This window comes from Typha angustifolia, chromosome 3, assembly GCF_048772165.1.
Source record: "Typha angustifolia cultivar Huaian chromosome 3, ASM4877216v1, whole genome shotgun sequence".
NCBI classification, from domain to species: domain Eukaryota; kingdom Viridiplantae; phylum Streptophyta; class Magnoliopsida; order Poales; family Typhaceae; genus Typha; species Typha angustifolia.
Window position 1 is genome coordinate 3,803,319 of NC_133241.1, and position 72,089 is coordinate 3,875,407.

General features: G+C 41.2%; 2 protein-coding genes across 2 annotated transcripts in view; one reads left to right on the top strand and one right to left on the bottom strand.

Annotated features, from left to right (window-relative positions):
• Positions 1-7,144: 7,144 nt before the first annotated feature.
• Positions 7,145-22,060, bottom strand: LOC140758470 (armadillo repeat-containing protein LFR). The gene is made up of 8 exons (XM_073094653.1): positions 21,821-22,060; positions 10,601-10,770; positions 9,995-10,134; positions 9,640-9,887; positions 8,454-8,559; positions 8,240-8,378; positions 7,654-7,781; positions 7,145-7,577 (listed from the first exon to the last, which is right to left on the bottom strand). Exons 1-8 carry the CDS (start codon positions 22,002-22,004, stop codon positions 7,322-7,324), a joined length of 1,371 nt encoding a protein of 456 aa, XP_072950754.1. The 5' UTR covers positions 22,005-22,060; the 3' UTR covers positions 7,145-7,321.
• Positions 22,061-69,885: 47,825 nt separating this feature from the next.
• LOC140758300 (phospholipase D alpha 4) overlaps positions 69,886-72,089 on the top strand; it is a 2,617-nt gene continuing 413 nt past the window's right edge. Inside the window, exons 1-4 of the mRNA XM_073094398.1 lie at positions 69,886-69,986; positions 70,087-70,650; positions 70,738-71,968; positions 72,045-72,089. The exon at positions 72,045-72,089 is cut by the window's right edge and continues 413 nt beyond it. Of these exons, the coding sequence (XP_072950499.1) occupies positions 69,900-69,986; positions 70,087-70,650; positions 70,738-71,968; positions 72,045-72,089 (1,927 nt within the window). The 5' untranslated portion in view covers positions 69,886-69,899. The remainder of the gene's footprint in view (positions 69,987-70,086; positions 70,651-70,737; positions 71,969-72,044) is intronic.

Consider the following 72,089-nt stretch of genomic DNA (forward strand, 5'->3'; position numbering starts at 1 on the left):
ACTTCTCACCTTGAGGACAAGGTGGTCGAAAGCGTGGTGGATGGGTCTGATTCGATCAATTCATAGGGACATTGGGCTCGATTGATCGAGTTTATTTATCTTTTAATTATTTCATGATGTAAGCCTTTTAGGTAAGTCTAGTTTAGTCATGTGAGCCATTAAGGCAAGTCCAAATAAGTCATGACAGCTCTTAAGGCAAGTCTGTTAAGTCAGGTAAGCCTTTAAGGCAAGTCCAATTAAGTCATGTAAGCCTTTAAGGCAAATCCTAATTCGAGTCGTGTTAGTCTTTAGGGCTAGTACTAGTGGGACTTGTTGTAACCGACCTCTATATATAGAGGGGTTGGACTTCTTTGTTAAGCATGCAAGCATTGAGAAAGTATTCTAGCCTTGAGTTTATCTTAGGAGTAAGAATAAGATAACCTAGGAGTAGAAGTAAATTAATCTACCTTCATCACCGCCATCGCTGCCCATCATCTTCCTCACCATCACCACCACCATCATCCCTCCTTCCACTCTCTCCATCTACCATCATTCATCCTAATCAAAGCCTACACTCCCTTGTTGCGGATCATCTCTAGTGGTTCATAACAATTCAATCGAACCTAATGTCCCCGTGAATTGATCCAATCAGACCCGGATCACATTATTTTTGGACAAATTTGAGCATGGAACTTGCATGGGTGATTTTAGATGATCTAACTTTTGGATCCTCCTAAAATTTGGATATGTTATCATTTTAGAAGAGAGCTTTCCAATGAGAGAGAATGAGAGAGAAGGAGAGTTAGCAAAAACTTGGGTTTGGCCCAAGCCATGCGTGTAGGTTGGCTTGTTGGGACTTTGGCAAGTAGGGGGTCAAAGGAGTCAATCGATTAGATCAAGGAGGACCCTAGTTTGCAACCATGACCAAAGGATCAAGCTATCGAGGCATCAGATCTCAAAATTGTCGTTGATTGGTGACTTAGGTGGCAGTTGATGATGATCGACGACCACTTCGAGATTCCTAGTTGTTGGTGTAGGTAGCAAGGACTCCCTTGACATTGATGTATGACTTAGTGGTCCTCCGTCATGTGGTGGAGTCATCCGTTTAGGTTGCATGCTTGTAGGTTTCGGGGGTTTCAGCCCTAGTCCACCACGGCACATCTTTGACCGGTGATTGTTGTCGCTCGTTGAGGAGGACCTGCATAAGCGCCTCAATATTTCGCTGGGATGCCTTTATGCTAAGCAACTGCTAGTGGTTCGCTTGCATCCACTCCAAAATTCATTCCATAGTTGCTATGTCTTGACGTTGATGTAGATGATCGCATGTTGGCCATTGATCACAACTAAGGACCAATCTACTCTGATACCAAATTGATACAAACTGGCTTAACCCAATTTGAATCAGTTTTTGGATAGATTTGAGCATAGAACTTGCAAGGGTGATTAAGTATAATCTAACCGTTGAATCCTCCTAAAATTTGGTTATGTTATCATTCTAAAAGAGAACTTTGTAATGGATTTAAGATATGTGGGCTTGTCTGGTTAGATATAGTTATCAACCAAAGAGTAGCCAAATGTCAGGATGTAAACTACTACCCAATATGAAGATAAGATGAGGTAGAGGAGGCCTACCCTTAGGGAAAAGGGTGGTACGACGAATGAGGGAAATTAGGAGCTGGATGAGGCCTTGTTAATGAAAGAGGTGCCACTGATTAATGAGGAAGGAGGTGGTAAAAGTTATACCTGTCGGCTAAGATAAAAGGGAGGAGATAGACGATAAGGGCTTAACCAATAATTCTTTCTTAATTCATTGATTAATTAAATTAGGGCTGCACTCCACAAATATATAAATGCTAGTCCTATATTGACTCAAACTAGGATTTGCCTTAAGGGCTTACGTTAAAGATAAACATGACTAGCTAATTAGTCTTCTTTATTCTTCTCATATTATTTCTTCATTCTGCCATAGATAGAATCCGAATCTAAAGAAACATTGAATATAAAAGTAGTAGACCATGATGTTACCGATCTTATTTATATGGTTTCACAATATTTTGACATTGGATGAATATCTTTTTAATATTCTTCCAAAACAGTGAAGATTTGGATTAGCATTCTAAATAAATTCTAACCTTCTAAGACTCTCAATAAATTATAAAAGCAGACAACATAAATGGACTCAACCTATTAATCCCAATATCCTCATAATGTGACCCGAGCTAACTCGGTTTGTATCAAAATGGGGCTATCACATAGAGATACACCTTTAGTTGTGAGAAATGAACTTTTTTCGAGGAAAATAAAACTAGCTCAAAATTTACCATGATGATCCCACACCTTTAACGATGAAGTTTGAATAAAAAATAATATAGTGGAATAGCGCATGAGCTCATAGCAGTTCATACTGAATGGCTTGACGAGGAATAAACAAACTTTTTCAAAGAAAATAAAACATGCTCAAAATTTACTAAGATAGTCTCATACCTCTACAAAAATTAATTGTGAAGTTTAGATAAAACGGATAGTGAAACAGTGCACAAACTCATAGCAGTTCACGCTGATTTAGTTTGGCGAGGAATGAACAAACTTTTTCGAGGAAAGTGAAACTGGCTCAAACTTCCTCTCAACTTATTGAGAGGTTTTCCACATTAAAATGTCATGTCATTTTGTTTGCGGTGTTTTTACTTTTCTACTCTTAGCTTTCATCTTCTACTCTTATGCGGATTTTCTCTCATGGACTTGAGTTTGGTTTTTATAGTTAGAGTAAATTAGGATTTCTAGCTATGTTGTTTTCATTTTTGAAAGTTCAATTCTTAATAAATTTCCTGAACTTAAGAAGATTCAATTTTTCTAAGCGGACTCATATTTGGATTTTGACTTTGATTTGGGCTTTGACTTTTCATATTTTTCAACCTAATTGATTTAGGATTTCTATCTCTCCCCAACAAATTTCTAATTTAAAAATCAAATAGGTAAATCAATATGACTCAAAAAGGTAAGTTTCCAAACAAAATCTTTTTGGTACTTTCAATTTTTTAGTTTTATATTCTAGAATAATATATAAATTACCCTAGAAATTTGAGCGGCAATTTGCACTATAAACCAAATATATTTAAAATTTTACCTCATTACCCAGTTAAAGTTTTTCTTTTGCAAGTTCACCCACACATTTTCAAAAGTACCAAAAATGCCCTTACACTGATTTTGAGGATTTCTTCAATTGTTAGTTATGGTAAGTTTTATTAAAATATAAATTGTTAGCACCGGCAACACATTAAATGTTGTTTTGTTTTTTTCTATTTTATATATATTAGTAATGACTAACGAGAGATAGAGGAGAGAGGAGATTTCTTTCTTCTCCTGACAGCAAAACAAACTCCCATAAATTTCATACTTACTTGATACTTACTTACTCCATACTTATTTCTTTCCTAAGAATGAAGAGTTTTGCAACAAACTTTCTTTTCATCTCTCTAATGGAAATTGCTTAAAAAACTCTGCCTCTATGCCGTTTTGCCAAAAGGGGTAGTTTTAGATATCAAATTGCTACCTCCATTGGTGACTAGTGAGAGTCTGACTAGGACAAAAACAAACAAAAAGAATACCATCATAAAGCGAGAATGCAGAGATTAAAAAATAAAGATGCTCAAAATATAAAAAAAAAATGGGGCATAATGTAAGATTTTGCCAAGACAATATTAGTGATGCATAACCAAGTGTCTGCATTAGCTCTAGTACTTGTGACAGCATTCCAATTTTCTTAGAATTTTATTTGTCTTGTACTTATGGATTCTCATTGTCTATCGATGGACTTCTATTTTGTATTTATGAGATCTATTACTAGTCATCATATATAGAATTGGGTTCAATGAAATTTCTCCGAAATATCTAATTAATCCTAAGCATTTATAGTTAGTAATTATGGAATCTATAGCTATTAATTATAAAATCGGTAGTTATTAAATATTTGTATACAACAGCAAATAATTTAGAAGTTTTAAAATATTTGTGTACAACGATATTATTTTGATACATAGTCAAATATAATTTTATAGTTACTATCTCGGGTTCCATAATTAATAACTATGGATTTCATAATTAATAATTATTCCATAGTTATTGACTATGAATTTTATTAATAATAATTATAGATTCTATGGTTATTAAGATGGATTCCATAGTTAATAATCATCGTATACAAACATTTTAGAAATTACTTATAGATTATTTGCCATTGTACACAAACATTCAAAAATTGACTAATTGATGTTGCACACAACCGTTTCAGATATATATATAGATTATAGATTAGTTGTTGTTGTAAACAAATTTTTAGAATACAACTTCATTTTTTAACATACACCTAGTTGTTCTAAATACAATTTCACTATATTATAAAATTAGATTTTATTAGAACAAATCAATATGTGGGCTTGATTCCTCTAGTTTTCTTCCTTCATGGAAGAGCTGTCAAGTGAGGCATTACTTATCTAGGCATGATAACTATTATTAAGGCAATTGTGGTTTCATTTGGACTCCCTCCCTTTTTTTACCTCTTACTTCTCTTTTCTTTTGATTCCATTAATAATATTTTTGTTGTAATTTTTGCAGGAAGCCTAGCCATATCATTTTACACAAATGTCATCGATGCAACATTTAGTAGACGATTCTCATACTCCATAAAGAAAATCCTACAATCAACTCTATAAACAGATATCAATAATAACGAATTATATTGATAAGCAAACTAATATTTCACTTGTTTATTCTTAGGAGTCATATTATTTTGAGAAAGAAGAAAGTAACGTGAAACTGTAGTTGGGAGTTTTTGATAAACCTTTTCCTGTTCTGATATTCATCTTCTATATCTAAATTCTTAGGTCAATTTCTCTTAGAGCATCTCCAATGCTTGAGGCTCCAAATATGGAGCCAAAAATGGAGCAAGAGCCCGGTGCACTCCAATGCACCGGGCTCCATATATATTATAATAATAATATAATATATATTATTATATTAGCTATTTTAAATTGCTTAATAGATCATCTTAGCGTTATTATTTTTTATTAAAAAATATATGGTTAGAAAACTCTCATCGAAATCTTTAAAATAAGATTAATATTCAATAGTTTTAGAAGTAATTTTAAATTACTAATTTTTTAATTAAACGCATCGAAATTATATTACACGAAATAAGCATTACATGTTATTAACTAAAAATATCAAAATTACATTACCTAAAATAAGCAGAAATTAACCAAACATAATAAAAGCAATAGATGTTTAATATTCTGATAAGTCATCTCCGTAGCCACCGGTTTCGGTTCCGTAGCCATCGGTTCCGGTTCCGTAGCCACTGGTTCCGGTTCCGTAGCCACCTTCTCTTTCTTGACTGTGTCCACCTTCTTGCGATAAACCTCCGACTTGAAAATGAATATTGCTTCTTCTACAAATTTCTTGTCTATAAATTTTAATGTAATTTTTATTTGATGTATTTCATTTTTAATGTATTTCATGTTTGATGTATTTCATATCTAATGTATTTTAATTTTTAATATTTACATTGGGGATAATTTTGAGTAATTATATTTTAGGATACATAATTTACTAGACTCATTTTTATAAATAATAAAAAAATTAAAATTAAAATTAATTCAAAAGTAATTTAATATTAGACTCATTTTAAATGTCTCAATGAGACCTTTCCAATGGTATTATTTTTGTTAAAAACCGATTAGTAAAACTAATTATATACTTAGCTTAACTAACTAAATTATTTAACAAAGGATACAAATGGAATTAAAATTATTGAATATAACACTTATTGGGCAATTTTGGTATTTTCAAAAAGTTGATCTGACAAATAGAGCCCGGCTCTATTTTCATGGTGGGTCACTATTCATGGCTACAAATTTGGAGCCCCGTATAGAGCCCGGTTGGAGATGCTCTTACGAATGAAACCTATAAAAAAATAGAATATCTACATAATAAACAACTAACCAAACAATTATCCACAAATTTAGAATAAAAAAACTAATTTAATGAATATCATACTAAAATTTATTAATAATAAATTCTATAGTTAGTGTCTTCAGATTCCAAAGATGCTAACTATGAATTTCGAAAATATTATTTATAGATTTCATAGTATTGAACTATGAAATAGCAAGTAAAAAATATAAACAATCACAAGCTCAAAAATTAAGTACAGAAAAGAATTGCTTTTTACATAAATTGTCAAATGTAATAGAGTAATACAGTACAATACAAGAAAACATGAATTATTACTCTAACCATTTATGTTTCCATGTAAAAGCACAATTAAGGGCTTTTGTATTTATGAAGAATCAAATTATGCGTATGCAAAATCTGACAAGTAAATGAACATATACCCAAAATCCTAAATAATCCTCAATCCCATCTAATGTGAATACCTTTTCTAACCAGCCAATTTTGTCTCTTCCTTCAATTCCAACATGAGTGAACCAATTCATCAACAAAAACCTTAATATTATAAAATGGGAAGCAAGAATTAGAAGACATGCTTAAGCTTCGCGCTCTCCAATTCCTCGAGAAAGGAAAGGGAAGCCCCAATTGCAGGCACTAATTCTATTAGCCGTAGAGAAAAGTGGATTCAAGAAAGGGAGAGCTCTCAATGACAAGGAAGAATAATGTTTTAGATGATTTCCTAATGTGGAGAAAAAGGGTTTCAAAAATAATATTCGCAAGATATTATAGGATTTCCTACCAAAGATGATATAATTAGACTTTTCATATTCTACAAATAATATCTCGATATCATCAAAGTTGGTGATGGAGCAATTTTAACATTATCAAAAAAAGGGGTAAAATTGTAAAAAAAAACCTTAAAATAATTTATCAAGCAAAAATATATTTTATTTATGGTGCAAATCGCCTAAATTTGAGATAGTAAAAGACCCATTGTGGCCTTCTACTAAAATCATGATATTGACTTTTGCTAAATTTTGTAACCATTGATCCCTTTCCTTTTATCACCATTTTTTCTTTTATATTTTCCTTTATCATTTTCTTCCAATTTCTCTCCTTAGGCTTGATTCCATGTATCATGACAATATAACTAGGGCTATTCCCTACTTTTTTTCAAAAGCATTAAAAAAAGAATTCCAACCAACGACTACTATAAAAAGAAAAATCACAAAGCACATTAACTTTCACTACATTAATAATATTGATGCTGTTGAACAACTTAATCAGCATATACTTAGAGAGACAATGTATTTTAAAGTAAACATTAATATCCCAATTTCTGCAAGGCAAGATTGGCTCATCATGCATAATGATTTAAGAGACAATTGCAATAAACTCACATGCCCCAAACACCTCTAGCAGTTGTCGCTTTATTATTTGACCTTGATGTTAGCTCATACAATATGCGAGCAAAGGTATCAGAGTGTCTTCCATCCATCATGAGTATCTCAGCAAAGGTACTCTCATGAGCAAGAAGCAGATGCCTGTTTTGCGGCTCAGAAACCAGGCTCTCCAGTATCATTGCGGCTTTTCTGCAAACCTCAGGTACAGGATGTGGAGCCCTTACAACCTTAAAGAGTCTATCAACAGCCCTGAATCAAATTAAATACAATTGTTATGATACTCTCATATCTAAGCTTCTATCTAATACAAATGGAGTGCCCTTACCATCGTTCACCAGCAAGCTTCAGCCTGCAATCCATATTCACTTCTGCAAGGTTATAGAGAGCTCCTACAGCGGCTGCCTGGGCATCAACTGCGGGAAAACTCAGAAGATCAACTAATCTCTTGTATACCTGCAGCAAAAAGCATAAAATTTGCTACAATCACTGAAATAACTTGGTCACCCAACTTGATATGTTAAATCATCCATGACCACCAACATTTTAGCATCATGATAACAATTAGCCAGAAATATTCATTTAGTCCTACTATCCACAACTCTAACCATAACTGGCATTCAAGATATTGTCCAACATATTGTTGTGAGAAAGCTTGGATGATGATGAAATCATGGAGAATTTGCAATAATTTTACTAAGACAGGTTCTCAAATGGGCTAAGATAGAGTAAGATTAGACAGTGCCAACTAAATCTATACTAAACTATCCCATGCCTAAAATGATCTTCCTTTGACTGGATCCATCGAATCTGCAACATCTAAATGTTCTTCGATAACATGATCTAATGTTTAAAGTAAGAAATAAACCACTATCTACTCACCAAGTTCCAAAGAGATCAAATTATTTACATACCTGAGGTACAGAAGGAAGGAGAAATGGTTCATTGTCTGGATTTATTATCAGGCGTCCAAGCAATTCGGCAGCTGCACAATGCCATGCCTTTATGGAACATCCGAGAATCCCCATGATGGACCGAACAGCACGCTTCTCACTAGATTCAAAAAGCTTGAATTATAGACTGCAACCATATAGAAAGGAAAAGATGACATTCAAAATAGCATCTCACGTCATTTGGATATACGATGGCTTTGATGAGCTGAATATTCGCAGATCCAGCACTGGTGCTAAATTGACAATTGTCTCAAGCATGTTGGTTATAAGCTCCTCATCTTCTGCTTAGGAAAATATGTACAATGTTAGCAGAAGAATATGATTGAGCATTGATGAAGCGAACTTCAGCTTAATCACATAATTCAGTAGTAAACAATACCGCCATAATGCAATCAAATCTTCGTAATAATAGGAAGGATAATCAGTGAACAAGGTTCGTAAAGAAAGATGATTCCACAATTTCTTCTGGCAATTCCTATATAAAATTTGTGTTCATTCATTTGCTTTATGTACCAATAAATGTCAGTAAAAAAATATTTGAATTTTTTCATAACTTCAGTATCTTACTACTCATAAAGAAAATAAGTACTACCAAACATAAAACTACCATTAAATAGACGTAATTTTACAAATAAGTAAATTGCAGTTACACAGCTGTTATTCAATGAATGCCCCTCTATGAAGTCATGAATATCTTGCGCAAAAGTTAATGAAATGACAATTCACTTGAGATTATATGTTGTAGCAGAGTCAAACTTAACCTGGTCTACAATTGAAAAGGAAGATGACTAGATTAAGAAGGTTACTACATGAAATCAAATCAAAGCAACAAAAAGAAGAAAGTAGAGAAAAAATTATAACAAGAATAAGGGATGAAACAAATGAAAGATACCTAAAGTTAGTTCAATAAATCTGTCAAAGAAAAAAAAAGTGCCTAAACAGACAAAAAGGTATTCTTTCCCTCCCCAGACCCATTTCTCTGGGAACCTAAAGATCTCTCATGTCCCTTTGTCATACAAAGGTGTTGAATCTAGGGTACAATCTCCAACAGACCCGAAGAATATATTATCACTTTAGAACTTATACACTTGGAACTTATGATGCCTGACAATATATACACTTTAATTTTGAATGCTTCACAAGGTCTAGGATATAAAATGCTTTTGGGATCATTACTTAGATAGTACTCAATCCTAATAATAATGGACAGTTTTGTCACAGAAAGACAGGATAGCATCACTACTTTCTAAACAAACAGAGAACGTATTGTCAACAAAATATATGGAATAATGGAAGTACAAACAAGACAAGATAACATGATTAAGATAAGATGATAACAGATAACTGATACACTCTTTCACCTGTATCTTGATCTTCTAGGCATTGAAATATTGTTTCCAAACAATGCCTATGTTGGACCATTATAACTTCATTGTCTGGCATGAATGAAAAATTTCGGATGATATTAGAAGCAGCAAGTGCACATTGATGTTTCTCTGCTCGTCCTTCTTCATCCGAATTAAATAAGCCATCTTCATCAAACCACCATTCCACAGATTTCTTCTTTCTTCTGATAGATGCCTCTGTTTTGGATGAAGCACTTACAGAACTGCCAGAAGACATGGTCCAACTTTGAGCTTACCAGTCTACAATGTAACTGCAGGGTACCTACCAGTACTACCTTGCCATGTAAAAATAGAAAAAATCATGACATACCCATGATGCAAGAGGGTGTCAATGGAAGTTGTATCATACTCATTTCCAAAGCCTGTAACCACTAAATTAGTCCCCAGAGTTCTTACTCTTGCTGGCTTTGTATAATCCCTAGGAAGAGCTATATCACGCCAGTCATCGACCTGCCCCATGATATAAGATATGACTACAAATTTAGAATCTGACAGACGTGCCAAGGGAAATATGAGATAAGAAGCAAGCATAACAAAAGATACTACAAATTTAAAAACTCACAGTAGTGTGCTAAAAAGAAAAAAAATATGCAATATCAAGAAAGTATAACAAAAGTTCAACAAACCCAAAGTTGAGCAATATATGATAGAAATCAAGTTTCATACTTTATAATTGAAGCACTGAAAAATTGCATTTCAGTACATGAGGCTACAACAATGTGCATTCAATTGGAATCACAATTATTACTCAATGGTACGTGTTATAACAATGAAAACTGCAAAAAGAAAACTGACTCCCTACAAGCAACAAAAGCTTCATAACAGTCTGAAGAGTTAAGGGATCAGCAAAATAAGATAAACAGAGATGATAAAAATTTTAAATTTAAAAAAAAAAACAAAAGACATCAGCACCTACAACTTGAAGGAGAGAATCTAGCAATCCAGGGACTTTAGCAAGAGGTGTTGCATCCCGGCGAAGATCATCCTTCTCTTTGAAAGAAAGCAGCGTAAGAGCATTCAAAGCCCATGTCAGCTCACTTTTCAATCCACTTTGTAAAGCAAGGACAATTCTTCTATTGTTCTGATCTGTTGTTTGCAATGACCACAAGCAGGCATAATGAACAAATTGTTAGCTCTGTTGCAGCCCAATTTAAAGTTATAAGGTAAATTTCTAAGCTGTCATTTGAAGTCTCTTGTCAATGAAGAGATAGGAAAATGCAGTATTACCTCTTTATCAAAGAGATGAAGTTTTCCAATTTCATAATCAAGCAACATTAATACTAGAGGTAAACTAACATATGAGAGAACCCAAAACTAAGAAAGCCAAGTCACCCCATATGTGAAGATCTTAGAATGTAAAGCTTAGATTGACAACAATACTACCTAAAAATAAAAGGTGCACAAGAGCCAGCTTGTGGTACCTTAACTACCTCAAAATGAAGGAAAAAGAAAAAAGAGCCCACACTGTGACATCAAGATGCAAGATCAATCTTGACGTAAAAGGAAGGTCGAAGTTTGACATAGGAAAATACTCAGGTGCTTATGAAAATCCCAGATTGCATATCTGAAATTCTTCTAGGTAAGGAAAAGTATAACATCACTAAATTTCATGCTACACCCATAGAAGGATAGTGGTGGCAGTCCTATACAGTTGTCTGAACTGAAGACAGTTAACTCAACAATCATTCTGAGCAGTATTCACTCTTGGATTTGTAACCATGGAAAAGAGTTTCGCTTAAATCTTGATAGGAATGAAAGGAATCAGGATCGGCCATATCCTAAAACATGTTTTGTGACTAGTTTCAGGTCAGTTTCGATCGAATCAGCTGAAAATAGGGAAGCAACAAATACATGAAAAGGAAGCAGAGAGATAAGGCAGAATAAGAAGACACCCACAAAGATTATGGAGGATTTTATAGAGAGGAAGTAAAAGATGGAAACACGCAAGGACTGTGGAAGGGAGTAGGGTAGAATGAAAAGTAGATGAGAAGTTTATATGAAGAAAACAAGTGTTTGATACCTTCCAAAGATCATTCTCCACTAGGGCTGCATAAGATTTATAAAGAGGGGAGACCAAAGGTATGTTTTTGGGATGTTCAAAGGTTGAGAAATTAAGAAGTTAGGTTGGGAAGTTGAGTTATGCTGGGAAGTCCAACTTCCCAAAGGTTGAGAAAAAATCAAGAGTTTTCTTAGAGGATTCCCAAACACTTTAGGCAGCCTACTAATCTAACCTAGTGTTACGAACCGGACTAATGACGGATAAGTTGGGTATTTGGATTGAAGGGACTTCTTGATAGTGATGGAAGAGGTGGAAGAAGATGATATGTGGATAGGGATATTTGTGATTAGAGAAGGGAACAGGACAAAGGGAACGAGGAGATCGCTCCTAGAAAAAGTAGGAACGCGACAGACAAGGAAAAGGATCTAACCAATGTAGGCTAGGGGACGATAAGAAGTTAGGACAAGGAGAGAGAGAGAGAGAGAGAGAGAGAGAGAGAAAGAGAGGAGAAGATAGATTTCATAATATAACCCAACTAGTATGTACTCCATAATACTTAGAGGCTACCCCTTGGACTCAAACAGCAAAAATAAAGCCCTAAAAACAAAGTGTTCTCGCTGCGGTGCGTTCGAACACACTCGAGGCTATTCAAACGCAAAATTTCTGTTCTCTATCTTTGCAAACGTGTGCAAGCGTTCAAAGGAGCGCATTCGAACAGGCCCGAGGCCATTCGAACGCACAAAACATTCTCTGTTTTTATGAGCGCATGCAGGTGTTCTCATAGTGCGTTCGAACATGGTCCCAGGCATTTGAACACCTCCCGACAAAAAGCCTTATTTTCTTTCAAAATAAATTTATTTCTTCCGATACAACTTGATCCAGCTCTAGTTGTATCAATCCATCATGCTTCTGTCACCTTGACTTAAGGTGAGAAGTCCGAAAAGTGTTCCATGATGTCCTCCTCAGACTCCCATGTCGCCTTATCGAAATGTCGCCCAAGCCACTCCACCAAGATCTCAGTCTCTAGTCGACCTTCTCGACGACACCTCCGTCTCGCCAATACACGCACTAGCTCATATGCCTATATCTCATCCAATGGATCGGGTATCTATGTGCTCACTGCCTGATCTGCCCCTACTCTCGCTCGCAGTAGAGAGTAATGAAACACAGGATAAACCCGAGATCCCTCTAGCAACTCCAATCTGTATGCAACAGGTCCCACTAGCTCCAATATGCGAAATGGTCCAAAATACCGATGCGCTAACTTGGGATTGCGTACAGGACGGAGGGTAACTTGCCAATATGGCTGGGCTCGCACGAATACAAGGTCCTCGACCTCAAACAACTCCCGATACTAGCGATCATACACTTGTTTCATACGGTTCTGGGTCGTTGTCATGTGCTCCCATAACCTCCGTAGAACCACATCCCGATCTACTAGCTCTATCTCTGTCTCCGTCCTCACTGCTGATGCCTTGGGGTTGTATGTCCTCAAGGTAAGTGGCGGCCTACCATACACTACCTCGAATAGTGTCATCTCGATGGTGCTATGAAATCTTTTACATTGTCTCGTGGATAATCACAACAAAAAACTAGGATGTCATTCATCCTATAGCCTAATTTGCATATAATAACTCCATCAGTAGGTCTATTGGCATGAGCCCATTTAAAGTTGTTCCTGGTTTTAAAGCACACAAACCTCTAGATCTATTGCCTATGTCATCTCATTCTAAAGTCTCTGAGTCTGCCGAAGCATTTGCACATCATGTTCATTCTTTGCATCAAGAGATCACCAAGCGAATTGAGGCAAGTAATCGCCAGTATAAAATACACGCCAACTTGCACAAACGTGCCAAGGAGTTCGATGTTGGTGATCATGTTATGATTTGTCTCTGAACGATTCCCTTCAGGAGCTGTTCAGAAGTTGCATGCTCGTAGTGCAAGATCTTTCCAAGTTCTAAAACATATAGGTGCTAATGCTTATGTCATTGATATTCCCTCTGATTATGGCATTAGTTGTACTTTTAAAATTGAGGATTTAGCAGCCTACCAACCACCTATGCACATCCCCACCGAACCCTATGCTACATCTACTACCCTTCCAAACATCCCTGCTATGCCACATACCACTTCTCCTTTCCCATCCACATCACAAGAAAAGATAGACGGTATTTTGAATGATCAAATAATATCTACTACAGAAGGAAAGGTTCACCTTTTTTTCGTTCGATAGCACGGACGACCAGAGTCTAATTACATGTGGATCACTCGTGAGAAGTTCCAGCAGCTTGACCCTGACATTTTAGAATACTATCAGAGCCACTCGACTGGGTCGAGTTTCTTCCACCCCGGGAGAGTTGGTGGGGACACCACTTTTCATCACGTTTATTCTCGTAGACACAAAAGGGTTACACCCGTGGCTCTTTGACTTAACGAGGGTTGTGACTAGCCACCTTCTAAAGCTATTTTCATCTTTTGCCTTATTTTATTTTGCCTATATAAAGGCTTGTAATCATCTTTTATGGGTTAATAAATATTTTGAGAGCTTTTGTATATTGAGTGTTTGTTGGTGGATTCCAACGTCGGTGGATTCCGACACCCCGACTGATGGATTCCACGGGTTTAATTATTTTTTCCTACTTCTTCTCAACTCTACAATCGAGACGTTGTCCTACATCATAGGTAATAGGTAAAAGAAATGGGATGGCCATATAGCGCTTCAAAAGGAGATTTTTCAATGGATCTATTAACCTATTATAGGCAAATCCAGCTTGTCGCAAGATTAAATCTCACTGAGATGTTTTTCTCTTGCTAGACACGTTGATACGGGCCAAAATCAGCCTAAACCGCCATTCTCGGGTACAAGCGTTCCCACGCCAATACCCGAGATCAAAAGCCCATCCTGGGCATTCAAACGCCCATGAACCCGTTTGAATGCCTGACGATGAAACCTATTCGAACTTAATTTCTTTACGTGTTTTTCTTGCATTAGGTATTTTTAATTGTTTGAGAACGTAGGTTAGCCTATAAATAGATGTTGAGTCAACCCCTTTTGATTATGCTTTGATTTATTGAGGATTATTGGTCTCTATCTTCATCTATCTTGCCCAAACCACCACCACAAGTGTATTCTTCTCGTTCTTTTCATAAATTTCTATTCTACGCCTTGCCCTAACCCTACTACACATAAATTCCAAAATTGAAGTCTAAGCCAATTAAACCCCAATACGTTCTTAGCTGGAACGTACCACACCTTAATAGATTACCCAATGATCGATTAACTACTTCCATTTAACCATCTGTTTGAGAATGATATAAGCACTATTGAATTACAATTTAGTCTCTAACTTCGACCACAATGCCTTTCAAAATGACTAATAAATTTAGTAACCCTATCTAATGTGCATGATTTTGGAATGCCATGCAAACAAACTATTTTCTGGAAAAATAAGTTTGCTATATAAAATGCATGAGATGTCTTTTTGGCATGGGAAGAAATAAGCCATTTTTGTAAATCAATCCACAACTACAAACACAAAATCAACTCTACTAATAGTTCAAGACAATCCAAGTACAAAATTCATAGTGATATCTTTCCCACAAGGTTATAGGAACCAAGATTTCGAAACTCAGTATCGGGATCGGGATCGACCCTTAAATATGCCGATGCATATCAACTGTATCAGTCATATCGGCCACCAGTATCGGATCAAACTATTTTTAATTATATTAAATTTTAAATATTACTCAAAATACAGGAAAATTTTAAAAATTATATAAGAAATAACAGAAAAATAAGAAAATAAAAATAAAAATTACTCAAACATAATACCTAAAAACTAAAGAAAAAACTCACTCAAAACCGTCTGGAAAACTAATATATATCGACTGTATCAGCAGTATCGCCAGTCTATATCGACCTGTATTTTGAAATAATTTTTAAAATACAAAAAATAATAATAAAATTTAGAAAAAATAATAATAAGATATAATTATAAATAATTCATATATGAAGTCTAAAACTGAAAAATAAACATAAAAATATTGTTTTCTACCACTCATGCACTCTATCTCCCATCTCATACAAATAAGTTTTCTTCTAACTCTCTCCCCCACTAACTCTCTCATACTAACTCTCCCCTAACTCTCTCTTTTGCAAACTTTCTCTGTTATTAACTCTCCCACTAACTCTCCCATCTTCTCATTATCTCTATTCCCACTCTCCCTCTTCAAAAAACCTCTGATCCCAACCTCTTCCTCTTTCTCTTCCTCTCTCTCCCACTATCTCTCCTCTCCTACGCACTCATCTTCCTCTCCTACTCCCTCTCTCTCCTAAGTGATGCTTCTCTGACATAATTTCAGCCCCATCAACGTCCAACGAATTTCTCCTACGTAGGTTCGGCTCCATCAACCTTCAACGAATTCTTCCGACGTAGATCCAGCTTCGTCGACCTCTCTTTAATGAGCTCTTCACTCTTTCCTCTCTTTCTCCCTTTTTTCTGCTATCTTTCCTCTCTTTTTTCCTTTTTTTTGCCATCTTTCCTCTCTTTCTCTCTTTCACTTGGCTGATTCGAATCGAGTCCGGCCAATAACCCAACGAAACTAGTCAAAGGTTAGGATCAAGATCGATCGAAAGTGGGAATTATGCTCAAAATAATATACGAATTCCGACTTGAATTTGACAAATTTTTATGTTCGTAAATTATTATACAGAACAACAGTGATTATTCTATAACAGCAAAACATGGGAGTTTAAAAGTGAGTGAAAAAGAGGGGAAAGAGAAGAAAAGACAATTTTATTCAAGTTCACCGAAGTGTGGATTAGCAGGAGGGGCTTATCGGATCGGATATCGAATAAACTTGGTGAAGTGTGACAGTAGGAGTGTGTCTGAGATAGAGTAAAAACTAAAAATTTAAAAAGAAAGTAGTTGATAACATCAATTACTAATGTCTCTTAGGTTAAATATATTTTAGATTAGATCTAAATCTTAAAAATAATTAGTTTCAACCAATATTGCTGATTTCAACCAATAAGGCCGATACCAGTCACCAGACCAAAACCAGTCATCAAAGTAGTTTTGGGTTCGAATCAGGATCGGTTATGGCAGATCCCAATCCAAATCAACCGATCCAACACTGGATTGGCCGATTTTGGGATCCATAATAGGAACAGGGAAAGAAGTATACAAACCATTATTTTGTTTGTATCCTTTGAAAGTTTGACAAGTGTGACACCCTTTTTATAAATTGTTCCACATCTCTGCAAATGTTTGATCAAAAAATCTCTCTTAAACTAGAGCAAACGTCTTGCTTTGGCCAAAGTGACATCCTAAACCTTCACTATGTAATTCATGAACTGAACTCTCTCTTGGTGATCCAACAAAAATACATAATCATGTGCTACTAAATAAGTACCCCTCCTATACAATGAAATCAGCAGTTGGATTTACCTTATTAGCCTTACATGACTCTAAATAGGTCGAATTGATCTTTAATATATTCAAGGCCGACAACTTGAATTGACATCGTGACTAACAAATGGGATCGATGACTCAAAGCATCTACAACTTCATTGGTTGTACCAGCTTTGTGTCTCAGGTGAAAGTATATTCTTACAAGAAACTTCTCCATTTTGTGTGTCGTTTATTGTTGTTTCTTTGTGAATTTATATAGCACAATGCTTCATGGACAAAGTTAAGTATAAACTCTCACTGAATCAAGTAATATCTCCAATGTTTCAAAACTTGAACAATGGCATGGAATCAAAGTTCCAAAAATCGGTATCAGGATCGGGATCGGCCGTCCGAAAAAACGATACGTATCGGCTGTATCGGCCGTATCGGCCGCCTGTATCGGATCGGACTATTTTAATTAAATAAAATTCTAAATATTATTAAAAATATTAGAGAAATTTTTAAAAATTTAGAAAAAATTATAAGAAAATAAGAAATAATAATTACTCACATATAAAGCCTAAAAAGTAAAAATCTCTTTTTCTCCCTCTCTTCTTTTCTATCCCTCTAATTGTTAGTCTAAAGTATTCATTTTCTCCCACATTCTTTTTTTTTATCTTTTTCTCTCTCTCTTTCTCAACTTTTTTTTAATCTTTCCCTCTCCCTCACTCTCTCTTCATTTTTTCCTCTCTCTCATACCCTTTTTTTTAATCTTTCCTTCTCCCTCACTCTCTCTTCCATTTTCTCTCTCTCCCACTCTCTCTTGCTTTTTCCCTCTCTCTCTTCCTTTTTTCCTCTCTCTCATACCCTTTTTTTTAATCTTTCCTTCTCCCTCACTCTCTCTTTCATTCTCTCTCTCTCACTCTCTCTTGCTTTTTCCCTCTCTCTCTCTCTCTCCTTTTCTCTCCCTCACTCTCCCTTCCTCTCTCTCCCTCTCTCTCTCTAGCTGCTGCTGACAGCAGTAGTTGTCAGCAGCAGCTGACAGCTGACAGCAGTAGCTGTCTACTGCAAGTGGTTTCGGCCTGGATCGGGATCGGCTATAGCCGATCCCGATCCGATCGGCCGAAACTCGAATCCTTGCATGGAATATCTTTTCCGGGCATCATTTAGTTTCTCACTGAAAAGCGCTATAAGGTCGTCCTTTTTAGCTAAGGACTGCACCTATACCTATGTTGGAGGCATCACAGTCGACTTCGAAAGCTTTTTCAAAGTCAAGAAGTGCTAAGATAGGAGCACTTATCATTTTAGCTTTCACAAGTTGAAAGCTCTTATCAGCCTCAGAAGTCTACTGGAATGTGCTAGCTTTCAAACAGTCAGTCATGGGAGCTACCACAGAGCTAAAATCTGTGAAAACTTTGAACATCAGTGATTGTTTTTAGAGTTGCCCATGTTTTAATAGCTTCTACTTAAGCAGGATCAACCTTAATATTCTGCTAACACAATGTATCCAAGGAAGATGAGAATATTAGTTAGAAAAGTACATTTTTTAAGGCTAACATATAGTTGATTTGTTCTAGTGTGAAGTATTTATCTCAAGTGATTTAGGTTTTCTTGAGCACAAGCATTGTAAACCAAGATATCATCAAAATATACAACAAACTTTCCAATGAAAAGGTCGGAGGATTTGGTTCATTATGCACATAAAGATACTAGAGGCATTTGACAAGCCAAACGACATAACAAGCCATTCATATAATCCTTCCCTAGTCTTGAAAGCTATTTTCCATTCATCTCTGGGTCATATTCTAATTCGATGATATCCACTTTTAAGATCTATTTTGGAAAAGAATTTGGCACCACTCGACATATCTAACATGTCAACAAGCCAGGTATAAGAAACCTATACTTGATAGTAATCTTATTAATAGCACGACTACTAACGCACACTCTCCAAGACTTGTCTTTCTTTGGTGTCAAGAGATCGCAACTAGACTTAGACTTTCCCTAATGTACCCCTTTGCCAACAAATTAGTAGCTTGTCGGTGTAGTTCTTTATGCACAAATGGACTCATCATTGCAAATGTGGGTATCAACTCAACATGGAGTTGGACTTCTCGCAGTGGTGGGAGGCTATTGGGGAGTTCATCAGGTGTAATATATGAAAACTCTGATAAAAAATGTCGAAGTTCCTTGGAAATCATAGTCTTCAGGAATTTCTTTCCTTATAAGGGCAAAACCTATGAGTGATTCTATCATATGTTCTTGGAAAGATGTTTTCTCAAGAATAGTCACTTTAGAATTATTTCTTGTTTTAGGATTAAGTCTGATTTTCAAGGATTTGGTGCATTTCTTTGAGGATGTAAAACAATTCTCACATTGTCCTTCGTGAAATGTAAATGCTCTTTTCACTATCATGAAATATCTTTTTGTCATCTTGCCATGGGTGTCCCAATAGGATTTGACACACCTCTATGGTGACATCATACCAAACTTCATTCCTATATGACTTCCCAATAAAGAATTTCACTAGACATCAACTAGTCACTAGGATCTCAAAACTCAAATTTGAAGACAATTAATTTTGGATTTAAATTCGGGTTATTAAAAAACAACTCAAACCTGACCCATTATGCCTAATAAGTATCTGTTGTCCTCATCGTACCTTTCTTTCTTTCTTTTTTGAAAATTTGGATACTTCCTTCTCATATCGAACGCGCGTAGGATGCGTGTCCATGTCTGACGCATGTCTGTGTCTGACACCTCTCACAGAAAGAGGTGTCGGTGCTTCATAGATTTTAATAAAGGGTGACAAATGCAATGCTACTAAATTAGTAGTCTTCCACCCTTTCGACGACTCCTAAAAGATTATCTGGATATTGGATATATTTATTTATATATGCAAGGATTTATGCCAAAGGCACAATGGATGTTGGTTGTGGCTCGGCATGATATGTACCATGTCATGTACCATTGCCGAGCCAATGTGTCACTCAATATTCCCAGTATCGATATCAGTATCGGTATCAACCGTACGAAAAAATGATATGTATCGGCTACTCGTATCAGATCGGATTATTTTTTAATTGCGTAAAATTCTAAATATTATTTAAAAAAGTAAAAAATTTCTAAAAATTTAGAAAAAATGAGAGGAAATTAAGAAAATAAAAATTACTCATATATGAAATCTAAAAAGTTAGAAAATATATTAGTTTACTTAAAATTCAAATTTTGGATAAATATCGAGCTCTCTCTCCTCCCCTCTCTCAAAATTTAAACTTTACTCAAAAATTACTCAAATAGACAATATTCCTATTTTTTCTTTACTTTTTTCCTATCTCTCTCTCTTCCCCCATCTCTCTCAGGCTTAGTAACTAGTGCTGCAACTTCACCACAGCAGCAACAGTAAAAACCGTCGGATCTACTCAATGCAGGAAGAGAAAGAGAGAGAGAATGAGAAATTAAAAACTAAAAAATAATAATAAAAAACTCATCCGAGGTCGCCGGAGGTCAAGGTCATCGAAGATCTACTCGGTCGCCAGTGGAAGAAGTGAGAACGAAGAGAAAAAGAGAAAGAGAAAATGAGAGAAAGAAAGAAAAAAGAGAGAAAAAAGAGAAAGAGAGGCAAGTGGAGGGGTGAGGTTCAAGTCGGATCCCACCCGTTCTCGCCAGTTTCGGGCGGGATCAGTAGATACGGGCGAATCAAGTATTGACCGCCAACTGAAACCAGCCAACCGGCCAGGATCGATCCCTTTCGGCTGATTCCACTCAGAATTGGCCAAAACCAGGAACTATGGTGTCATTAACACATTAAATAGCCTAAAATCTCACTATGTCGAGGAAACAATACTTTAACCTTTATAGAGCCTTAAAATAAGTTTTAGGGGCTAAATTGAAGTCTTTTAGCATTAGATATTGCTCATAGAAAAAGTTAGATCTCCTTAAATCATACAATAGCTAGACTATAATTGATGATTTTCCTGAATTTTTTGAAACTTTGCAGGTTGAAGCAAATAATTTGGAGAAACAGGAAGTTCCTTTCAATTATGAAATTTAAAGTGTAATTTATATAGATCAAGAACCAAAAGTCAAAAGAGTATCAAAGGGACGAAGGAGACCCTTAACGGTGTCTCTTAGATCAACATGGGTGAGCATAAGGAAGTATCAATAATTCAATATTCCCCGGTATCATTGGCAAAAATCCACTGCATAATAAAACGTATCAATTGGTGAAAACCATACCGAAACGACATCACATGCATATGAACAGATTAAATTGTGATATTTTTGAATCCCAACAGAAGTATGGTAGCTTATATGACAAATCCTTGAGCACAGATTTTAGTATAGTGGAAACCTAAAGATGCCATGACTAACGTGGCAATTATCAGATACTAATTAAAATAACGCAGGAAAACAAGTGTACCCTCTTGTCCATATTTTACCAGAAAAGAAAGATTAAGCAATAATTTTCAACTACTAGATAGTTCTAATTTCATCATTTTCATGAGAATCGCAAGAATCATTATGACGAACGTCACAGAGGTGATCCTTTACCGCGAACTCTTATAAGTCTCAATTAAGATGCACGTTATGTGCGACCACATTGCCATATACCAAATGGTGAAATTAGTGATACCAATTTACTCTCTACCTGTTAAAATAAGTTTAAATTTGACTGAAATAAAAGCACGTGAGAGTGTCAAAGAGAGAGGAGGGGGAAACAAAAGATCCGAGAGAAGCTGACCGGCTAAGGAAGAGAGAACTTGGAGAGAAGGGCCGAGGAGGGAACCCGGAGATACCGATTCGCCGGAGGCTGCGGAAAACGACGAGGTACCCCCGCCACCACCGGTGGTGCTGCCGAACGGCCGGCCGCGCTTCGCTGGCGTAGGGCCAGATCCCGCGACCTTGCTCTGTTCCCTCTTCTGCATTCGCACTCTCTCCTTAGCTGTGTACGGGCTGGGAGGAGGGAGGTAGTTTAGGGCAAAGTAGGAGCTTTAGGGGCTTTTTACCGACGACTGCAGAAACGGGTCGGATTCGGAACAGTCACGGGTCGCACTTCCCAACCCAGAGTTTGCTAAATATATAAACTAGTCGACTTTTTTTTTTATGAAATTTTGCCAAAAGGCTACTAATACAATTTGGGGTCAACCCAAGCCAAGATTGTAATAACCCAGATCTAAAAAAATAAAATAAATATTAATATTAATATTAATAATATTAATATTATTAATAATATATAAATTAAATTTTTAAAAAAAAGACAAAAAGAAAGAAAGAAAAGAAAAAAAATTAATTTAGTGTTGCATGGCACGAGCTCGTGCCTTGCAGGTTGTGGGCGCGCACTGCGGGTGCCATGTGCACCTACAACCGTCGCCCTAGCCAACTAGGCTGGGCCAGCTGGCTGTGACGGGCCCGACGCCATCGTAATTGCCGCCTTACCTCCTTTACCGACTCTCTCTTACCCTCCTCTCTCTTACCCACCTCTCTCTCTCTCCTTCTTGCCGACGGGCTTCTCGCTATCACCGCCGCACCCCTCATCGCCTCTCTTTGGCGCTCTCTCTCTAACTCTCTCGTTCTCTCTCTCTCAATCACCTCTCTCTCTCTCTAGCTCTCTCTCCTTTTTTAACTGATGCTGGCTTACCGTCGTCGCTACCACCGCCACCGCACCCCCCTCACTGCCTCCCTCTCTATAGCTCTCTCTATGACTCTCATACTCTCTCTCTCTCTCTCTCTCTCTCTCTCTCACTCTCTCTTACCCTCCTCTCTCAAACACCTCTCTCTCGAGCTCTCTCTCGAGCTCTCTCTTTCTCTCTTTCTCTCCTTCTCTCCTTCTCTTATCTACACCGGCCTGCCACTATTGTCATCGTCGCCGCAGCCTAGGTGATGAGCATCCCTCTCTTCCCTTCTCTTCTCTTCTTCTTTTCCTCTACTTCTTTTTCCTCTCTTCATTTTACCTTCTCCGGCAATAAAACAATTGTCTAAATTATGTATATTATTTAGTTAATCTGAATTAGATTTTTAGATATTTAAATTCTCAAGAATATATATTTAGCAACATGGTTATTAGGTAAGTGTAATTAGTGTAATTTCAGTTGATTATAATCATAGGTATTTGTACATAAATATACTTATAATTTTATATATTTTTATTAGATTAATACATGTCTTTATAATTAGGTGTGTATATATATACAACTTATTATACATTATTATGCATTTAATAAAATTGTAGGCTTACTTAATTTTATATTACATCATTAAGTAAAGATTATTTTATATGCAACTCTTAATTTATTTAGTAAGAGAAGTAGTGACAAAATAATTAAAGTATAATTATATAATATATGTACTTGTTATTTAAATTATATTATTGTACATATAACTCTTTTACGTTTTTTATCAAAAGAGATTGACTATTATTATATACTTAATATATAATTAGCAAACTATGGTTTTATAAATAAATCTAAAATCAGAATAATAATGTATTAATGTTATTATACTTAAATATATGATATAAATCTAATCATTTAATAAAAATAAAAGAAGAAATTCTAAACCTAATAAATCATCATATGTTATCTGAACGGACTCTAATTGGATAAATAACTAACTTTATATTATGTAAATATTTTCAGATCCCAACCCCTTATTTGAGATCCCATGGACCCAGCTAGCGATGAGTTGATACTCGATTGACGGATGTGAAAGATACAAGTTTTGTGTCTTCTGAACAAACGGTGAGTAGTATTATTTCCTAAACCTCTTTCTCAAATTATGATATATTATATAATTATGTATATGCATGTTTTGGCCTTTAGCATAATTATATGACTTTTTCTAGAGATGATTTTAGTCAAGCATATTTTATCATGCATTTGATTAGGCTGATATAGGATATGAGTACATTGATGATATATAGAGATATTGGAAATGACTATATTGTTATGGTTTTATGTCGAGATGATCTCTATCATAAGTATAGCATGTGATAGATTAGTAGGAGTATGCATGTGTTAGATACATGGTTGGAGTCTACATTATATCATATTTCTCTTGGTTTCTTTACCATCTAAATTTCTGAGTTGCATGATCTATTGTAGTACTAGATATATGTATATGATCTATCATATATTAGAAAATCATGAAAATACTTGTGTATGTGATGTGATGGCTGGACTATATCTGGTCCAGACTGGTACTGGACATACCCTTAGCATATGATAGAATATGGTGATGGCTGATGGTTGTACTCTTAGCGTATGATAGAATAAAACTATCATTGCTATACCCTTAGCGTATGGCAGGGTATGATTATTTACTGAGATACTCTTAGTGTATGGCAAGGTATGATTATTTTCTAAGATACCCTTAGCGTATGCGGGGTATGATTATCTCTAGAGATACCCTTAGTGTATGACAAGGTATGCTCTGAGCTTGTGACATTATGTGTATCGAGTTTGGGGCCAAGTATCGTGGTCCAGCATGGTGGATGACTGTGATAGTGAGAGATTTATATGGATTATATTTGACTCTGACATATAAGATTATCTAGTAGTTGGCATGCATCATGCATCATCATTGATGTTTATACATTATATGTTGTTATATTCAGTGATATTATATTATAATCTCATTATGAGATATATTTTTGGTTGATGACATAATATGCTCATTTATGATAATTGATTTCATTTATATATATGTTATCGAGGATATATATATTCATGCTTATACATGACATCATGCTTCGTTCTGATTCATATTATTCAGTACATGATTTACTTTCTATTTGGCATCACTAATTCAGAGTAAGGTCAATTTATTAAGCCTTTTGCTCATGACTCTCTTTATTCCTTTTCTAATCCCCCCAAATATTATGGTACGTAATAGCGACTTGAGATATCCTAAGAAGATATTTTAGAGTAAAGATGAGATGAGCTATAGATGTGAGATGGTATAAAAGATAGTTTAGCTAGATATTGAATTGTACCATTATTTGATATTTATACTCCATTGTATAGATGAGAATTTGTATAATACGAATCGGATTATAGTGTATTCATGTATTAGTTATTTTAGCTGTATCTCGATAGTTTGTCGTGGTCTGTGTGGGTCCTACAAGATTATGTAGCTGTCTAGTATGACTGTTATGGTTTTAGATATGAATATGTTACAAGTTTATTTGGTTGACAGTATGATTTATAATATAATGGATTATGTGAGCACAGGGGTGTATCTGTGAGTGACGAGCCCCACCCAACTTGTCGCGTGCGTCGCGCGTATCATGTGGGCGTGCACGTGCCCGTGCCAGACAAGGGTGTTACAAAGATTATAGTGACATGCCACCAAAGCTTGGCAATATGATAGACCTAGCAAAACTATTAGCAACATAATTTAATGATTGTTATGACCCAATCTTGGCTACCGACTCAAGATTGGATGTGGTGATACAGTCTGCGCAGTCAGTGCATAATATTCTGCAATTATTCTTCTGATGTAGAAAAATTATGAAACTATATGGATTTGTTCCATAACCTCTTGATCTTCGATTTTGATATTCACAGCCTTCTCAAAATTCAGAACTTATTTGGGTCTAATCTCGACAAAGTTCCATTGGAGGTGTTGGTCGATCAGGGATGGTGTAGCTTGGTGGATTGGTTTGAGGTTCTTGTGGGGCCCAAGAGCTTGGACGTGGGGTAATGGAGTTAGGGCAGATTTGGGGCGTGGTAAGGTTGGCTAGGAAGGTGGTGATGGTAGGGTTTGGTGGAGGAGAGATCAGGGATGAGGTTTAGACTCTATCAAGGTGCTCAAAAAGCACGTAGGCCCAAAGCCCATCCATATCCAACCCAATAAAATTGGACCAAAGTCCAACTTGAGCCCGCTTTGGACTCGGCTTGACTTGACCCAAAAGTCTATTGGACTGGTGTTGCGGTTCTTGATTTAGGTGCATAGTGAACATGATTAAACCACTTCAATTTTTATCAATTTCTGTTTATGTTTTAGAAAAATAAGATAGTTTCTAACATGTGCATTCGAACGTAAAATGGATGGCTGTTCGAATGTGATTAGGTGCGCTCGAACGCGTGACGAGTAAGTTGAGTTTAATATGATTTGTTTAAGGTTTTTGGATGTTTGGCTAGCCTCTAAATATATGGAAAAGCAACCTCTTTGGATTATTGAACATTGGAATTGATTTTCATCTAGGTTTGAGTCATCTTCTTCCTCCTCCTTCCTCCCTCTCGGAATCCAACTAGAGTTCTCGTCTACGGCTGAGTTAATCCTCCATGGCTTCTCCCTCCTCCCTCTAGCAACTAGCCATACTTGGAAGCTCCATTCTCTCACCTCATTTATTTTTAAGCACTAATCCATCCATCATACCATAATCATCTCTCATAATTCTAACCACATATTCCACATCCATCTTGCTACCTTCTGACCTTTGGTTATTGTTTCCTACGTAACTTTCGATCAACTCATCTGATCGATAAGATTCTAGTTGTATTGGATTCCTAACTCACAGAGAAATAACATATCTGAATCTAAGATTGATCCAATGGTTGGATCGATCTCAGTTATCTTCACAACTTTCGTACTGAATTCTATCCAAATTATCAAATCGGATAGAAAATCATCTTCACCAAAGACGATCGTAACAAGGTAGTATTAACCACTAGATCTTTGATAGCTAAGAAGAAGGGGAGACATCCACGCGCATAAGAGAGCAAAATTCTACAACTCCATTATCGAGCAACAAACGGTAAGAGGAGCACACGAACACAGCGTTACCTCCTTCATCTTCCATCATCAACCCGAACATAGAGAGATGGCATGGCCCCATGATGGTTACATCGGTCGACCAAGGATCATCGAGGGAGACCACGTATTAAGGAAAGATGAGCCACACTAGTGAGCGTGATTTGTTGAAGAAGAAGAAGAAGAAGATAATGATCCCTAGATTGAAAGGGAAGAAGAGGAAGATAACATCATGGCTGCAGCGGGAGGATGCCAGCCATAGAGAGATGGCATGGCCTAAGGAGCATCCTCCCTGGTTAAGGCTGGAGCTTGCTTTAACCATGATACTAGTATCCGTAGGCGAACGGTGTGATTAGAATTCCCCAAATTTAAAGGAGGTGACCTGCTCGATTGGCTTTAACCATGTTGAGTAATTTTTTGACTTCCATGGCACCAAAGAAGATCAAAAGGTGCTCCTTGCATCTTTTCATTTGGAGGATGCGGCATTGCGGTGGTATTGCTCGGCGACGATGCATAGAGGAATAGAAACTTGGATGGAGTTCTACCGTTTGATCTACAAACGATTTGGATCGTCGGGGTACAAGGATTTTGATGATTTATTGACAAAGATGGTCCAGAAGACAATGGTGATGGCTTAATAAGAAGAGTTTAAATGGGTGTCTAGTCATTGTGTACCACCTTGGACGAACCGGCAGCTCAAAGCCACCTTTATTATTGATTAAAGGAAGAAATTTAGGCTGATGTTCATACTTTGCAATATTTGAACCTGGGGTAAGCAGTGGTGGACGCCTTGCTTATGGAAGATAAACATCGAGCACTCAAAGGGCATATGAAACACCTATGGGTTGGCTGAGTGGTTGGCCGTAACAACCTAGCCCTAAATAATAATAATAATAATAATAATAATAATAATAATAATGGTTGGGCACGATGCGACCGACCTTGTGCCCAAGTTGAGCCCAACAGATGAGAGAATTCTCACCTATCGTGGCATGCCTTAGGGCCGCCACACGCGGCTAGCCCAGCCAGCTGGTGTGGCGGGCCCCGTCGCCGCCATTCTCCCTCCTCCACCGCCCTCTCTCTCTCTCTCTCTTGGTCACCCTCTCACTCTACTCTCTCTCACACTCTCTTTCTCTCCTCATTGTCGGCACCGGCCTACCGCCACCTCCCTTGGAACCACTGGCGCCGATCTCGAACCCCTTATGTGAGGCCCCGTAGACCCTATTAGGACGAGTTGTCCCTCGGTTGTTGGATGTGAGGGATACGTGGTTTATGTCTTCTGATCAGATGTGAGTAGTTTTATTCCCTAGACACCTTTCTCAAATTAGGATCTATTATATAGTTATGTATATGCATGTTTTGACCTCTAGCATGATTATATGATTTTATCTAGAGATGATTTCAGTCGAGCATATTTTATTATACATTTGATTAGGCTGATTTGGGATATGAGTATATTTGTGATATATATAAAGATGATTGGAAATGACTATATTGTTATGAATTATGATTCGAGATGATCTTTAGTATAAGTATGCATGTGATAGGCTTGCATGGATATACATGTGTTAGATATATGATTGGAGACTACATTGCATTGTTTTCTTCTTGACTTCCTTACCATCTAAATTTCTGATATGCATGACTTGTTATAATATTGGATATATGCACGTGATTATCATATAGAAGAAAATGCATAAATCTCATTGATAGGAAAGTTGATAAAAAAAGCATGATGATACCCGAGTAAGCGTTAGGGTTAGGGGTGCTTGAGTGATGATTATGGTCGCTGATATGCAATATCTCGTGGCCCATGTCTGAGGTCAATTGAGTCTGTGCGCACAGACAATCGGACACCTACCGTTCGCCAGGGCATGCGTGCGGCGAGTTACCCTCATGTGATTTCTATTAACTAGTGGGATACCCGATTTGGATAGATTTTGATATACCCTTAGCGTATGGCAGGGTATGCTTTGAGCCTATGGGCAGGATGTTGAGATCAAGTATCGGGTGTTGATTGTGCATAGTGGTCTAGTATGATGATGATATACATAGATGACATTGATAACTAAGATGTTGATGCATATGATTTCGTTATTATTTGATTACCTGATTATCGAGTGGTCAATATACATCATATATAGTTGAATTTGATATTATAGCATGGTCATGGTCGGCATGCATCATGTGTCATATTTGATAGAGAATTATGATGATAGTACGTGACATGGTGATTTATTTATTCATTATCGAGGATTATATATTTTTATCAGTTATGATATGTTATCTACTTTTCATTTATGTATTATTGAGGACACATTTATATACTCATTCATGACATGGTACTCCTTTTGATTTATATTATCCAGTACATGATTTACTCTCTGCTTGGCATCACTGATTTGGGGTAAAGTCTATTTACTGAGCCTTTTGCTCATAACTCTCTTTATTTCTTTTCTAACCCCTCAGATATTATGGTACATGATAGCGACTTGAGATATCTTAAGGAGATATTATTAGAACAAAGATGAGGTGAGCTATAGATGTGAGATGGTATATAAGATAGTTTATCCAGATATTGAGTTGTACCATTATTTAATATTTGTACTCCATTGTATAGATTAGAATTTGTATAAAACAAGTTGGATTATAGTGTATTCATGTATTAGTGATTTTAGTTGTATCTTGATGATTTATTGTGGCTTGTGTCGGCCCTGCCAGATTATATAGCTGTCTAGTATGGTTGTTGTGGGCTTAAATATTTGATGGATTATGTTGAGTACAGGTGTATCTATGCGTGACGAGCCTCGCCCGACTTGTCGCGTTCGTCGCGTGTGTTGTGTGACGCGTGGGCGCACACGTGCCCATGCTGGGCGGGGGTGTTACATTTGCAGTGTTGTAGGCCCACTCTGCTATGGTAAGAAGTGGAGCCACCGCCTTGGCTGCTATCCAGTGTAGCATCATAGGTATTGCTCCAAACACCGGTTCAAGACTTCTGTCTGCCCGTTCGTTTGTGGTTTGTATGTCGAGCTCATCCGACACGTTGTGCTCTGTGGATGAGAGAATTATTGCCAGAACTTACTAGTGAACACCGAATCTCGATTGGACACAATAGATCGTGGTAACCCATAAAGTATAGCCATGTCGCATACGAAGACTTCCGCGACCTTCCATGCGATGTAGGGGTGCGCAAGCGCTAAGAAGTGCGCATACTTGGAGAGACGGTTGACTACCACCATGATAACCGATCCCTCTTGGACGGTCGGTAGGCCTTCAATGAAGTCCATTGAAATATCTTCCCAGATTTTCTCGGACATAGGAAAGGGTTGGAAAAGGCCCCGGCTAGTCGAGTTGAATCTTCTTTGGCTCATTGGCAGACTTCACATGTGCGGATGTATTCGCCGACGTCTTTCTTCATGCCAGTCCACCAGCAATTAAGCACTAGTTCGTGCTGTACTCGATCTGACTTGATGGGTCTTGAGTCACTTGAGCCACAAGTTCCACTAGGCTTGGGTCCTTCAAGGTGGCATCCCTAATCTGGTCCAACAAGGGGAGGGTTGGAATCGATAGGGTGGCTAGCTCGGTAGCATCAAGTTGATGCGAGAGTGCATCGGCTGCACTGTTCTCTGAACCTTTTTTGTAAACCAAGTCATAGTCATACCCGAGCAACTTGGAGAGCCACCTTTGTTGCGTAGGAGTGTGGATCCTTTACCCCGAGTAAGTAGGGTAGACTTCTTTGATCGATGCGAACTATGAATTGCCTTCCGATCAGATATGGGCGCCACTAGCTAATAGCGTGGACCATGGCTAACATCTCTTGCTCATACGTCAACAAATGGCACGACCATTGCAAGAGGACCTTGCTCATGTAGGCTACATGTCACCCTTTTTGCATCAAAATTGCGTTGATCCCAAACCTAGATGTGTCACACTTGAAAACAAAGGTCTTGGTGAAATCTGATCGGGTTAACACAGGCGCCTGGGTCATGGCTTACTTGAGTTCTTCAAATGAGTGTTCCACCTTGTTGTACCACTCAAACCCGCCTTTGTGGAGTAGGGCGGTCAGCGAGGCAGCAATCTTTCCATAGCCTTGGATGAATCGACCGTAGTAACCGGTGAGGCTGAGGAAGCCTCAGAGCTCCTTGGGCGTCTTCGGTCGTGGCCAGCGCACCATGCTAGCCACCTTCGTAGGATGGGCCTCCACACCTGTGGAAGAGATGAAATGCCCTAGGTACTCAACTCGTGGCTGCCCCCAAAGGCACTTGCTTTTCTTCACTTTCAGCCCATGCGCCTATAATATCTCCATGACTGTCCGTAGGTGGTGTAGGTGCTCTTCTCTCGATCGATTGTAAACGAGGATGTCGTCAAAAAACACCAAAACATACCGTCAAAGGAGTGGCGAAATACATCGTTCATCAGCCCTTGAAAAGTTGCCCAGGCTTTGGTTAGGCCAAAGGGCATTTAACAGGAACTTGTAATGCCCGTCATGGGTTTGAAAGGCTATCTTGTGAACGTCAGTTGCCCAGACTCCGATCTGGTGATAGCTGGTCCGATAATCTAGCTTGGTGAAGATGGTGGCACCGGCTAACTCATCCACTAATTCCTCGATAACCGGTATCGGATATTGGCCCTTGATGGTGATGGCATTTAGTGCTCGGTAATCCACACAGAGTTGTCCTTCTTCCGCACTAGGAGCACTAGTGAAGTATAGGTACTATGGCTTGATTGGATGATGCCTTGGTCCAATATCTCTTGTACCAGCCGTGTAATCTCATCCTTTTGGGCATGTGGATACTGGTAAGACCTTACGTTTGTTGGTCCAGTTCCCAGTGTGATCTCGATCCGATGATTGTGGTCTCGGATCTGTAGTCCTTGCAGCTCTTCGAAGACTTGATCAAACCCTTGGAGAAGTGAGTTCAAATCAGCGGCTATTGTGTTACTTGGGTTCGGTTCCTCTGTGGCATGGGCTCTTTGTCATGTGTGACTGGATCGGGTATGTTGGCCACAATAGCTATCTCGGCTGCAACTCAGGCTCGCAAAGCTGAAACATGGAACACTAGGTGCACTCGTGAGTCATTTGGAAGATCAAGTCGATAGGCCACCTTGCCTACTCGTTCAATCACTTAGTATAGCCCAAAGTAAGTATGTGCTAGTTTTTGGTTCATGATGGAACCACATCAACTAGCCATGGTAGCTGGCTTGTGGTAACCCGGTTAGGGCTTGAAGGCTAGCCTTAGGGTTTGGCCGCAACCCTTCGAGCCGAATTGGTCTCCCCTCACACTCGAAGTCCATCTGCATCATGCCAAAATCAACTAGGATTGGGCCTAAGCCCAAAAGCCATTGAACTCCTAGGATCAAGTCGGCCCCCTTGAGTGCCAAAGTATGCAGGTCCAACCGGAAATCTCACATTGGATCTACACCTCAACTCCACCGCACCTACTATCGGTTCGCAAGACTGTGCTATCTCCGATGGCTACATCGAATCCGATGGTTGGAGTCACCCCCAACCCAATTTGTCGCACCAACTTCTCGTCCATGAAATTATGTGTCCAGCTTGAGTCAGTTAGTATCTCGACTCAGTGCATCTTGATCGAACCTTCTACCCGTAGGGTTCAGGATGCTTGTGAGCCTGAATAGGCATATAAGCTCAACTCGACATGCACCTCATCCTTGTGGTCCGCGGCCTCCATATCCGCTACCTCCTCTTTATCGCCCCACGGCTCCATTTCGCCCTCCTCGTCTTCTTCGAGGAACATGATTGTCGCAGGTTGTTTACCACACTTGTGTCCTAGAGCAAACTTCTTATCGCAGTAGAAGCATAAACCCTAGGCTCTCCTTTCCTCGATTTGTGCTGGGGTTAGCCATCGGGAGAAGCTCTTCCTTTGCCCTCTGAAGTCGATGAGAGAAGCACTAGGTGGTAGGGACTTCCCTTACTCGGTGCATTTGATAAACCAAATGACATTACAACAACTCATACAACCCGTATTTTGTTTTGAAGGCACTCTTCCATTCATCTCCTTCATATGGATTTGATGGTAATCACTTGTTAGATAGATTTTTGAGAAAACCATTGAACCATGCAGCTCATCAAGCATATCATCCAAACGAGAAATAGGGTAGCGGCACTTTATTGTGATCTTGTTGATGGCTCTGCTCTCCACACACATCCTCAAGCTGCCATCTTTCTTTGGTACTAGAAGGACCGGTACTGAACAAGGGCTGATTGATTCACAGACGTAGCCTTTCTCCAACAACTCAGACTTGTCGTTGATGCTCTTTAGCATCCTCGGGATTGCTCCTATAGGCTGGTCGGTTTAGAAGGATAGCTCCTGGAATAAAGTCAATTTGGTGCTCAATTCCTCTAATTGGTGGTAGCCCCTTTGGTAATTCTGCAGGAAACACATCAACAAATTGAGAAGGAAGTCCTATTTCTGGGGGTAGAGTTTGGCTTTCTTCAAGTGAGACTTCCTTGCCATATATAAGATAGACTGGTTCCGAAGAATTCAATGCTTGCTCAACTTCTTTCTTGCCTACACAAAACTGTCTTTCCTTTCCTCCTTCTCTTTCTTGATTTTCTGTACTTGCTGTGCACTAAGGGGAGTCAAAGTTATCTTCTTACCATTCAAGGAAAATGAATAAGTATTTTTGTAGCCATCATGAATCGCATTTCGATATTGCCATGGTCTTCCCAAGAGAAGATGGCTTCCACTCATAGGAAGAACATCAAAAAGTACCTGATCCTTGTAAAACTTCCCAATAGAAAAGGGAACTAAAACTTGTTTTGTAACTTTTATCTCGCCACTATCGTTAACCATTGAAGTTTGTATGGTTGAGGATGTTTGGTTGTAGCTAGACCAAGTTTCTCCACCATTATGCTACAAGCAACATTTACACAACTGCTACCATCCATGATAACTCCACACACCTTGTTGCTAATAATGCAACGAGTGTGAAATATGTTCTCCTGCTGTTCATCTTCAGCTACAGCTTGTAAATTCAAAGAACGACGAATTACAAGTAATTCTCCTTTGTTGGGATATTCAATGGTGACTTCATTGGGGTCTATTTCTTCCACCTCCTAGTCTGTTTCATCCTCACTAACCACTTCTCCTTGAGTTTCTTGAATGATCATGACTCTTTTGTTAGGGCACTCGATTACGATATGGCCGCAACCAAGGCACTTGAAACATTTAACATCACAGCTTAAGTCTCCAATTTCTGATCACTTCTTCTCCATCCCTTCGTCGTTGTGCCTTCAAACTTTCCCACCACAAATTGGCATAATCAGTGAACTCAAGGGCAACAAGTTGACGTTTTTGAACCTCTGAATACTAGTGCCTTTGAATGGAGGAATCTTCATCTTGATGTTGTTTCCTGGATCGCTTGGCTGACGGCGCCTAGGGCTTAGCCCAAACCACTTGTGCCTAGGGCTTGGACCGAGCCACCTACAGCTAGAGTTTGGCCCAAAACAAAGCAGGGTAGACCCTGGCATGAACCGCCTGCACCAAGACCAGGGCTTGAGCGACCCATGGCCAGAGGTTGGCCGAAGCCACCTTTGGCTAGGACAGGCAATGGTCCGATCAAATGGTCATGGAGCTGATGCCACAATGGGGCCCCCCTCCACGTGGCAGAAGGGACACACGTGGCGAACGATGATATGCCATCCATGAAGATGGCCCATTTGTAGGGGCTCAAGTTTGGACCATGCGGCTCGATTTCCCCAAGTTTGCAGGAGGCGATCTACTAGACTAGCTCTATCAAGCAGATGAGTTCACCTACCAAGAAATCCTAGACCACCAGAAGGTTCTAATAGCCTCATTCCACTCGGAGGATGTCACAATCAGATGGTTCCAAGCGGCACAATGGACTCAACCGTTTCCGTCTTGGTATGAGTTTGCGTCCGCCCTATGTACTCGGTTCGGTCCGACTGAGTATGAAGACTTCCAAGCAATCTCGACTACGCTAACTCAACGGCCCACGGTATGAGCTTATCAAGAGTTTGAAAGAATTTGTGACCGCGTACCGGGTTGGTCATACTCAGCCCTCCACAAGTCCATTAATGGACTCAGGTTCGACATACAACTGGAGGTCAAGGCCATGATGCCTAGGACATTGTTGGAGGCTTTTTCTATAGCAGCCATGATGAAGGAGGAGGTCAAGGAGCTATGAAGAAGCTCCAATGTTGGAGCCCTACGAACCTAAGGATCCCAGCTGGCTCCATCGAGCAATACTAGATTTGGTCCTCCCACTCGACCGCAAGGGGCGAAGTCCCTACCACAGAGTGCTTCTCCCGACGGCTAACCTTGGCACAAATCGAGGAAAGGAGGGCCAAGAATTTATGCTTCAACTGCGACGAGAAGTTTGCTCGGAGACACAAGTGTGGTAAACAACTTGCAACGATCATGTTCCTTGGAGGAGACGAGGAGGGCGAAATGGAGCCACAAAGCGATGAAGGGGAGGGTACCGGATATGAAGGCTGCGGACCACGAGGATGAGGTGCATGCCGAGTTGAGTTTACATGCCTATTCGGGTTTGCCAGCAACCCGAACTCTATGGGTAGAAGGTTCGATCAAGAAGCACTAAGGGGGGGGGGGGGGGTGGGGGTGGGTGACTCCAAGGTGAGATATTCTAATTGGACTTGCACCCTTTGGCGCTCAAGGGGGCCCGACTTGGTCCTAGGAGTTCAATGGCTTTAATGCTTTATCCAAGTTGATTTTGGCCTGATGTGGATGGACTTCGAGTATGAGGGGAGAGCAATTCAACTCAAAGTGTTGCAGCCAAACCCTATGGCTAGCCTTCAAGCCCTAACCAGGTTACCACAACCTGGCTGCCATGGCTTGTTGATGTGGTTGGCCTCAACCACGGAGGAAGCGAACTGATGTGATCCGGGTCTGATCGGATCAATTCACGGGGACATTGGGCTTGATTGATCGAGTCTATTTATCTTTTAATTATTTAATAATGTAAACTTTTTAGGAAAGTCTAGTTTAGTCATGGAGCCATTATTAAGGCAAGTCCAAATAAGTCATAACAGCCCCCTTAAGACAAGTCTAGTTAAGTCAAGTAAGCCTTTAAGGTAAATCTAATTAAGTCATTTAAGCATTTAAGACAAATTCTAATTCGAGTCGTGTCAGCCTTTAGGACTAGCCCTAGTGGGACTCGTTGTAATCGACCTCTATATATAGAGGGGTTGGGCTCCTTTGTTAAGCATCCAAGCATTGAGAAAGTATTCTAACATTGAGTTTATCTTAGGAGTAAGAGTAAGATAACCTAGGACTAGAAGTAAATTAATATTCCTTCTTCACTGCCATCACTGCCCATCATCTTCCTCACCATCACCACCACCATCATTCCTCCTTCCACTCTCTCCATCTACCATCATTCACCTTAATCAAAGCCTATACTCCCTTATTGTGGATCATCTCTAGTGGTACGTAACACGAAACCCAGTAACACGATAGCCGCAGATTTGAACTCACTTCTCCAAGGGTTTGATCAAGTCTTCGAAGAGCCGCATAGACTACCGCCAATCTGAAACCATGATCATTGGATCGAGATCACACCAGGAGCTTGACCAGCAAACATGAGGCCTTACTTGTATGCACATGCCCAAAAGGATGAGATCACACAGCTGGTACGAGTGATGTTGGACCAGGGCATCATCTAGGCAAGCAATAGCACCTACTCTTCGCCGGTGTTCCTAGTGCAGGACAACACATGGTGATTCTATGTGGATTACCGAGCACTAAATGTCATCACCATTAAGGGCTGATATCTGATATTAGTTATCGAGGAATTATCAGACGAATTAGCTGGTACCACCATCTTCACCAAGCTAGATTTGTGGGCCGGCTATCACCAGATCAGGTTAGAGCAACCGACGTTCACAGGACAGCCTAAAGGGCATTACGAGTTCCTTATAATGCCTCGCCTAACCAATGCCCTGGTAACTTTTCAAGGGCTGATGAACGATGTATTTCGCCCATTCCTTCAACGGTATGTTTTGGTGTTTTTTGATGACATTCTTGTTTAAGCCTCTAAGGCAAGTCATAGTTCGAGTCGTATAACTTTAGGGTTAGTCTAAGGCAAGTCCTAGTTCGAGTCAACCGGTGATATGTAGATATAATTGAAGATGATTATACTGTATGATTTTATGTCGAGATGATCTTTAGCATCATTTTTCTCTTAGCTTCTTTACCATCTAAATTCCTGATATGCATGACTTGTTATAGTACTAAATAAAATACATATGATCTGTCAGTTAGAAGGAAAGCATAAAATCTTATTGATAGGATAGTTGATAGAAAGCGTATACCCGAGTGGGTGTGAGGGTTAGGACACGCTTGGGGGAGATTAATCGCTCGACATAGTCACGATCTTGTGGCCTTTCGTCCAAGGTTGTTAATCTTTGTGCGCAAGAGACGTTCGGACAAATGCTATTCGCTCGGGCATATGTGGCAAGTTATCCTCGCGTGTTTCTATCACTAGAAGGGTGCCCGGTCTAGACAGATATTGATACCCTTAACGGATGGTAGGGTATAGTTAGGATTGAGATACTCGTTGCGGATGGCTGAGTATGCTCGGAGCCTTCAAGCCTAATATTGAGACCAAGTACCAGGTGTGGACTGTGCACAATGTTTTAGTATGATGATGATTTTGAGAGGTGATATTCATGTCTGAGATGTTGAGAAATACATATGATTTTATTATCATTTGATATACCTGATTTTTAAGTGGTTATTATGCATCATATGTGAGTGCATTTGGTATCATAACATGATCATAGACGGCATACATCATATGTATCATATTTGAGAGAGAGTTTTGATGATAGTATGACCTGGAGATCTGTTTATTTATTATCGAGAATTATATACTTTTATCAGTTATGGCATAATATCTAACTTTCATTTATGTATTATTGAGGACACATTCATATACTCATTCATGACATGATACTCTTTCTAATTCATATTATCTAGTGCATGATTTACTCTTTTTTTAGAATCATTAATTCAGGGTAAGGTCTATTCAGTGAGCCTTTTGCTCATGACTCTCTTTATTTCTTTTTTAAACCTCTTAGATATGTGGTGCGTAATAACGACTTGAGGTATTCAGAATAGATATTTGTAGAACGATGAGGTGAGCTATAAGTGTGAGACAGTATAGCTGATAATTTGTATAGAATTTGAGTTGTATCGTTGTTTGTTATATTTGTAATTTATAGTACTAGATGATGATTTGTATAAGATTATCGCAGGTCAAATTATATTATAATAATGTGTTAGTGGTTATAAATTGTATCTTGATGGTTTATGGTGGCTTGTGTATGTGATTGTGGTGGTCTAGTGTATGTGATTGTGGACATGGATATCTGATTGATAGAGTGAATTATTTGGCGATGGATTCCGTGAGCATGGATATGTTAGCAAATTTTATTTGATGATGCGATGATTATATGGGCACAGGAGTGTATCTGTACGTGATAAGCCCCGCCCGTCATGTCGTGTGCACCGTACGTGCCGTGTGGGCTTGTGGGTGTGGACGTGCCTGTGCCGAGTGGGGCGTTACAGTTTAGATGTAAGAATCATCCCCTTTTAGGTTGTGCACTTGTGTAAGTGGCATAGTAAGATGAACATGACCAGCATAACATTATAGTAAACAAGGATATCTAAGCATGTGGATGAATTGCACATTATATTTAAATTAATAACAAATCATGTCAAGCAACATGTTAATCAAACAATTTTTGCTACAATGTATGGATTAGCATGTCATATATGCTCATGTTGTCATTCATCACATCAAGTGATAATCCAAGAGTTGATAAACCACTTGCCTAACTTCACTAAAATTCCTAGTGATGATTAGTCCAAAGCTAATCATCGTCGGCTCCAGGGTGAGCGCTGGTCTCTGGGTGCTCTACAATATGATCACTAGGTCAGCACAAAAATCCTAAATTTACGGGGTAGAGAACGAGGGGACAATTAAATTACTGCTGAAGATCGTGATAAGGAGGAAAATCTGGTTTAGTCTCTCTACTCAGACAAAAAATGAATGAGACAAAACCCCAAAAGTCCCGGCTTGACAAGCAAGGTTAAACCGGGCCAAGATAGAGCTTGTCAGCCTGGGCCAAGCCCAGCCCGTGGTCAATCGCTTAGGCTCGGGCTCAAGCCCAGCCTGTAGCCAATCGCTCAAGCTCTATCTTAGGCTAGTTAACCCCATTCGTCAGGCCCGCAACTAAGTGCTTGGGTTGGCTCCATCAAGCCCGTGCTTGAAGGTACAACTGCGCTCGGGCTAGCTACTGCCCGGCTCGCTTAGGCGGGCTCCACCCAACCCAAGCCCGGAGGCACGGGCGCACTTGGACGTGCTCAATCTGTGCTCGGGCAAGGCATGACCCAGCCCGAGCCTGGCACACACCGCATGCACTAACGCCCGAGTTTCGGCATGCTCTGGTTGGGCATCCCCAGCCTGAGCTTGGCAATCCCCAGCTTAGATAAGCTGAGGCGTTGCCCCAAAGGGGAGGCACCACCTCCGCTCCACTACAAATCACCACCCCCATGAGGAGGAGTACCGAATTCAGCGGACAACCTCCGCTGCCTTGATGGGGAAGGAGGGACGGTGAAGACATGCAGCTCGAAGCGCCATGTTGTCACTGACTAGAAAAGAGAGGATGACAAGGGAGGGACTCATCGACAATGACGAGGGCTTCACTGGCCTAACCACGGCAGCGATGATCACAGCGACGATCAGAAGGGTGGGGGAGAATAGTGGAAGGAGATGGATGATGCACTGATTTCTCCTCAAGGAGGGGAAGAAATAGAGAGAGAGAGAGAGAGAGAGAGAGAGAGAGAGAGATGGGATGGCGGCGATCCTTTGCCCGAGGTCGCCCCTCCGCACGCACTAATGATGGCGTGTGTAGGGGGGCTAGGCTTGCCCTCTTGTACATGCCGAATCAGGTCAAGGAGAAGGGAGGGGGAGTGAGGGTGGGCATGTGCCACACGCTCCATTTTTTTCTCTTTTTTGGGCGGGGGTGTTATAGTAGTCTTGGCGATCTAAAGAACAATGGCTTTGATACCAAGTTGTTACAACCCAATTTTATTAGATCGTAATCTAATTGGGTTGCACTTGTCAACCAATCAATGGTTAGATATGTGTCAAGTAAACTCTTATTTTAGAGTGAATGGGGGAGAAGTTATTGTAGTAGAGGGGGTTTAGGAGTTAGAGGAAACCGACCAAAGAGTTGGTGTAGTGTAAGGTAGAAGGTGGGAGATTGGCACTGACGGCTAGGGTTAGAGAGGAGGGAGGTAGGGGTGGCAAAGCTAATGCAATAATCAGATAAAGATTAAATTGGGGTTTCCTCCATATATTTATAGAGGCTCACCTTAGACCAACAATGATTAGGACTCGATCAAACCTGCTGCCGTGGCTTGTTAATGCGGTTGGTCTCAACCATGGAGGAATCGAACCCAGGTAACACAATAGCTGCTGATTTGTACTCAATTCTCCAAGAATTAAATCAAGTCATCTAAGAGTCGCATGGACTACCGCTGATCCGAGTCATCTAAGAGTCGCATGGACGGGCTAGAGAACGTGAGGCCCTACCGATATCCACATGCTCAAAAGGATGGATCACTTGGCTGGTACGAAAGATGTTGGACCAAGGCATCATCCAGCGAAGCCATAGAGCCTAGTCTTCGTCGGTCCTATTGGTCCAAAAGAAGGACAACTCATGGCGATTTTGTGTGGATTACCAAGCACTAATTGCCATCACCATCAAGGACTGGTATCTGATACCGGTTATCGAGGAATTATTGGATGAGTTAGCCGGTGCCACCATCTTCACGAAGCTAGATTTGGGGGCGGCTATGACCAATGTAACTCCCCCACCCGGCATAGACACGTGGGAAGTCCACAAGGGATGCGCGATGCTCGCAACATGACAGGTGGGGCCGCCATGCACAAATACACCCATGTGCTCACGTAATCCATAACAAAATATTAGTAATCAATATAAGCATTCCATAGCCAAGATGGTGTTCGCTATTTGCAAACTTTGTGATGAACGGACTTCACGAGCACAAATAGAGAGGAGTGTTGCGGCTCCTGAACCTATGAACGTGGAACCCATTGAAGAGGAGGATGTCGTAGGGTTTGAGGTGGACCCATCCCTTGGGCGTGCACACCAATGGACGAACCCACCAGGGTTAGGTGCACGAGATGGAGTTCGGCGCACTGAAACTCTACATGGCAGAAGGGACGCACGAAGGGAACAAGGACATGCTACCCATGAAGACGGGCCATTTGTAGGGGCTAAAGTTCAAACCATACAACTCAATTTCCCTAAGTTCATGGGAGGTGATCCACTAGACTGGCTTTATCGAGCGGATCAGTTCTTCACCAACGAAGGGATCCCAGACCACCAGAAGGTCTTGCCTCATTCCACTTATAGGATGTCGCGATCAGATGGTTCCACGCGGCACAACGAACTCAACCATTTCAGTCTTGGGATGAGTTTGCATTCGCCCTATGTACTCGGTTTGGTCCGACTGAGTATGAAGACTTCCAAGCAATCTTGACTAAGCTAACTCAACGGACCACGGTCCAAGCTTATCAGAAGAGTTTGAGAGAATTTGCAACCGCGTACCGGGTTGGTCAGACTCAGCTCTCTGCAGTACCCTTCATTAGTGGACTCAGATCCAACATATAAGCGGAGGTCAAGGCCATGAGGCCTAGGACATTGTTGGAGGCCTTTTCTACAGCGGCCATGATGGAGGAGAAGGTCAAGGAGCTACAAAAAAGCTCCAAGATGCCATGGAGCCCTACAGAGCGGAGAGGATCCTGGCTGGCTCCATCAAGCAATGCTTGATTTGGTCCTCCCACTTGGCCTCAAGGGCAGAAGTCCCTACCACCTAGTGCTCCTCTCACCGACTTTGGTGGTCAATGGAAGAGCTTCTCCCGACGGCTAACTCCGGCACAAATCGAGGAAAGGAGGGCCAAGGGTTTGTACTTCTACTGCGACAAAAAGTTTGCTTCAGGCCACAAGTGTGGAAAACAACCTGAGACAATTATGTTCCTCGGAGGGGATAAGGAGGGCGAAATGGAGCAATAGGGCGATGAAAAGGAGGAAGCAGATATGGAGGTCGGGTACCACGAGGATGAGGTGCGTGCCGAGTTGAGCTTACATGCTTATTCAGGCTCGCAAGCACCCCGAACCCTACTGGTAGAGGGTTCGATCAAGAAGCACCAAATTGAGATACTAATTGACTTGAGCAGTACACATAATTTCATGGATGAGAAGTTGGTACGACAAATTTGGTTGGGGGTGACTCCAACCATCGGATTCGATGTAGCCATCGGAGATGGCACAGTCTTGCGGACTGATAGTAGGTGCGATGGAGTTGAGGTGCAGATCCAAGGTGAGATGTTCCGGCTGGACCTGCACCTCTTGGTGCTCAAGGGGGCCAACTTGGTTCTAGGAGTTCAATGGCTTAAGGGCTTAGGCTCAATCCTAGTTGATTTTGGCAAGATGTGGATGGACTTCGAGTATGAGGGGGAGACCAATTTGACTTGAAGGGTTGCAGCCTTCAAGCCCTAACTGGGTTACCACAAGCTGGCTGCCATGGCTTGTTGATGCGGTTGGTCTCAACCACGGAGGAGCCGAACCTTGGTAACTCAATAGTCGCCAATTTGGACTCACTTCTCCAAGGGTTTGATCAAGTCTTCAAAGAGACGAACGGACAATCGCCGATTTGAGACCATGATCATCGGATCGAGATCACCCCGGGAGCTGGACCAGCGAACGTGAGAGCTGCAAATCCACATACCCAAAAGGATGACATCACATGGCTGGTATGAGAGATGTTAGACAAAGGCATCATCCAGCCAAGCCATAGCGCTTAATCTTCGTCGGAGTTACTAGTGCGGAAGAAAGACAACTCATGGCAATTCTGTGTGGATTAGAGAGCACTAAATGCCATCACCATCAAGAACCGGTATTCGATACCGGTTATCGAGGAATTATTGGATGAATTAGCTGGTGCCACCATCTTCACTAATCTAGATTTGCGAGCCAGCTATCACCATTAGGGTCTATGCAGCCGACGTTCACAAGACAGCCTTTCGAACCCATGACGGGCATTACGAGTTCCTTTTGCCCTTTGGCCTGATCAATGCCCCAGCAACTTTTGAAGGGCTAATGAACGATGTATTTCGCCCACTCCTTTGACGATATGTTTTGGTGTTTTTTGACGACATCCTCATTTACAATCGATCGAGAGAGGAGCACCTACATCACCTACGGACAGCCATGGAGATATTACAGGCGCACGGGCTAAAGGTGAAAAAAAAGCAAGTGCCACTAGGGGCAGCCACGAGTTGAGTACCTTGGGCACTTCATCTCTTCCACACGTGTAGAGGTCGATCCCGCGAATGTCGCTAGCATGGTGTGTTGGCCACGAAGACGCCCAAGGAGCTCTGAGGCTTCCTCGACCTCACCGACTACTACCGTCAGTTCAACCAGGGATATGGGAAGATTGAAACCCCGCTGACTGCCCTACTCTGTATAGGCGAGTTCGTGTGGGACGACAAGGCAAAATGCACATTTGAAGAACTCAAGCAAGCCATGACCGAGGCGCCCATGTTAACCCTACCAGATTTAACCAAGACCTTTGTTGTCGAGTGTGACGCATCTGGGACAGGGATCGACGCAATTTTGATGCAAGAAGGGTGACCCATAGCCTACATGAGCAAGGCCCTCTCACAACGGTCACGCCAAATTGTCAACGTATGAGCGAGAGATGTTAGCCGTGGTCCATGCTGTTAGCAAGTGGCGCCCATACCTTATCAGAAGGCGGTTTTCATAGTGCGCATCGATCAAAGAAGTCTTCCCTACTTACTTGGGCAAAGGATCCACACTCCAACACAACAAAGGTGGCTCTCTAAGTTGCTTGGGTATGACTATGATTTGGTTTACAAAAAGGGTTCAGAGAACGGCAAAGCCGATGCACTCCCGCAGCAACCTAATGTCGCCGAGCTAGCCACTTTATTGATTCCAACCCTCTCCTTGTTGGACTGGATCAGGGATGCCACCTTGAAGGGCCCAAGCCTAGTGGAACTTGCGTCTCAGGTAACTCAAGACCAAGCAAGTCAGGTCAAGTACAGCACGAGAGACGGACTACTGCTGAAGGAGGATCAGATCCTAATCCCAACTAATGCAAAGTTGCGAACCGCCTTAATTAGCCACTTCCACGACTCACCCCTCATGGGCCACGAGGGCATCTTTCGGAACCACAAGCAATTATGCCTCAATTGTTGGTGGACCACCTTGAAAAAGACGTGTGCAACTACATCCGCACATGTGAAGTCAACAAATGAGCCAAAGCAGATTTGACTCGACCAGCCGGCCTTCTCCAATCCCTTCTCGTGCCCGAGCAGATCTGGGAAGATATTTCAATGGACTTCATAGAAGTCCTACCAACTGTCCAAGGGCGATCGCTTATCATGGTGGTAGTCGACTACCTCTCTAAGTATGCGCAATTGTCAGCGTTCGCCCACCCCTACAACGCACGAAAGGTCACGGAGTGGGCCTACAACACTGCCCACCACTCAGCTAGAGACACCATGCCTTCTGAGGCAGTTTATGGTAGGCCGCCTCCTACCTTGGTCTCCTATGCACTGACTCGATGAATGGAATGCACGGACTTCGAGGAAACCCTTGTGGATTGGGATGCTCAGATTCGATGGCTGAAGGCCAATTGGTGGTTGCACAGAACCGGATGAAGCAGATCTACAATCAGCGACACTTGGATCGGACATTCGCAATAGGAGATTGGGTCTACATCAAACTCCAGCCCTACCGCCAAACCTCGGTTCGACCTATCATGAACCAAAAGCTAGCACATATGTACTTTGGGCCGTACCAAGTGATTGAACGGGTAGGCGAGGTGGCCTATTGACTTGATCTTCCAGAAGACTAACGGATGCACCTAGTGTTCCACGTTTCAGCTTTGCGAGCCCGAGTTGCAGTGGAGACAGCTATTGTAGCCAACATACCCGATCCAGCCCATATGACCAAGAAGAGCTCATGCAATTTCGAGTTCTAGCCAAGAGAAGGATTCGGGTAGTTGGAAGATTGACCACACGAGTACAAGTGGAGTGGTCCAACGGACCAACGGAGATATGACTTGGGAGTCTGAGTTCGAGTTGATGCAGTGCTTCCTAGACTTCTCACCTTGAGGACAAGGTGGTTGGAAGTGTGGTGGAGTGATGTGATCTAGGTTTGATCGGATCAATTCACAGGGACATTGGGTTTGAACGATCTAGTCTTTTATCTTTTAATTATTTCATGATGTAAGCCTTTTAGGTAAGTCTAGTTTAGTCATATCAGCCATTAAGGTAAGTTCAAATAAGTCATGACAGCCTTTAAAGCAAGTCAAACTAAGTCATGTAAGCCTTTAAGGCAAATCCTAATTTGAGTCGTATCAGCCTTTAGGGCTTGTCCTAGTGGGACTTATTATAACCGACCTCCATATATAGAGGGGTTGGCCTCCTTTATTAAGCATCCAAGCATTGAGAAAGTACTCTAGCCTTTAGTTTATTTTAGGAGTAAGAGTAATATAAGCTAGGAGTAGAAGTAAATTAATCTCCCTTCATCTCCCCCATCGCTGCCCATCATCACCGCCAACATCCCTCTTTCCACCCTCTTCATCCACCATCATTGACTCTAATCAAAGTCTACACTCCCTTGTTGTGGATCATCTCTAGTGGTTCGTAACAAGACAGGTTTGAGTGGAACAAAACGGTCACATCAATTGTCGACGTATGAGTGAGAGATGTAAGCTATGGTCCACACTGTTAGCAAGTAGTGGCCATACCTTATTTGGACAAAGCATCCACACTCCAGCACAACAAAGGTGGCTCTCCAAGTTGCTCGGGTATGACTATGATTTGGTTTACCAAAAAGGTTTGGATAACGGCGTAGCCGCTGCACTCTTGCACCAACTTGATGCTGCTGAGCTAGCCACCTTGTCGTTTCCAACTGTCACCTTGTTGGACTGGATCAGGGAGGTCCCCTTGAAGGACCTAAGCCTAGTGGAAGTTGCGGCTTAGGTGACTTAAGACCCATCAAGTCAGATTGAGTACAGCACAAGAGACAGACTCGTGTTCAATGGGGACTGGATCCTAATCTCAACTAATGCATACTTGTGGACCACTTTGATTAGCCTCTTCCATGACAAACCCCCTAAGGGCATCTGTCGGACCCACAAAAGACTAGGCCTCAATTGCTGGTGGACCGGCAAGAAGAAAGATGTACGCAACTACGTCTGCACATGTGAAGTATGCCAACAACCCAAAGTAGATTCGACTCGACCAGCCAGCCTTCTCCAACACATTCTCGTGCCCAAGTGAATCTAGGAAGATATTTCAATGGCTTTCATTGAAGGCCTACCAACCGTCGAAGGACGATCGATTATCATCGTGATGGTCAACAGCCTACCACCTCTATACAACACGGAAGGTTGCGGAGCTCTTCGTCCGCAATTTGGCTAAAATTTGCGAGATCTATGGTGTCCAACAAAGATCCGGTGTTCATTAGTCAATTATGGCAAGAATTCTTTTGTCTACAAGGCATGACATTCTGGATGAGTTCAGCATAGCATCCAAAGAGGGACGGGCAGACAGATCTTGAATTGATGTTTGCAGATTGGGTCTACATCAAACTCCAACCATACCGTCAGACCTAGGTTTGACCAATCATGAACCAAAAGCTAGCACATAGGTACTTTGGGCCGTACCACCTGATTGAACGGGTAGGCGAGGTGACCTACTAACACGCGAGTGCACCCAGTGTCCATGTTTCAGTCTTGCTAGCTGGAGTTGCAGTCGAGACAGCTGTTGTGACCAACATACTTGATACAGCCACACATGACCAAGTAGTGCCCGTACCACTTTGGGTTCTAAACAAGAGAAGAATTCGGGTCGATAGAATATAGATTACACAAGTATAAGTGGAGTGGTCTAATAGACCAATGGGAGATCCAACTTGGCTATGTACATATTATTATATGTAAGTATTTGTATTAATTTATTTTTTATTTCTTAATTATCAAAGAGAATAGACAGATGATTATGTTTGAAGTAAATTATTATATAATGTAATTATGGTTAATAAATAACAAAACAAATATAGGATTTAATAGTATATGATTACAAAGAATTATCTTTTTGTTGAGTTAATTTTAAATTAGTGGAAAGACTGACATTAAATGTTAGAAATATTTTAGATTCCGACCCCCCAATTCAAGTCTCTGTGACCTTTCTATTGAGGACTGATCGTTGTGGTAGGAAACGTGAAAGATATATTATATAATTATGTATATACATATTTTGATCTCGAGCAGCATGATTATATGACGTTATCTATAGATGATTTCAGTTGAACATATTTTATCATACATTTGATTAGACTAATCTGGGATATGAGTATATTGATCATATATAGAGATGATTAAAGGTGATCTCCAGCATAATGATGCATGCAATAGACTAGTATGAATATGTATGTGTTAGATACATGGTTGGAGACCGTATTGGATTTTTTTCTCTTAACCCCTCCTCCACCTAAATTCGTTATATGCATTACTTGTTATAGTACTGGATAAAATGTATATGATCTATCATTTTCCTTTTGACCGAGCATGGTAGTCTAGTATGATGATGTGATGTGCTCTGATACTAAATTGATACGCTCTAATATCAAATTGATGGGTTCTCGTACCAAAGATAGGCTACGCAATGATTCCTTGAAGATCTTGATGTATTATAGGAATCAATCCGCGCAACTATGGGAACATATTTGTCAAATATTCTCCGATAGTCAGAAAATTACAAAACAAATTGGGTTAGATCTGGAACTTCCTGACCCACAATTTTTGTAGTTATGCCCTTCTCAGATTCGAACTAAAATAGGGACAAAAACATGAAAGAACACGGGTGATGGTGGTGGTGATGGGTGGAGTGGATGTTAGGGGTATGGATGGGTATAGAGATCAGGGTGGATGTGATTAAGGGATGTAGCGGAAGGGAACAAAGTGGTCGAGATCCCAAAGAATAGGGGTGGCTCGACAGTTGAGGGAGATTAGAAGTTATCAGAAATCTTACCAACGGTAGAGGTGGAAGATCCCAAAGAATAGGGGTGGCTCGACAGTTGAGGGAGATTAGAAGTTATCAGAAATCTTACCAACGGTAGAGGTGGAAGGATAATAAATAGGTAGGAGGGAGGGAGTCTATAGAGAAGATAAGAGGTGAGAAATCAATAAGCCAATAGCATTATGAAGTTGGCTGCCATCCACATATTTATAGAGGCTAGCTAACAAGTCCTAAAACAATATGAAACCCTAATTCTAAAGGATTCTCATCGATTGCGTTCGAACGCACTCAAAGAGCTCCATCTCTCGATGTGTGAACACGATGCAAGCGTTTGAATGTGGGCGTTTGACCCGACACCGTTCAAACGATCACAAGGGCGTTCGAACTCAACCCCTCTTGCGTTCGAACGTGACCCCGTAGGAATTTTATTTTAATGAAATTAAATAACTAATGCAATAAGAAAAGATCCTAATTAAGTGTATCGTCCCACCACACTTTCCCCACCTTGCCCTTAAGGTGAAAAGTCAGGGAAACGCTCCAAGATATCAGTCTCCAACTCCCATGTCACCTCATCAGATGGCTTGCAAAGCCACTCAACTAAAATCTCCATCTCCAATCTGGTACCATATCGTCGTCAGCGCCTAGAAAGTATACGAACTGGCTCTACGTTCTCTATCACCTCCAATGGCTTTGATAGAACGATTCAATGATCCCATGATCTCTAATGCGCTCCCCTAGCAATGAAACTTGGAAGATTGGATGCACTCTCAATCCCTCCGGCAGCTCCAAACGATATGCAATCGGACTAATACGCTCCAACGCCCGAAACAGACCAAAGCGATGTGCTAACTTTTGGTTACGCATCGGACACAAGGTCACCTGTGGATACGGTTGCATCCTCACAAACACCCAACTGCCAATGTCAAACTCCTGCTCCCTATGACTACGATCATAAACTTGCTTCATGCGGTTTTGAACAAGTTGAAGATGAGTATGCAACCTCTTTAATGCGGCGTCTCTATTCATCAACGCTAAGTCTACCTCTGTTCGATCTGCAGATGCCTCTAGATCATAAGCGCGTAACATCGCAGCCATGCGTACATACACCACATCAAATGGAGTCATGCCAACGCTGCTATGATAGGCGGTGTTATAAGACCACTCTGCCCACGGTAAGAACTCCAACCATCATCTTGGCATCTCTCTAACAAAGCACCTCAAATACTGCTCAATGCCTCGATTAACCACCTCGGTTTGGCCGTCCGTTTGTGGATGGTAGGCCGAACTGAAGTTTAATCGAGTTCCCTGTAATATGAAAAACTCCATCCAAAAGTCGCTCATAATACATGAGACAATCGTGCGTGGCATGCCATGTAACTGAACAACATTTCTAACAAAAATTTTAGCCACCGACTTGGTTGAAAACGGATGTGACAATACCAAAAAGTGCGCATACTTGCTCAATCTGTCAATCACCGCAAAGATAACAAAATAACCACGTACCAGTGGAAGACCCTCTTTAAAATCCATAGAAATATCCTCCCACACATGGTCCGGTATAGGTAAAGGCTGTATTAATCCGTCCGGTTTCAATGTGGTTGTCCTCCCACACACGTCCCCCTTTGATAGACTTCGCAAGCACGGACAAAACTCCTCACATCTGGCTTCAATCCTGACCACGTGTAACTTTGAGATATCCTGCTATAAGTCCTCAAGACATCCTCATCACCAGCCTTTGGAGTTTGGTGGAAGTGCTGCAACAATTTCTGCCACTATCCTTCATTTGCGGGTACCCGAATGCATCCGCAGTCCAATAGCAATCCGCCTCGATTTTCCAACTCTAGATAGTGCTCCAGATCATCCATCACCTCCTGCAACAGTCTCAAAATACCTGGCTCAGATGTACATGCATACCTCAGCTCGTGAAGGAAGGGAAAGGTAGGAGAAGAATAGGCTGCAAGCTCAGCAGTATCGGGTTGGCACGATAGTGCATCCGCCGCTTTATTTTCCGTTCCCTTCTTGTGGATGTCCTTCTTGCATTAGTACAGCTCATATGCCAACACCCGACGCATCACAATCCACAACTTTGTCGAAGTCCGATAATGCTAAAACGGGTGCCGTCGTCATTGCTGTTTTTAGTTTTTTAAAGGCTGAAGTGGCTTCATCCGACCATCTAAAAGAGTTTTTCTTCAATAAAGAAGTGAGAGGAATAGCGATCTTGTCATATCCGGCGGTAAATCGGCGATAATATCCGGCCAAGAGGTCATGCATGCAACCTTTTGAGGATCCGCCGCTACATCATCGGCTAAAATGATGTGTCCTAAATACTCCTCATAGGTACTTGGATTTCTTGGTCTTCAATTCGTTTTGTTTCAGCACGTCCTCCAAATGCCGCTAATGTCTAATTCAGTCCTGCTATATACCAAAATATCGTCAAAAAATACCAAGACATACTGTCGCAATAGAGGCCGAAATATATCATTCATGAGGCCTTGAAAGGTAGCTGAAGCATTGGTGATACCAAAAGGCGTCACCCAGAACTTGTAATGCTCGTCGGGAGTCGGAAATGCAGTTTTGTGCACATCCGCCACGTGAACTCTAATTTGATGATACCCAGCCCTCAAGTCAAGCTTACTAAATATAGTCATCCCTACAAGCTTGTCCAGCAACTCGATAACTGGAATAAGATACCTGTCTTTGAGGGTAATACCGTTTAGTGCTTGATAGTCGACATAAAAATGCCATGTCCCGTCCTTTTTTTGCATCAATAGCACAGAGGATGAGTATGAGCTATGACTTGGTTGAATAAGGCCTTGCTCCAACATCTCGGCTACCATCTTGGAGATAATTTCTTTTTTGCACATGTGGATACCAATATGGCCTCACGTTCGTCGGTGCAGCTCCGGGTACAATCTCCATGTGGTGGTCCGCTGTTCGCTTCGGTGGCAACTCATGTGGCTCCTCAAACAGTTCAGAAAATTTATCTAATAAATTAGACAATTCAATGGTGGTACCTGAACTCGTTTGAGGCTCATCTCCTGCTGGTTCTAACTGGAAAAGATAGGCCAAATCATACGCACAAGGCAACCCCACCATAGGCTGCATCGCAGAATAGACCGAACACCATCAAGCCACATATCTTTGTTTCTTTGTTTAAATTTCATCCACATGCATCGGAAATCAAATGTGACGGGTCCCAAACTCTGTAACCATTGAGTACCATGGACAACGTCCACTCTTCGCAGCACCAACGGATACAAGTCCACAATGATGTCGTGTCCTTGTACCCCGTATACCGACCCGGCGACTCAAGCTCTCCGCCCTAAGCTTTGTGCCGTCTCCAATAGCAATGTCAAATCTCGTGGTCAGTTCAGCATCCAAACCCAATCTCCTCGTCTAGAAAATTGTGTGTACTCCCCGAATCGATGAGAATGTGCACACAATATTTTTTAACAAGTCTGTCTACCCGTAACGTCCTCGGCGCGGATATCTTCCTCCACTCCCTCCTCAACGGCCTCCTTATGGACTTCCTCTGGACACTCTCCATCATCAACAACCTCATCATTCTCCTTAAGAGCATTGATAAGTATCACACTCCCGATCGGTTTAGAACACTGATGGTCGGGGGTGAAACGCTCATCACATTGAAAGCAAAGGCACTTCGCTCTTCGCTCCTCCACCTAGGCAGTTGTGAGAGTTGGAACAGCGGAGAGCTTTAAATAATGCCTCTTCTAACATCTGAAGAAGGTCTCAAAGGTGGTCGTAGTCTAGTAGTCGTAGCTGCTATTTCTGAAACCGCAGAATTTCCAGCCGGCATTCCAGGTGCAAACCGCCCATCTCGGTTGCCCCAGTTTCCATCTTCACGGCCTTCTCAAAGGCCTCCTCAAGAGTAATAGGACATAGAGCATGAACATCCGCTTGTATCTCATCTCGCAGTCCTGAAATAAATGTACTCTTCAATGTCCATTCGGGCCACAGTGACTCACAACGACTACTAACTCTTTTAAACTTAGCTTGGTACTCCAATACAGTTGTCCTCTGAACCATCTTGCTTAATGTGGCAACAAAACCTTCATATGCCACTAATCTACACCTAATCCTCCTACAAAAATCAGCCCATCCGGTAAATCCACCTCCATGAATAACAGATTTATACCAATGCAATGCCGTTCCTTGGAGGTGAAAGTTTGTCATTTGGACTTTTGCATCATCCGCTGTATCTTGACAATCAAAATATTGTTCACCTTGAAACACGCACTCCGTTGGATCACCACCTTAGAATTTTGGAAAGTCTAAGCGTGCAATTCTCCCCCAAGTAACATTGTCGAGTTCGTGAAAGATTCTTGGTTCAGGTCTTAACCTTTGTGCAGGTTAATCACCCTCTCTAAATCTTTGAGCACGTCCATCACCATCTCCATAGGGATCAACCTCATCCTCATAGTGCCAATCCTCCTCATCGACGATGCGCACCGGTGCCGCACGCCTCTCGGGTTCCAGCACCACCAGTTTTGGGTTTTGTAACAGAGGTGGAGGATGGTGTGTAGGCATAGATAAGAGTGGATCATTGACACCCATATGACGCACCTGGATGTATTACAAGAATCAGTCCATGCATCCATATGAAAATATTTGACAAATATTCTCCGGTAGTTAGAAAATTACAAAACAAATTTATATTTATGCCCTTCTCTGATTTGAACAAAAACTGGGACTAAAACATGAAAGAACTTGGGTGATGGTGGTGGTGACGGGTGGAGTGGATGTTAGGGTTATGGATGGGTATGGAGATAAGGATGGATGGTGGATGTGATTAAGGGATGTAGATGAAGAGAACGAAGTTGTCGAGATCCCAAAGAAGAGGGTGGCTTGACAGTCGAGGGAGATTAGAAGTTAGGAAAAACCTTACCAACGGTAAAGGTGAAAGGATGGTGAAGAGGGAGGAGGGAGAGAGTCTAAAGAGAAGACAGGAGGCAATAAAATCAATAATTCAATAGCATTATGAAGTTGGTTGCCATCCACATATTTATAGAGGCTAGCGAACAAGTCCTAAAAGAATATGAAACCCTAATTCTAGAGGATTCCGGTCGATTGCATTAGAACGCACTCAAAAAGCTCCATCTCTGGATGTGCGAACCTAATGTAGCGTTCGAACGCACAAAATGCATTATCTGTATTTGCGAACCTGATGCAAACGATCACAGGGCGTTCGAACGTAACCTATAAGAATTTTATTTTAATGAAATTAAAAAACTAATGCAATAAGAAAAGATCCTAACTAAGTGTATCATGATATTATACCGTAACGTAGGTGATGATTGTGATACTAAGAATTTCACATAATTCTATTATCATTTGATATATATATAAGTGTGTGTGATAATCGAGTAATTATCATGCTTTAGATACGGTAGCAGTTGATATCATGCATGGTCATATTTGACATGCACCATAGTGTTATATTTGAGAGTGATACGATGATAATACGACATGGAGGTTTATTTATATATTGTCGAGAATTGTTTTTGTGATTAGTTTTAATATGATATTTACTATATATCAAGATTATCAAGGACATACTTATATGCGCATCCATAGCATAATGCTTCTCTTTTATTCATGTTATTCAATATATGATTTTCTCTCTGTTTGGCATCACTGATTCGGGGTTGAGGCCTATTAACTGAGCCTTTAGCTCATGACTCTCTTTGTTTCTCTTTTCCATAAATCAAAGTGAACAAGTGGAGTAGGACACTCCCTTACTGGTCTTGCCGGCGATCGAGGAGTAGAGTGTGGTTAGTGTGGTACACTAGATAAGTCATGTTATATGATATATTAGTTGACTATTAGAGTGATGTCTTTATCCTTGTCATTTCTATTAGTAGGTGACTTTGTACTTGATGTATTATATATATACCACTATTGTGTATATGTAATAGTGAGATGCTCTTGATGATGTATTGTGGCCTATGTGAGGCTCTATCAGAGTTAACAGTGTGTTGTTGATATTCAGAGATGAGTTATTCTTAGTTTAGATAGGTTATCGGACATGGAGAAAATATTGGACACTATAGGGTGTAATGATCAGCAGAAGGTAGCCTTTGCTACCTTTATGCTCAGGGGTGAGGCAGAACAATGGTGGAAAGTCATAGGATTGATAAAGTTGAGGATAGGAGACTTTGTCAGCTCTTGGGAGTTATTTCTGGATGGCTTTGATCAAAAACATTTTCCAGCTTGGAGGAAAGAAAAGATTGAAGAAGAATTTTTACATTTACATTAGGGTCCGATGACAGTGGCAGAATATGAGGTCAAGTTTAATGCTTTAGCCTGTTTTGTGTCCCATCAAGTTCCAAATGAAGCAGCGAGAGCTCGGCATTTCAAAGCTGAATTATGCTATACTGAGCTTGGAAGCAACAGGCCTCATCCATTATGCTGATACAATTGAGAGGGCTATGGCACTTGAGGGGGTAATTCTGGAGAACATGGCTATGGAAGCTCGGCGATCTGGGACACAGTCTGGACAAAGCAGGAGTGCCAAAGCTCCTTCTGTTAGCCAGAGCTTACCATCTTTGCAATCATAGGGTCTCCCTTCCTACCATCCTTATCAAGGAAGTTATAGTGCTGGATCATCTGCTAATCGATCTGATTCACAAGGATCTAGAGGACTTAGCCAAGCAATGTCTCAGGCTAGTGTGACGACCACCTTCCAATGGTGGAGGTGGATTTGTTGGTGGATCACTAGTGCGGAGTCTTCGAGATTGCCCCAACCCACGTTTATGTTATGAGTGTGGGCAGCCTGGGCATATCCATCTTCAAGAACAGCTCCTATTCGGGTTTCCACTATAGCTGGCTGAGGCATAGGAACTGGAGGGGCCGCTCTCAACCTGAGTGGAAGTCTAGAGGAAGTCGAATCTTCGTGATGACGGAGTACGACACTTTGGCATCCAATGATTCGGCCACATGTCCTCTAAATTAATTTGCACCTATAGCAAGAGTTTTATGTGATCTGAGTGCCACACAATCCTTTATTTCAGGTTCTTTTGCTTGCCATGCTGATATACTAATGGAACCTTTAGAGGATATTCTTTTGATTGCCACACCTGTAGAAGAGACAGTTATTGATTCAGATTATAAATTTTGCACAGTTAGTTTTGGGGATAGGGAGTTTAACGTAGATCTTTTGCACTATAGCTGACAGATTTTGATGTTATTTTGGGGATGGGCTGGTTGGCTGCATATCATGATAGTATAGATTGCTATAGGATGGAAATTGCAATGAACTTAGCTGATGGGCCAGAATATAGAATTAAGGGCGATAAATCTAGCAGCCCTATGAAGATAATCTTTGCATTTGAAGCTTGTAGATTATTAAAGATGGGGTGTAAGGGTGTTTTAGCTAGCCTGTCAGGAGATACTGAGAAAAAGATCAAATTGGAAGATGTACGAGTTGTCAGAGAGTTTGCTAATATTTTCCTAGATTCCTGATTACCCCAAGGTAGGGAAGTAAAATTTTATATTGATTTGGCTCATAATACTTCACTTATCTCTAAAGGCCCCTGTAGAATGGAACTTAAGGTGCAGTTGGAAGAGCGGTTTTATAAGACCTAGTGTCTCTCCTTGGGGAGCACTAGTTCTTTTTGTCAAGAAGGATGGGACACTCAGGTTGTGTATAGACTATAGAAAACTGAACCAAATGACTATAAAGAATAAATATCCTCTACCTTGCTTGATGATTTGTTTAACTAGTTAAGAGGAGCTAGAGTATTCTTTAAAATGGACTTGAGAACTGGTCACTGTCAGCTAAAAGTCCGTGAGGAGAATATTTCTAAAACTGGTTTTCGCAAAGATATGGACATTATGAGTTTTTGGTCATGCCATTTGGATTGACCACTGCTCCAGCTGTTTTTGTGGATTTAACGAATCAAGTTTCCCAACCCATTTTTGACCGGTTTGTAATAGTTTTCAATGATGATATACTGATATATTCAGCTAGTGAAGAACATGAGTATCACTTGCAGTTAATTCTTCAGATTTTTAGAAAGAAGAAATTCTTTACCAAAATTTCGAAATGTGAGTTCTGACTAGATCGGGTGGTCTTTCTAGGACATGTGGTATTGATGTGACTCGGGTCTGATCCAATCAATCCAACGGTACATTGGGCTCGATTGATCGTAACTCGTCCACCACCGGAATAGCCGATCCACCACCCTCGAAAGCTTAGCTAGAGGTGCTTCAATCCTTACATGGAGGCAGTCAACAATCACCATGACAACCGATAGTCCTTTGACGATCAGTAGGCCTTCCATCAAAGTCCAATGAAATATCTTCCCAGATTTGCTCATGCATGGGAGAACGGGTTGGAGAAAACCGGGTGGTCGATTCGAATCTGCTTTACCTCATTGGCAAACTTCACATCTGCTGATGTAGTTGTGCATGTCTTTCTCCATGCTGGTCCACCAGCAATTGAGGCATAGTCGCTTGTGGGTCCGAATGATGCCCTCGTGGCTCTTGAGGGGTGAGTCGTGGAAGTGGTTAATCAAGGTGGTCTGCAAGTCTGCAATAGTTGGGATTAGGATACGTTCCCCCTTGAGCACTGGTCCGTCTCTCCTGCTGTACATGATCTGATTTGAGGGATCTTGAGTCACCTGAGCTGCAACTTCCACTAAGCTTGGGTCCTTCAAGGTGGCATCCCTGATCCGGTCCAACAAGGGGAGGGTTGGAATAGATAGTATGGCTAGCTCAGTAGAATCAGGTTGGCGCGAGAGTCCATCCAATGCGCCGTTCTCTGAACCTTTTTTGCAAACCAAGTTATAGTCATACACGAGCAACTTGGAGGGCCACCTTCGTTTTGCTGGAGTGTGGATCCTTTGCCCGAGTATGTAGGGCAGACTTCTTTGATCGGTGCACACTATGAACTGCCTTCCGATCAAGTATGGGCACCACTTGCTAACATCTCTCGCTCATATGTCGACAATTGGCGCGACCGCTATGAGAGTGACTTGCTCATGTAGGATATGTACCCTTCTTGTATCAAAATTGCATCGATCCCTGACCCAAATGTGTCACACTCGAAAACAAGGGTCTTGGTGAAATCTGGTAGGGCTAACTCGGGTGCCTCGGTCATGGCTTGCTTGGGTTCCTCAAATGCGTGTTCCGGCTTATTGTGCCACTTGAGCCTGCCTTTGCGGAGTAGGGCGGTCAGTGTGGCTACAATCTTCCTATAACCCTAGATGAATCGACGGTAATAGCCGGTGAGGCTGAGAAAGCCTTAGAGCTCCTTGTGCATCTTTACTCGTGGCCAGTGCACCATGCTAGCCACCTTCGCGGAAGGACAACTGACCGCCCTACTCGGCAGAATAGCCATGAGTTGTCCTTCCGCATTAGGAGCACCGGCGAAGAGTAGGCGCTATGGCTTGGCTGGATGATGACTTGGACCAAGATCTCTCATACCAGCAGTGCGGTCTCATTCTTTTGGGCATGTGGATAATGGTAAGGCCTCACGTTCATTGGTCCGGCTCTTCAAAGACTTGATCAAACCCTTGGAGATGTGTGTCCAAATCAGCGGCTATTGTGTTACCTAGGTTCGGTTCCTCATCAACAAGCCATGGGAGCCCTAGGATTCGGCCATAACCCTTCAAGTCGAATTGGTCTCTCCTCATACTTGAAATCCATCCGCATCATGCAAAAATCAACTAGGATTAGGCCTAAGCCTTAAAGCTACTACTGAGACCAAGTTGGCCCCTTGAGCACCAAAGAGTGCAAGGTCCAACCGAAACATCTCACCTTGGATCTACACCTCAACTCCATCGCACCTACTATCAGTCCGCAATACCACCATCTTTGATGGCTACATCGAATCCGACGGTTGGAGTCACGTTCTCGGGTAGTCATGTAGTCCTTGCCAAGGTGGATCCCTGACCATAGAAATCTCCCCAGTTACTCTTGTTACCATCCCTCGTGTGATTGTCATCTGGTCCGAGGATAACGATGGCTCTGATACCAAATTGTTACAGACCGGCTAGAGATGATCCGCAACAAGAGAGTGTAGGCTTTGATTTGGGTGAATGATGGTAGATGGAGAGGGTGGAAGGAGGGATGATGGCGGTGGTGAGAGTGAGGAAGATGATGGGCAGCAATGACGGTGATTAAAGGAGATTAATTTACTTCTACTCCTATGTTATCTTACTCTTACTCCTAAGATAAACTCAAGGCTAGAATACTTTCTCAAAGCTTGGATGGTTAACAAGATGCCCAACCCCTCTATATATAGAGGTCCGTAACAACGAGTCCCACGAGGACTAGCCTTAAAGGCTGACACAACTCGAATTAGGATTTGCCTTAAAGGCTTACATGACTTATTTCGACTTGGCTTAGTGGCTCATATGACTAAAATAGACTTGCCTAAATGGCTTACATCACAAAATAATTAAAAGACAAACTGTCTCTCGATCAATTGAACCCAATGTCCTAGTGAATTGATCCAATTATACCCGGATCACATCATTGATTGATCGCTCGACATAGTCCCAATCCTATGGCCTTATGTCCGAGGTCAATAGTCTGTGTGTGCAGTAAATCTGGAACTAGAATTTTGGAGGGCCATGCTGACCGATTTAACAATCCAAAAGGCCTAAAAAGTTTAATAGATAGTCCTTCTATAAGTCAGAAATCCAGTGCAATCGGAAATCAAGATGATCAGAGGTGTAGATCAGAAGTTATGGTGGAACTACTGACGAAGGTTCAGCGGGTGGCGAGATAGATATGGAAGGTGGAAGATGGAATAATGGCTAGTGTTAGGGTTTCGAAAGGTGCAAATGGCAGCTAATACTGGTGATAGAACATAAAACTAGATGAAGGGGGAGAAGTGGACTATACTCTCACAGACGAGAGGGCACGATCAAACATAAGGGAAGGGCAGCGATGGTGTTAACCACGACTGAGGATGAAGCTCGGTGAGAGAGGTTGCATGAGAGGGAGAAGGGAGCCGATGGGTTCAATATTCATTTAATAAGCCAAATGTGGTCAACACCTAAGTGTTTTAACTTAACCCTAATTAAAGAACTAAGTGCAAATGCGCCTAACATCAACACTAGGTTAAGAGCACACCACAAGTTCATGGCTACCTTACTTGACTCAATCAGCCAGCTTTAAGAGCTCAACCTGACTAATTTGTAAAAGGACTAAATTAAAATGCACAAAAGGAAATATAATTAATCTAAGGAGTTTCGGCCTCTATCTGATTAACTTGAGACAACTGGGTTCATTACACCGCACTTCTGTCACCTTGACCTCAAGGTGCGAAGTTGGTTGTCACCATCGATGGCTTCCTACCTTGCTCCTGATGGTCCATGCTATGGTGTGGTTGACAATCAAAGTTGGGATGATATTTAATCCCCCAGCGCGGCAACCTTTTCCTAAGGTTCCGATTGTATGATTTTCCTGAACACCCTTCGATTGGCTCGGATCAACTGGGCCGATTGCCTTCTTGAGTTCAGTCAGAGGGACTGGTCGGCTGTCCACTCCCTTTGATAGTTTCCCCTTCCACTGACCGATGGGGTTCTATCCTTGACACGTCTTGTAGTTTCATGGTGGTTTTTGCCCCAATGACTGACTGTTGATCCAAAATTGGTTCGTCAACCTTCGATATGAGGTCGGTGACACCCCCAAGTTAGGAAAAACACTCGGTCTTCAATGCAGCCAACGCTTCCATGCTTTTCACCATCAATTCTTCTTCATGGATCAGCGCCCTAGATAGGAATCTGCTCAAGCTTGATCTCAATCCAGTGCACGGGCACCATGCCTCCTTAGGGTCCTTACTAGTGTGGACGCATTTTCCCACCCCTGGTCACCAACTTTTAGACGACAAAAGTTGCTAGCAATGTCACTACTCCTCCGCTATGCTCATGCAGAAGATGACCTCCTTATATAACCGAGCTGCTCTAAGGAGGAGTTGTCCTTCTTTGCGATTTCCTAACTGTCGATGCACTTTGATCCACCCGAGCCGCCAATAACCCTTGCGCTTCTCCTCTCGTCCGCCATTAGTTTGGTTGTGCCCCCCCGTCTAATCCATGGCTGCCTTCAAGTGGTCTCCTCACGATCTAATTCGTCTTCATCACCTTGGGGATCAGCTTGGATCCATTCCACCGTGTATCACCCTTTAATTCGTAACACCCGCTTGGCGCGTGTTCCAAATGCAATCTCTCTGCGCTCAGGTTTGTGAAGTCGATTCATTTGCATCAGTCTATCATAGGTTGATCCTTCCTTCTCATGCTTGAACGCTTTCACTACCTTGCCAAGTCGAGTTCATCAAACCAGGTCTTGTGGATCTGTCTTGAGGGTTTCAGATTAATCTTCTCTAGCCTGAGTTTGATCACCTCGGTTAGTCCCTCCCAATGATGACCCATCCATCCTAAAGCACAAGATAATTTTGGGTGTAACCCTTTAGTCAAGTTGTCAAGCTCAGTTGGGTGTAGGTTTAGCTCAAGATCCCATTGAACTTTATCGAGCCTGCTTTCTCGGTTGAGCCCTTGTGTTGGTGCACCATCTTCATCTCAGTTCCTTGTGACTGTGGTAACCTCGCAATGGAGTGCAAGGTGTGGTTCATCCTCATCTCCGTGCCTCCCAAGCAAGCTTTACTCGTATGTCTCTTCTAAATGCCATCCGCATGACGATGAAGTCAAATGCTACCAACCCCAAACTCTGTAGCCATTGGGACTCCTAGGATGACATCCGCTACTCCAAGGTTTAGTGGTGCAGATACACGCTGAAGGTGGAGTGTTTCACCTGCAGTGGTATGCATTAGCACATCATGTCAGTTTCAAGCGTCGAGCCATCACTTAACATAGCCGTCAAGATACATCTAGATATGAACCATGGCTCACTTGATCATCCCATTCACCCACAATGCCTTCGGTGCAACCATCTCTTATTCCTTCTCCTCCTTGATGTGCCTCATGTTGGTTCATTGACTCCTAGTTCGAGGCCAATTACTCGTTCTAAGTCGAAGGCTTTCCAAACGACTCTTAAGTAACTCTTTGTAGAGAAAATGGGTGGTATAGCCTAAAGGCACCACTTTGCTCATTTATGAGAGTAACTAACTTAGGTTATGTTTGTGCATGATTCAGCCCATTTCAGGACCAGAAAAATATGGATTAAGTTTTCATTTTCATTCACGTTTTAGTATCTTTTCAGTTCCTTTGACTTAGTAAGTGTGTTAGCCATTTAATGTTGTTTAGTGGTCGTTTATTAACTTTTGGGAAGTGTAATCTGTTTGGCCTTGAAAAGGCTTAATTTTGGAAGTGGAATAGTTCAGAAATTTCTCTTGCTGAAGAGTTACGAAATTCTTAGGTAAACCTTGGTTTAGTGGCGAATCTATCAATTCTTATCACTCACCTTCTTCTCCTTCTTGAGTGGAAATTTTCCTAATAGAATTTGTTTGTAGCATTCCAAACTTATCAAAGAAAGGCTGTTAGTTCTTCTCTTTTTATTTCTTCCCTTTTGGAGCTTGTGAAGGCCAATCACACCTTACACCTCGCTTACTAATCATTCTCTATACTCCTCTACACCATGGTGGATCTCATCAGCTTTGGATACACGAAACTGTTCCACATACGCCTTCACTGTCGCCTTTTGGCATCTTTGTTAAGCATGACATGGGAGTTGTCGTATCCAGTGGAACACAAGGCCTCAGTGAACTCAATCCAGGTCCGAAATTGGCAATAGGAATTTGTTGAAAAAATCCATTGCAGTGGGGTGTCCTTGAGATGGAATGATGCGATAACCACCTTATGTTCCTCGGGCGTCCCTTCGAACTAGAAGAATTGCTCCACCTTGAAGATTTGCTCCACTCGAGTGTATCACTTCATTATACTTGAGGACGTCTAGCATTGCAATTCAAGCCTTGTGTGCATTTTCTCAGTTTACGTTGAACCCAAACCCAATTGGTGCAAGAAGTGGGTGAACCACAAGTGGCTGATTAAGTGGTCTTTGAATCAGTGCACTCCTTTGTAGTTCGACTGGCTCATGCTTATACTTAGATTCAAGTCCAGCCAACATGTTAGTGTCCTGGTTGACTTGATGGTTCTCGTCCTCATGCAACCCTAGCCATGCCCTAGCCGCAGGCCTCTACTCGGGATTTCTTGGAAGGATCGACGATTGCGGCGCTGAGGCTAGATCTTGCTGGTTCGCCACCTAGTTCCATTCACAGCCCTAGACGTAAGTAGCTGAACCAATTGCTCGTGATTGCGATTCATTGTCCTTATCAACTACAGCATGAGTGTGATGGGTTGCAGTAGGTGATGGTCCGAGCCAGAATGGTGGAGAAGCTAGTGTCGGCTTGGGAGTGCAAGTAATGGTGGTTTCGGATGAGGTGATTGGGTTGCTGTAGGTTAGCGGTGGAGATGGAGGTTGTGGGGAGGTTAATGGAGTGAAGATGATGGTTGTGGGAGTGAGTGGTTTGGGGAAGAAGGTAGGTGGGTGAGGGTATGGCATTGAGTGGGGAGGGATACGAGTGGGGAGCTGGCGTCCGTGGGTTCAGCTGGTGGCCTCGGGGATGCCTGCCAGCTGAAGAGAGAGAGAGAGGATGCAAATTAGGGAAATCTTTTCTTCATACCTTTGGGGTGCTCACCACACCACATTTATAGTGGCTACCCCATACTAGGTTACTTGTTCCCCAAGCAACCCTAGACTAGACTCAAATGACTAAACCAACCTGACTCAACCTAACTCGACTAGACTAACCCAACCACCCAGCTGTGGGCTGGCTCACAACAATCCACCACACTTCCGCCACCTTATCCTCAAGGTGTGAAGTCAGGAAAGTGCTTGACTATCTTGAAGTCAAACTCCCACGTGGCGTCATCAAAGTGTCGACCCAACCACTAGAATCTCCGTCTGAAGCCTCCCCCTCTGTACGTCATCGCCTCCTGGCAAGAACCCTCACCGACTCCATTGGGTTTTTCTCCAACACTAGGTCAGGTATGTCCCCATCCACAATCTGGTCCGTCCCCACTCGAGCCTTTAGGAGTGAAACATGGAACACCAGATGGAAGCGAGATCCCTTGGCAATGAAAATCTATATGCTACCGAACCAAGTCGCTCGAGCACTCGGAACGGCCCAAAGTACCAGTGCGCTAGTTTTAGGTTGCACACCGGTCTCAGAGTCACCTGCCAATTTGGCTGAACACCTACAAAAACCAGGTCACCAATCCCAAACTCTTGCTCATGATGCTTGCAATCATAGACCTGCTTCATGCGATTTTGTGCCTCTGCTATGTGGGTGGGCCCTCAGCCGACTCAGGGTAGCTTCTCTAACAGTTAGTTCTATATCCATCTTTGTCCATGCTGCAGAGGCCACTAGGCCATAAATCCACAAGGTCGGCGGTGGCCTACCATACATTGCCTCGAAAAGTGTCATCTTAATGCTAGTGTTAAAAGCAGTGTTGTAAGACCACTCTACCTATTGCGAGTAATTGAGCCAACTCCTAGTGCGCTCTCCTACAAAGCAGCAAAGATACAACTTGATGCCCCGATTCACCACCTCAATTTGGCCATCTGTCTATAGGTGGTAAGCCAAACCGAGGTCTAACTGGGTCCCCTGTAGTGCGAAGTACTCTGTCCATAAGTCACTGATGAAGACCCAATCTCTATCCGATACTATGGAGCGTGGCATACCATGGAGATTACCAATGTCGCATACAAACACCTTTGCTTCGGTCTTCATCGAGAACATGTGCGCTAGGGCTGAGAAGTGGACACTTGCTCAGCTTGTCTACCACAACAAATATAACCGAGTACCTCTGCACCACTGGTAGCCCCTCGATGAGTCCATGGAGATGTCTTCCCAAACCCGCTCCAGAATCATAATAATCCCACTGGTCTGAGAGAGTCGACCTTCGCTCACTTACACACCTCGCATGTTTTCAAGTGTGCTATCACCGCCTTCTTCATCAACTCCTCAGTGTGCCCTCATGTCCAACCTCTAGAGTGGAGTGGAAGTGGTCCATGAGTCGCGCGCACATCCTATCGTCTACTGGCACCTAGATGTACCATTTGTCCAATGTAGTCCATTGCGGCTCTCGAGTACGAGGTGGCTCGCTGGGCTATTCACTTGCTGCTGCTCCTACATCGACCTCAATATCTCTAGGTCATCCGTACTTGCTCTCTGAAGGTCCTTGAGGAATGAAAAACTCGGCATCGATATAGCCGCCAACTCCGCTAGAGCGGGTTGCCATGATAATGCATCTATCTGCTGCCTTGTTTTCTACCCCATTTTTGTACTACAGCTTGTCATACCCTAGCAATTTGGTTACCCATCTTTATTGTGATTTGTGGCAAAGTGTGAATGCGCTCACGAAGTAGGGGAGGCTTTGCTAATCAGTCCAGTCCGAATCATGAACCATCATCCAATCAGTAGGGCCGCCATTTGGTCACCACATGCAGAATGCATCTTGCGCTCGTAAGTGGGCAGCTGCTGTGACCTCCCCGATAAGTCCTTGCTGAGATAAGCTATAGGACTCCCCTTCTGCATGAGCACGGTGCCGATCCCAGCCCCGGAGGCGTCACACTCCGCCACAAACTGCTGAGAGAAATCTGACAGGGCTAGCACCGAGGCTATGGTCATGGCGACTTTCAACTCCTCAAAGGCCCGGGTCGCCTCATCAGTCCACTTGAAGGTGTCCTTCCTCAGCAAGGATGTGAGCGGGGGCCACTATCTTGCCGTAACCAGCCACAAATCGGCAATAGTAGCCTGTCTAGCCTAGGAAGCCGCAAAGCTCTTGGACAGTTCTTGGTCGTAGCCAACTGACCATGCGAGAAACTTTGCTTGGATCAGCTGCCACCCCACCCCCTCAGTTGAAATGATTTGACCAAGGTACTCCACTAAGCGCTCTCCCTATAGGCACAGCTCGCAAGTGCTTCATGTGGTCCGACTAGGTCTTGTTGTACACAAGAATGTCATCAAAGAATACTAACACGTACCATTGGAGGAGTGGCCCAAATATGTCGTTCATCAAGCGCCGGAATGTCGCTGGTGTGTTTGTCAACCTGAATGGCATGACTCTAAACTCGTAGTGTCCAGTGAGTTGCTAACTCTCCTACATGATCGATGCTAAATTATATTCCATCCAAAAAAATTCAATTCAACATTTAATGCAGGGAACTGCACTGAAAATGTTATTCAGAGAATCATGGTATATAAGGCTCCATATTAAAAAAAAATTGAAGTACGAGAATGAAAAACACTGAAATAGAGAAATTGTGAAAGTACAAGGAATATTCCAACACCAAAGTGGTAAAAGTCCCCTGTAAAAGCTGCAATGCAAACAAATGAAAATCATTTACAAAGGTTCAAGACTACAAAGAAAAGAATCTAAACAAAGGAAGCATGTTAATGTTTAAGTGACGCCTTAAGATTAATCCAGATAGAAGAGAAAAAAAAAACTATACATCACTTAAATACTCACCTTTGCAGACTTGGGCTGTATCATGCTTTTATTTCGTCCTACCAATACATCATAATACATCTTTTTGAAATATTCATAAAGACAAACTTGCGGCCACCTATAAATGAAAACCAAATAAAAATGTTTTGCTTGAGATGAGGATGGTGTCGAAGTCGTCGAAGTTGCCTAGAAGGCATTCTTGCCGAAGGGATTAGACTGGAATCACTCAATGGTGTGTGACAACCTAGGTGTCAAAGATCAAGGTAGAGTGGTACCCGTCAATGATGGTGGTGATCGAAGGGTTCTCGTCAATGATGGTGGTGATTGGAGGGTTCGATCCGCTCTAAAATTAGCAGAATGGGTACTACGAGATACTGGAGGAGAAAGTGAAGGAGGTGATGTTGTGGCGGTCCTGGAGTACCCCACACGATTCATCAGAGAAAGTGAGGCGGGAATCGATGGATCATCAGAGTGAGGGAGAGAAATGGGAATGGGCTTGTCTTTGAGAGTGAGGTGGCTTGATAATGAAGAGCTAAAGAGGGATTGAGAATGAGGGTTGAGAAGTTGGGGTAAGTTGTGAAGGTTTTATGTTAACGAGTTTGGTTAGATTTTAAGAGTAGGATGTTTGTTAATTATAGTACATGGGTAAACGAATATCTAATATCTGAATCCATATCTAACCACATATAATATACCCATATCCAAATCCAGATCCGGATATTCAATAAACTACAATCCATATCCGTATCTGAACTTGGGTCGAGCAAATTATTTTGACCTATATCCAATATGATCATACCCAGGTCAGATAGTGGGTCGGATCAGATTAATCTAATCTGTTTTCACCCTTAGCTGAGGGGTTTCAAGGGTAACTCTCCCCCTTGCTCCTCACTACACATCTGTCTTTGGTACCTTCTTTGTCACATGCCTTAAGTCCATAGATTTAGTGGTCGTCATCTCTATTTGTGGTCCAAGGATCAACCTACTCTGATTTCAAGTTGTTACGATCAGTCACAGGGTAGATGTGATTGCAACAAGGTACATCTCCGAACAGATCTGGTCATAGAACTTAGAGAGCAATATTGATCTATTTAGCCGTCCAAAAGACCTAAGATTCTGGTAGTTTGTTCCTCTCTAGAAGTCAAGGATCTAATACAATCAAAATCTCATCAATTAGATGAGCAGATTGGCAGTCATGATGATGAAAGGTCATCGATGGCAAGATGGACGTGGAATGTGGAAAATAAAATTGTGGTTAGGGTTAGTGTTAGGGTTATGGAAGGTGGAAGATAGCTGTGGTAGTGGAATAAAATACAAAGCTAGATAATGAGAGAGAAGGAGCCTGAATCTCAATGATGAGAGGGGCAGTCAGACATAAAGGAAGGGTGGGTGGCCATGGCCAAGGCCGAGGCTAGCTTAGGTCATACCAGCCCTAATACATCAATCAAAGATTAGGATCTAGGTCAAACCAATTACAACTCTAATAAACCATTCATCCTTAACCGGACTTGATTAGTAGGATCAAATAGGCTTGAGTCCGACTAATCTACATAAGCAGCAAAAACAACTAAAACACAAATGCAAGAATAAATATAAATAGATAAGCTAGGAGAAAAAAAGTAAATGTCCTTGAACACCAGTATGTGCCAAACTGAGTTAGTGTTTGATATGATCCGGGACTAATCGGATCGAATCGTGAGGATATTGGGCTCAATAGATCGATTCTTTTTATCTTTTTAATTGATTCATGTTTATCTCTTATGTAAGCCTTTAAAGCAAGTCTAGTTAAGTCATGTAAGCTACTAAGGCAAGTTTAATTAAGTCCTATAAGCCTCTAAGGTAAGTTCAATTAAATAATGTAAGCCTTTAAAGCAAATCCTAGTTCAAGTCGTATAAGCCTTTAAAGCTAACTCCTAGTATGACTCATTATACCTGACCTCTATATATAGAGGAGCTAGGCTTTATTTATCCAAGTACCGAGAAATTATTTTAGTCTTAAATTTATCTTAGAAGTAAGAGTAAAATAATTTAGGAGTGGAAGTAAGTTAATCTAGCAATAGATCTAAATTAGAAACTCAAATTCTACCTTCAACCCATAGCCACCTTCACCTCCAACAGTCACCTTACCCTACGGCCATCCACCACCATCCTCGATCGTCCTCCACCTTCCGACGACCACCGCAATGTTGAATATTTATCTTTCTACTCTGTTCTAACCTTGCTCCACTATTTTAGTTATATATTTTCATCCGGACATCTGATTAATGTGAAACTAGAGCCATTAGCTCTAACTAATAAAGCTATCACCATCTAAATTTTCATAATTTTATTACATCCGGATCAATCTAGATCTAGTTCGTAACAGTGTTGGGGTCACTCATATGGCTGGTTTATAACATACGCCTGCGCTTCCATATTTGGCTTAGCCTCTTTGCTTTTGTACTCTATTTGAGTCTAATCTACCATATTGTGTTATGAAATTCTGCATCCTCAGCTCAATGTGATATAATGGATTCAAACACTTCATGCTTAGGGTCGCAGTGGGAGAGCCACTCTTGTTGATCCATCCAAAGGGGTTAGATGCACCATTTCTAACCCGAGTTAATTACATCTGGTCCTTTCAAGTGGTGCTTGTTCAGACTTGAAACAGAAAGAGAACTTGGATACAAATACATAATTGAGTTGACCTAATAACCTTGATGTGAGTCAATCTCAGCCCATGTGACTACGTCTATCTTGCCCTTAAATGTGGCTTCAAGCGGGTTCACCTCCTTCGCCTCTTGCTTCACTCCACGTGTTATGGTTAAGGGTTTATTGATGATCTTATCAATTATGTCGAAGCAATTTATCAAGCACAAGCTGAAATGGGTGAAATCAAAGAACATTACTTGAATGCTACTATGGGTACATGTGCAGGAATGATCAGTAGGGCGTTATTTATTATTTTGATACTTGTGATCATTCATTATAATTTTCATCGTACATTTACATTACTTTTTACACTATTTTGAACCATATTTGTCTGGCATGTGCTAACCATCTTTTTATGAAATATTTATAGATATAGGGGAGGATGACGCTGATATCATGGAATAGCTGATTTTATTATTATCTTTTTTTTTTAAGTTAGTTGGATTGTGCACCCTGCCTGTTTTTTTTTTTTTATGTTTGTATGTGGACATATATCTCTAGAGATTTGTTAAAACCTATGGTACTTTATATTTAGATTATTTTACTTAGATAAGACTTTTTTCTTAGATACCATATATAAATATTGATCAATAAATCACGTAAAGACCATGTAGGCTTCACCCGCTTGAATGGCACGTATATATGATTATGGTGTTTTATCCTAATAGTAGACTGAACTCTTTAGGTAAATTCATATCTCTAGGATCTCTCTAAGAGAAACTTGTTAAATGTTAGTAAAAATTTTAATTAAGGGTTTTTAAGGCCAAAAATTAAGTTATTTAGTGTACTATATCCATTATTTAAGGATTCTAAAGCGACCACAGTTACGGGTGAAAACACACTAGAAAATATCCTATCCAACCAAGTTTTGTATCTGAAAAGCATATGTTTGGATTTGGGTTCATATATGGATAGATCAACTTGCTAACCGATTCAGTTATAATTTGCTATAGCTCATTAAATCTGCTATAATCGATATTCCACTAGTAAATATGGATTCTAATAGGTATTTAGTTCAAATATTTATATAATTCGTAAATATATAACACATGAATTTATCAAATTTTAGATATGTTTAGATGCACTCAATTTTAGATTTATCTAAATATCATCCTTATTTATATATTTTATTTATTAATTAAATATATTTTACTTTCTATACTTATTCTAAAAATCACTTTATTTAAAATTTCCATCCAACTTGATATAATCCACTCAAATTATTAAAAGAACCTCTTTTATATCAAATATAAGAAATAAAATAAATAATACATATACCCAAATTACCCTTCTCTCCAATCAGTTTGTCTGTTAATTTAAAAGGGTATTTGAATTGGATAAGACTGTTAAGTTTGATTGAAAATTTAACATCCTCTCTTTATATTTTAGTATCCATGTAATATCCCTATCCCGAGCAAAATATAGATCTCAACATGAATTGACCGATCCGTTTTGACCTCTAATTGCAAATTTGCAATGCGAATTGCTGGAAGTCATCAGTCTACAATTTGAGTAAGAATAGCTTAACGTAATACGCAGCTACGTTTTTCGTGTCTTGCCCGATAAAACTAATTGCTTAAAGACCTTGGTTTGCTTTGTGTTGCAAAAATGTGGGAGACGTTACCACCAAGTGTCAGGATTGCGTCAAGCTAACAGTTTACCAAACACTTTTTGTCTCAAAGGAAGAGTCTGACCAATTCAAGCATCCCCAGTTAATCTACGCCTCCCAAACGTTTCCTCTCGTGTAAATCTCTTTAAACACTCGAGCAAACAGATCTCAAGTTGACAATGGAGAAGACAAAGCTCAGCAACTTCATACACGGAACACTTGAAGCCACTATCTTCGAGGCCTCAACAGCTAAAACCCAGTCTACTGTAACAGAGCAAAAACTAATGTTTTTATTTTCCTTCAAAATTTTACTATAATGAAGTTGCTATAATCCTATTTATATATTTATTTTGATTAATTTTTCAGTGCACATGCTTCGGAAAGAAGCCGACCTATGTGACAATCCAGATAGGGAAGACGAAGGCGGCAGAGACGAACCATGAATGTGATCGAGTATGGAATCAAAGCTTTCGGATTCTATGTGCCCATCCAGCCGACTCAATTATAACGTTAGCAGTCAGGACTAAGCTCTCCGTCTTGGCCAAGATCAAAATACCGGCCTACACCTTACTAAACGAGGTAGTAGTCAAGCCTCCTTTTGCCACGAAAGGAAAATGGAACACAAACTTGAAGCTCCAATTCACCCTTCAGTTCAAACCTGCTGAATCTGAATTGAACTGGGGACGAGGTCTTCGGGATGGTGGATATCAAGGTCTCGTATACAATACCACATTTCTACAAAGGTCGAATTGTAGGGTCATATTGTATCAAGATGCGCACCATCATCAAAATTTTCAGCCACCGATCAGCACTCGAAGCGGGGAGCTTTACCAGCCAAGGAGGTTGTGGGAAGATGTCTTCAAAGCCATCGACGGTGCACAGCGTCTCATATATATCGTCGGATGGTCGCTGAATCCCAATATAGTTCTCGTAAGCTTCTTATACATATATGTACTTAAAGACTAAGTTTCATAGATAGCATCTACATTGCTCACATATTGGTTTAAAAATAAATAGGTAAGAGATCCTAAAACTAAGATTGCTCGAGCTCTGGGTGTTAAACTCGGTGAGCTGCTAAGGCGAAAGGCTGAGGAGGGTATCTCTGTAAGAATCATGCTCTGGGATGATGAGACCTCACTGCACATGGTGAAGAATCAGGGTGTGATGAGAACTCATGACGAAGACGCTTTCAACTATTTCAAGCACACCAAGGTGGTCTGCAGACTATGCCCAAGACTACACCACTATTTTCCAACCTTATTCGCCCACCACCAGAAAACAATCGTTGTGGATGCGTCTAGAAGATTCTTCCAGACGTGTGGCAGCGTTGACGAAGGAGATTTGTTTAACAATGATGAACGAGAGATCATTAGCTTCCTCGGTGGTTTGGATCTCTGCGATGGGAGGTATGACACCGAGCGGCATTCTTTGTTCCGCACGCTGGACTCCAAATCCCACTCAAATGATTTTTATCAGATAAACTTCGCTGGTGCTAGCTTATATCGGGGAGGCCCGCGAGAGCCATGGCACGATGTGCATGCTTGCGTTACCGGTGAAGCAGCTCGCGATGTGCTAACGAACTTCGAGCAGCGCTGGACAAAACAATGCGATCCCTCTCTCCTTGTTCCCGAAGAAGATATTCCAAATAATGATGAACCAACATTAGCTAGAAATTCTAGCCATAACTGGAAGGTTCAAGTATTCAGGTCGATCGATAAATTCTCCGTCGCCGAATTGCCACATGAGATAGCACCAGAACATAGCTTACAAGACGCATATGTACAAGCTATTAGACGCGCAGACAGATTTATATACATCGAGAACCAGTACTTCATCGGAGGGTGTCATCTCTGGGAGGAGGATCAGCACAGCGGGTGCAATAATTTAATCCCCGTCGAGATTGCACTCAAAGTTGTGAGCAAGATCAGAACCAAAGAGAGATTCGCGGTATATATTATTATTCCTATGTGGCCGGAAGGCATACCGGAGAGCGAACCCGTTCAAGCCATACTGCATTGGACAAGGCTCACCATGACTATGATGTATGGATTAATTGGCAAGGCCATTAAAGAAAGTGGGGTGGATGGCCACCCAAGGGATTATCTCAATTTCTTCTGCTTGGCTAATAGGGAGGAGAAGCACTGGGGGGAGTTTGTACCTCATTGTTTGCCTCCTCACCTGAGTGATTACTGGAAGGCTCAACAGAACAGGAGATTCATGATCTACGTCCATTCGAAACTAATGATAGGTAATCTTTAATCAAGAATTCTTACATATTTACATCTCTTACATTCTTCTTTTACGTTTGGCGTTGACTTCTTCAGTGGATGATGAGTATATACTGCTTGGCTCTGCCAACCTGAACCAAA

Coding starts and splice junctions, on each gene's coding strand:
- LOC140758470 (XM_073094653.1), bottom strand. CDS start 22,004: ATGCAGAAGAGGGAACAGAGCAAGGTCGCGGGATCTGGCCCTACGCCA. Junction 10,771..21,820: donor AGTTCTCTCTTCCTTAGCCG/GTCAGCTTCTCT, acceptor TGCAAACAACAG/ATCAGAACAATAGAAGAATT. Junction 7,782..8,239: donor TCCTTCCTTCTGTACCTCAG/GTATGTAAATAA, acceptor TTTTTGCTGCAG/GTATACAAGAGATTAGTTGA.